General features: G+C 39.8%; 3 protein-coding genes and 1 pseudogene across 3 annotated transcripts; all 4 read right to left on the bottom strand.

Annotated features, from left to right (window-relative positions):
• Positions 1 to 6,938: 6,938 nt before the first annotated feature.
• On the bottom strand, positions 6,939 to 7,907 carry LOC102273353 (olfactory receptor 7A17). Its single transcript, XM_005904163.2, has one exon. The coding sequence runs from the start codon at positions 7,905 to 7,907 to the stop codon at positions 6,939 to 6,941; it is 969 nt and encodes a 322-aa protein (XP_005904225.1).
• An 11,675-nt stretch (positions 7,908 to 19,582) lies between these two features.
• On the bottom strand, positions 19,583 to 53,840 carry LOC102273650 (olfactory receptor 7A17-like; annotated as a pseudogene).
• Positions 53,841 to 54,769: 929 nt separating this feature from the next.
• On the bottom strand, positions 54,770 to 55,738 carry LOC102273942 (olfactory receptor 7A17). Its single transcript, XM_005904164.1, has one exon. It carries the CDS (start codon positions 55,736 to 55,738, stop codon positions 54,770 to 54,772), a length of 969 nt encoding a protein of 322 aa, XP_005904226.1.
• Positions 55,739 to 66,454: 10,716 nt separating this feature from the next.
• Positions 66,455 to 67,408, bottom strand: LOC102274228 (olfactory receptor-like protein OLF4). Its single transcript, XM_005904165.1, has one exon. It carries the CDS (start codon positions 67,406 to 67,408, stop codon positions 66,455 to 66,457), a length of 954 nt encoding a protein of 317 aa, XP_005904227.1.
• Between the last annotated feature and the right edge of the window lie 4,681 nt (positions 67,409 to 72,089).

The following is a 72,089-nucleotide window of genomic DNA, read 5'->3' as shown; positions in this document are numbered from 1 at the left end:
CAGTGCTCAGTCGTGTCCCACACTTTGTGACCCCATGGACTACTGGGCTTCTCTGTCCATGGGATTTTCTGGGCAAGAATACCGGGGTGGGTTGCCATTTCCTACTCCATGTAGGAAATGTTTACTCCAAATATAAACAAGTTGGGGATCTTGCCAACTTAGAGATCGAATATGCATCTCCTCATTGGCAAGAAGACTCTTTACCCCTGTGGCACCTGGAAAGCCACAAGCCATTAGTATAGTAATTTGTTAAAGCAGCATAGGAATGTAATGCCCACATTTTATCCAATAAAATATGGTTCACAGGAACTGATTTTAACTTTCTCAATATAGTCATTTAGTTTCCCATGGATTCAGTTCAGTTCAGTCACTCAGTTGTGTCTGACTCTTTTGCAACCCCATGGACCGAAGCACGCCAGGCCTCCCTGTCCATCACCAACTCCTGGAGTTTACTCAGACTCATGTCCATTGAGTCGGTGATGCCATCCAAACATCTCATCCTCTGTCATCCCCTTCTCTTCCTGCCTTCAATCTTTCCCAGCATCAGGGTCTTTTCAAATGAGTCAGCTCTTCACATCAGGTGGCCAAAGTATTGGAGTTTCAGCTTCAACATCAGTCCTTCCAATGAATATTCAGGACTGATCTCCTTTATGATGGACTGGTTGGATCTCCTTGCAGTCCAAGGGACTCTCAAGAGTCTTCTCCAACACCACAGTTCAAAAGCATCAATTCTTCGGCGCTCAGCTTTCTTTATAGTCCAACTCTCACATCCATACATGACCACTGGAAAAACCATAGCCTTGACTAGATGGACCTTTGTTGGCAAAGTAACATCTCTGTTTTTTAATATGCTATCTAGGTTGGTCATAACTTTTCTTACAAGAAGTAAGCGTCTTTAAATTTCATGGCTGCAATCACCATATGAAGTGATTTTGAAGACCCAAAAAATAAAGTCTGCCACTATTTCCACTGTTTCTCTATCCATTTACCATGAAATGATGGGACCATATGCCATGATCTTAGTTTTCTGAATGTTGAGCTTTAAGCCAACTTTTCCACTCTACTCTTTTACTTTCATCAAGAGGCACTTTAGTTCTTCTTCACTTTCTGCTGTAAGAGTGGTGTCATCTGCATATCTGAGGTTATTGATATTTCTCCCGGCAATCTTGATTCCAGCTTGTGCTTCTTCCAGCCCAGCATTTCTCATGATGTACTCTGCATACAAGTTAAATAAGCAGGGTGACAATATACAGCCTTGACATACTCCTTTTCCTATTTGGAACCAGTCTGTTGTTCCATGTCCAGTTCTAACTGTTGCTTCCTGACCTGCATATAGGTTTCTCAAGAGGCAGGTCAGGTGATCCAGTATTCCCATCTCTTTAAGAATTTTCCACAGTTTGTGGTGATCCATGCAGTCAAAGGCTTTGGCATAGTCAATAAAGCACAAGTAGATATTTTTCTGGAACTCTCTTGCTTTTTCGACGATCCAGCAGATTTGGGCAATTTTATCTCTGGTTACTTTGCCTTTTCTAAATTCAGCTTGAACATCTGGAAGTTCACAGTTCACGTATTGTTGAAGCCAGGCTTGGAGAATTTTGAGCATTACCCTACTAGTGTGTGAGATGAGTGCAACTGTGCAGTAGTTTGAGCATTCTTTGGCATTGCCTCTCTTTGGGACTAAAATGAAAACTGACATTTTCCAGTCCCGTGGCCACTGCTGAGTTTTCCAATTTTTCTGGCATATTGAGTGCAGCACTTTCACAGCATCATCTTTTAGGATTTGAAATAGCTCTACTGGAATTCTATCACCTCCACTAGCTTTGTTTATTGTTGAAACCTCACAATAGTAGAAGAAGAAAATTAGTCAATTTGGAGATGTTTTCCCCATTATCTAATGCAATGAATTCCCCATTCCATAAATATAGAATATAGGTGTGGTTCTGACTTTGAGGCATTAAGATAGAAATATTAATTTCTATTCAAAGTAACATGACACATTCATGATTTTTATGTCTTTTTGTATTAAGTTCTACAATCCATGAATTTCATTGCAATTCAAATATTCAATATTTTCATTTACTTACCTTCCAAATTTCTGTCGAGGTTTCTTTAACATAATAGGTAGAATTATAAATGAAACTGTTTGTATTTACATATATGTGTATGAGTGTGTTTATTTGAGAGAAAAATGTAAACAAGTAATGCACAGACATACATATTCCTTGCCCTTGACTGTGTTCTTTGGAGTGCACAAGTACTTTTACAGATTTCATTTTTTCTCTCAACATCTCTCAGAAGTTATGTTTGTTATTCCATATTATCTCCATAATTAAGGAGAAAAAGGCCGGGGGGATTAAATTTTTAGTAAGTACATAACACAGCAGTGAAAACTTAATTATATAAAACTTATTATATACCTTCTTCAACTGTGTATATAGAAGCAGGTAGTATATAGTCTTAATTAGCAAATGACATTTAAATTTCTTCAATTTGTACACATTAAATGAGTACAGAATATGGCATGTAGTTATACTTTAATAAATTTATCATGATTAAAGATTTCTAGTGTGCATTCCAGGGTCAGGTCTGGAGCATAGTCACATTTGACAGAGACAAGAGACATTTTTTCTAACGGGAAAAAAGAAACTTTCATGTGTGGATATCAAAGTAGTGAATTAAGTTAAGACAATTCACATTTTATCCCCTGGATTTAAAAACTTTGTTTATATTTATTTAAAAAATTTTTATAGGAGTATAGCTGCTTTATAATGTTATGTTAGTGTCTACTGTACAGCAAACATATATCCCCTCTTTTTTGGATTTCCTTCCCATTTAGGTCACCACAAAGCACTGAGTAGAGTTCTCTGTGCTATACAGTAGGCCCTTATTAATTACCTATTTTATGGATAGTATGTATGTCAATCCCAATCTCCCAGTTTATCCCTTCTGTCCATTTCCCCCTTGGTAATCATAGGTTTGTTCTGTGACTCTATTTGTATTTTGCAAATAGATTCATTTGTACCTTTTTTTTTTTTAGCATTCCACATACACATGATATGACAATCTCTAGTGCATCCATGTCACTGCAAATGGCATTTTACAGCTGAGTAATATTCCATTATATACATGTACCACATCTTTATCCATTCTTCCTTTGATGGACATTTAGGTTGCTGCCATGTCCTGGTTATTGTAAATAGTGCTGCAATGAGCACTGGGATGCATGTATGTTTTCAAATGATATATATATATATATATATATATATATATATAAATAAACAGATACAAATTTCAATACAGCAAGTTAACATAATACACAAGATCAACCTGGTTACATAACATTTCATAATCTATAAATGTTTCAGGAGGTGTTTTTATTTTTTATTAATTATTTATTTACTTATCCATTTTCAAGTTATCTAGGTATAAACTTTATTGTTATTATTATTATTTTTAATTAGATATGCTTGCTTCCCAATGTTGTGCTAGTTTCTGCTGTACGACAAAGTAAATCAGCTGTATGTACACATATATTCCCTCCCTCTTGGACCTCCCTCCCATTCCACCCCCTAGGTCATCATGGAGCACCAAGCTGAGCCCCATGTTATACAGCAGCTTCCTGTTAGCTCTCTATGTCACACATGGTAGTGTGTATAGGCAATCTCAATTCACCCCACGCTCCCTCCCCTGCCCTGCATTCACATGTCTGTTCTCTATATCTGCATCTCTATTCCTGCCCAGCAAAGGGGTCATCTGTACCATTTCCCTAGATTTCACAAACATGCATTAATGTAATACTTGTTTTTCTCTTTCTGACTTAGTTCACTCTGTATTAAGCATTTTTAAAGACAGTGTGAGGAGAAACTCACAGGATATGTGATCAGCTTGTGCAAAGTTATCATGATTGTTTGTTGGTGAGGTAACAGGGTGATCTTTTTGGGAATCTCAGTCATCAGTCTTTTGGTTCCAACAGATCTGAGGTCTATGTGCTTGTGGTCAGCATGTAGTTAATATTCTCCCACTGAGTGGGAATTTTAGTATCTGCAAAACAATGCAAGGATATCATTTAGTATATGAGCTATAGCCCTTGAGGAGGAACTAAACGTCCTTGACTTTGTCTTATGGTTAAATTATCATTTTTTTCCGTTTGACTGTTCTCTGTTTCTAAATGTTCTCACTTCTTTGATTAAATTTGCTGCTTGGAACTTGGGGAAGATCTAAGAAACTAAAGTTTTTCTATGAACAAGAGGTATTGGACACAGGGTGTGTGTGTCTGCCCCTGGGAAACCCCACAAGGTCCCATTCGGTTTCACAATAACTGAAACAATAATTGCTTGGGAAATCCTATAGATGGGCTTCTCTGATGGCGCAGTGGTAAAGACTCTGTTTGCCAATGTGGGAGACCTGGGTTTGATTCCTGGGTCGGGAAAATCCCCTGGAGAAGGAAATGGCTATCCACCCCAGTATTCTGGCCTGAGAAATCCCATGTACAGAGGAGCCTGGCAGGCTACAGTCCATGAGGTCACAAAGAGTCAGACATGACTTAGTGCCTGAGATGAGCATACATGAAACAATAATCAAATCAGACAGAACTGAGGGCGTTTGTAGTAACCTGATTCTCTTTCTTCCAGACATTATTTTTCCTGGAATTTGAAGATAACATTCATGATTCTCTGTTATTCAAGTTTACTTCATACAAGTTTACAAAAAAGTGACTCCACTGGTGTCCCTTTGAGGTCACATAGAGGAGTTGGAAGGACATGGATGTTTGCACAACATCTTTGCTCATGAATCACATACCTGAACAGGAATTCAAGCTTTCTAGTGAGTCATCCTTTGATTATGAAGATGATACACAGTGAATGATGTTGATATTGATCATTCGTGATCCTTTTAACAGTTGTGACAATTTTAAAGAGTGGGCAACATTTCATTTAGAGAAATAGAAGGAATCATATTTTGTGGAAGCAATTTCAATTTTTAAACAGAAACAATAAAATGATTTAATAGAAAACCAAAATATGATTCCAGTCCTTCAGCTCAATGAGTAGGCCTTACAAATGATACTGATAGTGCATATTTCAATTAATGAACTCTCTGAAAAAATATTTGCATAGTAATAAATGTAATAAACGGACCATAAGGAAGGGCTGAGCACTAAAGAACTGATGCTTTTGAACTGTGATGCTGGGGAAGACTCTTTACAGTCCCTTGGACTGCAAGGAGATCAAACCAGTCAATCTTAAAGGAGATCACTCCTGAATATTCATTGGAGGGACTGATGCTGAGGTTGAAGCTCCAATACTTTGGCCACCTGATGCAAAGAACTGACTCATTGGAAAAGACCTGATGCTGGGAAAGATTGAAGGCAGGAGGAGAAGGATGACAAGATAAGATGGTGGGATGACATCATCAACTCAATGGACATGAGTTTGGGCAAGCTACAGGAGATGGTGAAGAACAGGGAAACCTGGTGTGCTGCAGTCCATGGGGTTGCAAGGATTTGGACACGACTGAGCGCCTGAACAACAACAACAAGATGAATGACTTAGTATTTTGCTTCATTATATTTAAAGTCAAATCTATTCTAAGGCCATATTATATCAATCTATTTTTCATACTTGTCTTTCTGTATAGATTCTACTTTGAGGCACGTATTTTATTATCACTTTTATCATGATAGATGCAGTGTGATCCTACTCAGCCTGTGATGGCTTGAAGTGGGTCTTGGAATCCTAGGCAGGGATCAAGCCCAGGTTACAGTGGTGAGAGCAATGAATCCTAGACACTAGACCAGTAGTCAGAGACAAGGGCCCTGGCCCTTCAGTTTTGCAGAAAAAAATTTTCAAAAGAAAAGTAAGTGGAAAAAACACTTTTTAAAGAGGAAAAGTATTTTTTAAGAATATTTTTATTTATTAAGAGAAAAAAAAGAGTGCAGTACCTGTGGATAGACACATGGGTAGACTCAGAGGGTCTCTGAGTTGCACCCTTGTGGCAATTTGAATTTCTTTTATGGAACATTTCTTCCTGGTATTCTTTGGCCAATCATTTTGATTTACCTGGTTCACAGTCCATATATGGTATATCCCAGAATCCTCCCATGTGTGCACATCCATTTCTTAGCCAAGATGGATTCTACCAAAGAGGCCTGTGGGTAGAGCATCCCTTGACATCACTCCCCTTTCCGAGGAGCCTTTCTACACCTGTGTGTGACTGGGGACATCTCCTCACTTCAGGAATCAGAAATATGTGGTCTGAGCAAGGTCCAGCCTCCTCTCTTGTTTCCTGTTGTTCTCATCTTAGAGTTTCGGTGTACAGGGGATTAATCTCCAATTGCTTTACCCTGGGTGGGGGATGGATATCTACCTCCTGCCTCAAGCGGATACAAGCTATGTAGTAGAATAAGATCCTAATGAATAGAAAAGTAACCTTGATCAGTGATAACAATCAATGTGTTAAGGTTTGGATAATCAAGAAGACCAATTAAGGCAGTGATGTGCAAAGAATGATGTTAACAAAAGTGAAAAAGAGTGGCCTCAGGTTTTCCTCTGTTATAAACTTATAAATAGCTGTTTATAGAGAAGTTTTCTGGTTCATAGGATTTTTACAGCTCATATTTACTCTTTTAGACAAACCACAAGCAAAAATACTCAGTATGATATATTTCATTTGAGAAGAAATTATTCTTAAGAAATTCCTTGCAATAAATGGGAATTTTCAAATATTTCACCTCCAAGGTTGGGAATACAATTGAGTACAAAAATTAAAAAAGGGAAAAACTCTTGAATATCAGAAATACCATAAATATTAAAAATGAGTTAAATAAATTGTATAGAGAAGTTGAAATATAAACTCCAAGAAAAGCAGAAGAGGCATGTTCTACTTTCATAATCTGATCAAAGACTGGCAATATTTGGCTCAGGTTTTGAGCTCTGCTATCACAGGAACTTCTCAAGCCCTAGGACAATAGACACTTTTATATTTTCCTTTCCAAAGAGCATTTTCAGGCCCCTCTTTAAATCTTTATTTCTCAGACTGTAGATGAAGGGGTTCAGCATAGGCGTGACCACAGTGTACATCACTGAGGCTGTTACGCTTGAATGTGAGCTGTGGGTAGCAGCAGAGCTGAGGTACACTCCTAAACCTGTACAATAAAATAAGGAGACAACTGAGAGGTGAGATGCACAGGTGGAAAGTGCTTTATACTTCCCCTGAGAGGATGAGATTTCACGTATGCAGAACACTATCTTAGAATATGAATAAATGATACCAAAGAGGGAACCACCAGCCAGGAACACAGCTACAAAATACATTATCATGTTACTGAGAAAAGTGTCAGAATTGGCAAGTTGGATCATTTGATGGAGTTCACAGAAAAAGTGAGGGATTTCTAAGACTGTACAGAAAGACAACTGCAGCACCATTAAACTTTCTAACAAGGAATGCAGGAGACTGATGATCCAGGACATCAGCACCAGCAGTGCACAGAGCCAGGGGTTCATGATGACTGTGTAGAGCAGGGAGTGACAGATGGCCACGAAGCGGTCATAGGCCATCACGGTCAGGAGGAAGATGTCCAGTCCTATAAAGAGTGTGAAAAAATGCATCTGGAAGATGCAGGCTTCATAGGTTATAACTTGGCTCTGGGTGTGGATGTTCCATAGCATCTTTGGGATGGTGGTGGAGGTGAAACCGATATCTACGAAGGATAAGTTGGAGATGAAGAAGTACATGGGGGTGTGGAGATGGGAGTCAGAGATGGTGGCCAGGATGATGAGCAGGTTTCCAAAGACTGTGATCAGGTACATAGAGAGGAAAAGCCCAAATATGAGGGGCTGCAGTTCTGGATCCTCTGAAAATCCCAGGAGAAGAAATTTTGAAACTGTTGTTTGATTCCCTTGTGCCATGTGGTGGAGGTGACTAACAGAAAAGGGGAAAATAGCACGACTAATTTTCACACACACGCACATTAGTCACAGTGCAAGTGCTTCCATTTGAAGTTTCCCATTAGGAAATTAATTTCAATATTTGTTTATGGATTTGGTTCACTTTAGAGAAACTCCTGTGTCATCTCTAAGAAGCAAACTTGTGCTTTTCTCATTTTTTTCAGAGATGTCACACATTTGCAGTTTTAATGAGAAATTCTTTCATGCATTTAAAAATATAAATTGATTTAGGACAATGTTCCAGGTAATGTCTATGAAAGGAGTGTAGGGTGTCAAAAAACAGAAGCTCTCAAAAGCTGGTTATGGAGACCATATGTAAGCAAATGAAAATCATATAGCTTGCCAGATGGTGAGAAGTGTTACAAAGAAAACAAAAGCATGTATAAGGGAGAGAGTGAAAAGGGAGTGCTACTTTTTAATGCATATTTAAGCAAGACCTGAAAAAAAGACGATATTTGAACAGAGACATCAGGGAAGAAAGAGACAGTGGATGAGCATACCTGGCAAGTGTGTGCCTGGCAAGGGGAAATCAAAGTGAAGCCCTGAGGAGGGTGCTTGTTTAAAATGTCCCAGTCTAAAAAAGAAGCCAGGGGATGAGAGAAATGAGCAGGAGGAAGAGTGAGGACAAATGGTGTCAGAAAATATTGAGGAACAAGGTGGTCTCCCTGCTGCTGCTGCTGAAACTTCAAGTCTCAAGGGGTCCTTTGTTGCTGTTATGTATCTTCAGCACTTTATGAAATTAAATATTAAAAACACCTATACAAAAGACAGTTGAAGGAAAAATCAAAACTAAAATTCTAAGAGAAAATATAATACAGTACTTATAACTTAATAATGACTTCAATTTTGGATTGCAAAGATATGGTAATAAAATAATTTAACAGTTTTTAAAATATGAGATGGGAGCACTATCTGTGTATAATTTCCTTTTAGATAGAAATATATGTATTCAATTCTGCATATGGAAGAAAATTGACAAAGGTAAAGAGGAACCCCAACATGATGCAACTTTTAGAGATAGTTCTAAATTTAAAAGATCAAAATAAGAATAAGGAATAAAGTATAAGGAATAAAGATGAGGAAAGTAGTTGAAAGCATGCATAAAGTGTGGCTTATTAACATTGAGTATGAAGAGGAACATTCATTTTCATTTTTGATTAAGGTAAGGATTCACAAGTGAAGAATATTTAGGTGAACACTTAATTGCTTCAGTTAAAAAAAAAACCCAATAATGGGCAGAACATAAAATTGACACAGATTTTACCACAGAACTGTACAAACTTTCAGACCTTCTGCACAAATAATTGTATGTGCACATAAAGTATCTAAATGGGCTTCCCAGGTGGTGCTAGTGGTTAAGTCCCTGCCAGCAGATGCAGGAGACCTAAGAGACTTGGGTTTGACCCGGGAGTGGGGAAGCTCCCCTGGAGAAGGGCATGGCAATCCAGTCCAGTATCCTTTCCTGGAGAATCCCATGGACAGAGGAGCCTGGCATGTCAGTCCATGGAGTTGCACAGAGTCAGACACTACTGAAGCAACTTAGCAGGCAGGCACATAAAATATCTAAATGGGAAACAGCAAACTGATGATAAAATTTCAATTCTTAGTTTGAAAGAATACAGTAAAAAAAAAAAAAAAAAAACAGGAATAAAAATCATGCTGGGTCACACGGCAGTTCTGTTTAGTTTTTTTTTTTTTTTAAAGAAAACTCCATATTGTTTTCCATGGTGGCTGCATCAATTTACATTCCCATCAACAATGCAAGAGGGTTCCCATTCCTCCCCACCCTCTCCAGCATTTATGGTTTGTAGATTTTCAATGAAGGCCAATTCCTCATTGTAGTTTTGATTTGCATTTCTCTAGTAATTAGTGATGGAGAAGGCAATGGCAACCCACTCCAGTACTCTTGCTTGGAAAATCCCATGGACAGAGGAGCCTGGTAGGCTGCAGTCCATGGGGTCGCTAAGAGTCGGACACTACTGAGAGACTTCCCTTTCATTTTTCACTTTTATGCATGGGAGAAGGAAATGGCAACCTACTCCAGTATTCTTGCCCGGAGAATCCCAGGGACAGAGGAGCCTAATGGGCTGCTGTCTATGGGGTCGCACAGAGTCGGACACGACTGAAGCGACTTAGCAGCAGTAGCAGCAGCAGTAATTAGTGATGGTAAGCATCATTTCATGGTGACCTAAATGGGAAGGAAATCCAAAAAAGAAGGGATATATGTATGCATATAACTGATTTACTTTGCTGTACAGCAGAAACTAACAACATTGTGAAACAACTATACTTCAACGAAAGTTAAAAACAAAACAGAAAAACCTTCCCAAACATGCTGAAATTCACTATACAGAACAAAGCACCTGAACAGGCAATTTTCCTTTACTTTTCATGTGATCACATTTATATGAAATGTCCAGAATAAGCTAATCTATAGAGAAGGTAGATTAGTGGTTGCTAGGGGCCAGAAAAAAAGAGACAGAGGGTGTGAATCTAATGATGTGGGGTTCCTTTGGGAAGTGATAAAAATGTTCTAGAGTTAGACAACAGTGATCAATACAAAACTTTGTAAATGTTAAAAGCCCCTTAAACATACACTTTAAAATAGTGAGTTATGTAATATCATATCCGACTCTTTGAGACCTCATGGACTATAGACCACCAGATTCCTCTCTCCTTGGAATTCTCCAGGCAAGACTACTGGACTGGGTAGCCATTCTCTTCTCCAGGGGATCTCCAGGGGATCCCTGAGTCAGGGATCGAACTCGGGTCTCCTGCATTGCAGGCAGATTCTTTACTATCTGAGCAACCAGGGTAGCCCCCATATGTAAACTATGTTCCAGCAAAGCTGTTATTGAAAAAAAAAAAAGAAGACAAAGTTTTAAAAATAATTTTTATCTGAAATTTACCCCCAATATTAACATCTTTGGTGGAGCAGATGAAGTAAAGTCATGTTAAACTTATTACATATTCATATTTCCCTTATGATTTTGACATTTGGAAGAATAAAGCGAGCTTTGGTAAACCATAAAGACAATAAGAAGATTGAAGTAAAAAGAAAAAAAAAGACAACAAGACAGTATAGAAAACTTCTTCCAAAAGCAGAACAAAAATTAAATTAAAAAAAGGGCAAAACAAATATGCCAGGGATCTCAGTATATTAAAATCAGTTCAATTTCCCCACTAAAGACAAAAATTCTCAAGTTGGGCCAGTCAAAGCCCAACTAACTATTGTTCATCATTATAGAGGACTAATATTCAAATAGAAATGAAGTGAATTTAATGAAGAGCAGGGCATTTTATTTGCTTATTTTTTTAGTTACCAACATTTTATTTTTTCACTCAAGAATTCAGTTCAGTTTCACTGGGGACACATTTTATACCTTAACAACACCTTGGTGCTCAGTCGTGTCTGACTCTTTGCAACCCCATGGATGGTAGCCCACCAGGCTCCTCTGTCCATGAGATTTCCCAGGGAACAGTACTGGAGTGGATTGCCATTTCCTTCTCCAGGGGATCTTCCCCACCCAGGGATTAAACCCACATCTCATTGCAGGTGGGTTCCTTACCACTAGTGCCACTTGGGAAACCCCTAACAACATCTCAACATCTTGAAAGTGAAAGTTAGTCGCTCTGTCCTGTCCAGCTCTTTGCAACCCCATGGACTGTAGCCTGCCAGGCTCCTCTGTCAGTGGAATTCTCCAGGCAACTATACTGAGTGGGTTGCGTTTCCTTCCCCAGGGGATCTTCCTGATCTATGGATTGAACCTGGGTCTTATGCATTGCAGGCAAATTCTTTACCATGTGAGCCACCAGGGAAACCCTAACAACATCTTAACCACATATAACCTAATGTCTTTAGAGCCTTTTATCTTGCCCTGAATAAAGCTCTGTATTGAAAAAGAACACTGGTGCTCTGGGACAACCCAGAGGGATAGAGTGGGGCAGGAGGTGGGTGGGCGCTCAGGATGGGGTACACATAAACACCTGTGGCTGATTCATGTTGATGTATGGAAAAACCCATCACAATATTGTAAAGCAGTTATCCACAAATTAAATTAATTTAAAAAAGTAAAAAAACCCACAGAAACACCTGTTTTTGGATGTGGACCCTTTTGAAAGTCATTTATTGAATTTGTTACAGTATTGCTTCTGTTTTATGTTTTGTTTTTTGTCCACAAGGCATGTGGGATCCTAGTTCCCTGACCAGAGATCAAAGTCATACCTGGGCATTGGAAGGCAAAGTCTTAACCAGAGGACTGTCAGAAGTCTCAAAAAAGCACTTTTAAATAGGGTTATATGTTCAGGTGAAAAATGCTCCCTTCTCATCTCCACCTCCCTGCCAAAGATGTCTACTTCCTAATCCATGGATTGAACAGGTTATTTTATTTTATTTTTTAAAATCCTTTTTATTTTGTATTGGAGTATAGCTGATTAACAAATTTGTGATAGTTTCAGGTGGACAGTGAAGGGACTCAGCCATATGTATATACCTGTGTCCATTCTCCCCCAAACTTCCTTACCATCCAGGCTGCCGTATAACATTGAACAGATTTCCCTGAACAGGCAATTTTAAATACAGAAAGTAACAGGCTAACTGATCTGCAAATATATTCAGCCTTACAATGAGTGAATTCATTGCAAATTAAGATCTAGCTTACCTATTTATGGGCTTCTCTAGGGGTTCAGATGGTAAAGAATCTGCCTGAAATGTAGGAGACCAAGGTTTGATCCCTGAGTTGGGTAGATCCCCTGAAGAAGAGAATGGCAACCCACTCCAGTATTCTTGCCTGGGGAATCCCATAGACAGAGTAGCCTGGCAGACCTTGGTCCATGGGGTCACAGAGTTGGACATGACTGATCGACTAACATTTTCACTTTTGCAGTACCCAATTATGAACTTCCCAGGTGGTGCTAGTGGTAAAGACTCTGCCTACCAATGTAGGAGATGCAAGAGACAGGTTTGATCCCTGAGTCGGGAAGATCCCCTTTAGGAGGGAAGGGCAATCTACTCCAGTATTCTTGCTGGGTCACAGAGTGCTGCATGTGACTAAGCACTACCCATTTACATGTAATAAATTAAAAAAATTGAATATTAAGAGGGAGGAGATACTATGAAATATGTGTCTCATGAACTGCTGTTGCAGGGAAATGTTTGCCAGCATTCCTTGGTCTGGATTACTCATCATAGTCAAATATGCCCCTTCTTAAAAAATACCCTACCCTACATCACTTTACATTCCTCCACAGCTAATATCCTATATCTTTACTCCAGTTAATCACAAAGTTGCTTGGATTTTGGTTCTATTTCTACTGGAAGCACCTTATACCTCTTATTCCTTCTCCAAATTGAGTCATTTAATGATCAACATTGACCCTTGTGTTAATGAGTTCAATATTCACTACTATTTTGGGCATCACAAATAAAAATGTTAATCAATCAGGCAAACAAACAACTTAAGTGGTCTTGGCTCTGGGCTAGTCTGGGCTGGCTCTCAGGTGAACTCCGGTAAATGTTCTTGGCTGCCATTATGTTTGATCTCCTGCAGGGTTTACTGGACTCTTGGACTCACCTGGGTGGGGGTCTCTGAGAGGAGGGTTGCATATAGACATCCAAGTTCTTCTTGGATGGTTCATGGTGAAGAAAGATGCTCTGCTTCCAGACAAGACAGTGGGATGGAGTCAAACATTGGTTCCCTGGGCAGAGTTATGAGTCCACAAGTTACAATTATGTCTTCTCCATCTGAAGGACGTGCAGGCTGAGGGATGCAATAGAGGAGATATTTACAGCTCCCTATGTTTCCTCATTAGCACATTTCCCTCCTGTTACACCAGCCTCTAATAATTAATTTTCCTATGGGACACAGATCTGGTTTGGACAGATCTGGTGGGATGCTGATCTGGTCTGGACAGAAGAGAATTTTCCCACTCATTCTCTGTGTGGAGACAATGTTACAAGCCAGTTGAATTCAGTGATTATTTCTCCTTTTCCATGATCTTTCCTGTCTTTTTTAGGGGAATAAACCTTAAATAGCAGCACCTTATCCCAACTCTCAGTTCAAGTTTTCTCCAGAGTCTCAGAGAGGATACTGTCTTGATTAGGTTCCTAATCAAAGCATTGGTAGGTCAGAGCTCCTCATATGTCTCAAAAAATTACTCTTCCCAACTTCAGTAAGTTGGATAACTTTGTCATTTTAATATAAAACCTTGGGCAGAACTTCCCTGATGGTCCCGTGGTTAAGAATCTGCATAACTACTGAGCCCATGTGCCACAACTGCGGAAGCCCGCTCACTCTACAGCCCATGCTCTGCAACAAGAGAAGACATTGCAATGAGAAGGCTTCTCACTGCAACTAGAGGAAAAAAAAAAAAAAAAAACAAACTTGGGCAGCATGCTGCTTGGATTCACTACAGTTTTGCCAAAATAATTAGGAGCTTCATATATACAGCATAAGTTAGGGGCTGTCACAATTAGTCTCTCATTAGAAAAATGTTTGTTAAGCATGAAACATATAGATCTTAGCACTTTATAGGAATGATATGCTTTCGTTTTTAGAAACAAACATTCTGGAAGATAGTACTTTACAAACTCCGTTTTCCATCGCAGAAATAGGTTTCCTGTGGATGAGTGATTTGCCAGTTATTACCCAGGTTAAGGTACGTGGCCTTTATTGGAATTCTGCCAGCTCATTTCTACCTTGCAAACTCTGGGCCAGTGGTTCTCAACCAGAGATACCTTTGCCCGGCATGGTATTTGATCATGTTGAAGGGATATTGCTAAACATCTATGATGCCCAGACATGTGCATGTGTGCTGAGTCATTTCAGTCCTGTCCAACTCTTTGCAACCCTATGGACCATAGCCCACAAGGCTCCTCTGTCCATGAGATTCATCAGGCAAGAATACTGGAGTGGGTTGCCATGCCCTTCTCCAGCCCAGGGCAGTACCCAGCTCAAATAATGATTCTGTGACCAAAAGTCAACAGTGAGAAAGTGAATGGTCCTGTTCTAGACCAGCACTTTCTCCACTTCATTGTGCATACCAGTCACCCAGATGCTGGTTCAAATGCAGTTTCTGATTCAGCTCGTTCTGCCTGGTGAATCAAGAGACTTTGCATTTCTAACAAGATCCTGGGTGATGTTGATGAAGCTGGTACTGGACTGTGGCCACTCCATGTGTAAGTCAGGCTGTTTTAGAGTCTTGTACATAGTTTTCTCTACCTCATATTACCTTTGCATGACATTTTGAAGAAAAGTGTATGCATTCATTCCAGAGGCTGTGAAAAATTTTGTATACAATTCTTCTAAACTTTTTATTTTGTACTGGTATATGGCCAGTTAACAAACAATGTTGTGATAGTTTCAGGTGAACAATGAAGGGACTCAGCCATATATACACATGTATCCATTCTCCCCCAAACCCCCCTCCCGTCCAGGCTGCCACATAACACTGAGCAGAGTTCCCTGAGCTACACAGTAGGTCCTTGTTACTTATTCATTTTAAATATGACAATGTGTACAAGTCCATCCCAAACTCCCTAACTTTGCCTTCCCCCCAACATCCCTCCCCCAAATAAAGACATATATTTTATTATCTATTTCTGTCAGTGACTGTGGTAGGTATTGTGGGCATAGATATGAAGGAAAGAATAGGATTATAATGAGGAAAATAACATTCAATGCCATATTATAAAACACTATATGTTGAATTCCAGAACACCAGGAAGAGCAGTTAAGGTAGTGATATAAAAGGAATGAAGTTCACACAAGTGAAATCTGTGGTCAGAGATTTTCCTTCTCTTAAACATATGAGTAGCTGTTGCTGCTAAGTTGCTTCAGTCATGTCTGACTCTGTGCGACCCCATAGATGGCAGCCCACCAGGCTCCCCCATCCCTGGGATTCTCCAGGCAAGAGCACTGGAGTGGGTTGCCATTTCCTTCCCCAATGCATGAAAGTGAAAAGTGAAAGTGAAGTTGCTCAGTCTTGTCTGACCCTCAGCGACCCCATGGACTACAGCCTGCCAGGCTCCTCCGTCCATGGGATTTTCCAGGCAAGAGCACTGGAGTGGGGTGCCATTGCCTTCTCCATATGAGTAGCTGTGCGTGCCTAAAGTAGTAGCTATGGGTGCCTAAAGTAGTTTTTTTCCCACAGCACCAGTAAAACTTATGACTATTCTTTTAGTAAAAGGAAAGGGAAAAGTACTTGGTACTATATATTTTATTTGGGGCTTCCTTTGTGGCTCAGCTGGTAAAGAACCTGCCTGGAATGCAGGAGACCCGGGTTTGATCTCTGGGTTGGGAAGATCCCCTGGAGAAGGGAAAGGCTAACCATTTCAGTATTCTGGCCTGGAGAATTCTATGAACTATCTATGGGGTCGCAAAGGGTTGGACACGACTGAGAGACTTTCACTATGTATTTTATTTGAGACTAAATTGTTCTTAAGGAATCCATCTAGTCATATGAAAAAATGGTAATTCCCTAATTGTTTGGAATCAAGTTTGAGAAAACATTTGAGGGAGTGGGAAGACCATAAAATGGGAAAACTCTTGAATAGAAGGTAGATCACAAGACTTAATCAAGTGAGTTACATAAACTGTACAGAGGAGTTGAAGTCAAAGAAATCAAAATGCAAGAAAATAAATAGAAGGAGCAAGCTGTACTTCCTCAATCTGATTAATCTGAAAAAAAGATTCACAATTTCTGACTCTGGGTCTTGGAATCCTTCAATCTTGTGTTCTTCCTCAGCTGAAGGGGGCTTCACAGGTTGTCCTGGTGGTAAAGAATCCATTTGCCAATGCATGCAAAAGACATGGGTTCGATCTCTGGGTCAGGAAGATTCCCTGGAGAAGGAAATGGCAACCCCCTCCAGTATTCTTGCCTGAGAAATCCCCTGGAGAGAGGAGCCTGGTGGGCTACAGTCCAGGGGTTTGCGAAGAGTCAGACATGACTGAGCAACTAAGCACAGCACAGCACATGGGTATTAAATCATAACACTGAATACATCTAGCCCACTTTCTATACCAAATAATTTTATCCCACCTTACTTGCCAAATAATTTTAGTAAGCTACAAAAATGTGCTACTTATAAAATACTTTATAAATAAAATACTTATAAAATATAAGTCTAAAGAAAATGTAAGGAGTATGTGTATTAAGTGTGTGTACATTTGTACATCTTCAAATAAACACTCTCACACCCTCATTTGGGCTTCCTTGGTGGTGCAAGTGGTAAAGAATCTGCTTGCCAATGCAGGAGACAAAAGAGACTCAGGTTCAATCCCTGGCTTGGGAAGATACCCTGGAGAAGGAAATGACAACCCACTCCAGTATTTCTTGCCTAAAAAATTCCATGAACAGAGAGGCCTGGCAGGCTAAGTCCATGGAGTAGCAAAGAGTTGGGCATGGCCGAGCACAAACATGCATGCACTCATACATATGTACAATCACATGTTCATTTGTAGTCCCCTTTATAATATTGAAAAGAAGCTTGAGAGAAAGCTGGAAAGAATAGAAACAAAAAAGTGAATGTCTGAATTTTCATGGGACTGAAAGAGTGTATACATTTGAAAATATTTATTTTTTTTTAAAATTTTATTTTATTTTTAAACTTTACATAATTGTATTAGTTTTGCCAAATATCAAAATGAATCTATCACAGGTATACATGTGCTCCCCATCCTGAACCCTCCTCCCTCCTCCCTCCCCAAAATTATAATGGATGATCCTAATTTTAATAGACTTACTTTCCCACATTAATTCCTTAATGACCTCAAAATAAAACACACATTCCCAATTTTTCAGTGAGAAATTTGTTGTCCCAGTCAACAGGACAGGATATCTCCAGTTTGACTCTCATTTTCTTCTTCTACTTAATGTAGGGTTTCAACACAAAATGCCATTGCCCAAGGGAAGCTAAATGAGTGAATTGAGAGTCTTAAACTTAGTTCTCTCAAACTAAGTGGTATATGTGTGTTTGATTCCATTGCTGCTGTAACAAACTACTATTTGAGTGGCTTCTAAAAAAGAAACAAATTTATATCTTAAATTATGGAGGGTGGAATCCTGAAAAGGGTCTCACTGGATGAAAATCAAGGTATCTGTAAACCTATGATCCTATATGATGCTTCATTGGAGAATGCATTTCCTTTTCTATTACAGATTTTAAAGGACACATACTTTCTTTTGCTTAGAACATGTCCTCCATCTCCAAACCAGCTGCAAAGCATTTTCAAATGTCGCTCTTACTCCAACTTTCTTCCAATCTTGTCCACATAAGCAATTATAGTTAATTGAAACAATCATCAAATTGGAGAAAGGTGATGATAATTGTAGTAATCTGATTCTACTTTTTCTAATCATTTGTTCTGATATTTGAAGATAATATTCATGATTACTATGTTGTTCAAGTTTATAACATATAATTGTATGAACAAGTGACACTACTTCTGTCCCTTAGGGGTCACATGGAGAAGCTGGGAGATTGTGGATGTTTGCACAACACCTGTGACTGCAAGAGACATGAGACACACCCACTCTAGTATTCTTGCCTGGAGAATCTCATGGACAGAGGAGCCCAATGAGCTACAGTCCATAGGGTTGCAAAGAACTGGACATGACTAAAGTGGCTGAGCATGCACACACATGGACTGTAGCCTGCCAGGCTCCTCTGTCCAAGGCACAAATACTGGAGTTGGTTGCCATGCCCTGCTCCAGGAGACTCTTGTTTTGGGTACAAGTTAATCACTAAAGGGATAGTGCCTATGGCTTGAACTATACATAATGGCCCATCTCCTGGAACCCTGCCTCCCATGTCTGTGTGTGCACGCATAGTCACTTCAGTTGTGTCTGACTCTTTGTAACTCTATGGACTGTAGCCCACCAGGCTCCTCTGTCCATGGGATTCTGCAGTCAAGAAGTGGGTTGCCATGCTTTCCTCCAGGAGATCTTCCTGGCCCAGGGATAGAACCCCCATGTCTAAATCTAAACTAAATTATCTTTGTTTACTTCACAAAAAACATCCTGATAATGTCCACCTGTAAATGGCTTCAGGAAAGAAGAAATGACATCCCCTCCAGAGCCTGGCTGGAACTAGGAGACAGTTGCAACACCTTATTCCCTTTTACTATACCTACCCTTTACCACTCTGCTCTATAAAGAAACATTCAAACACAGTAAGATGGTTCTTTGGGGCACTTGCTCACAATTTTCTTGGTCTGCAGGCTTTCCATAGGGTCTCCATTGCTTGCCCCAACAACAAGTAAGGGCTTGGAATCAGCAACAACAAAAACAATGACAGCAAGCACTCCATATGAACTATTTTATTTGAGAAGAAATTATCCTTGAAGGGATCCATGTGGTCCCTTGGGATAAGTGGGAATTTCCAAATGTTTCACAAACAAGTTTGGGAATACAAAGATGAGAGTTGAAAAATGAAAAAGGGAAAAATCCTGTTTATGAGAGATATTACAAAACATAAAATAGAGTTACATAAATTTTGTAGAGAATTTGAAATCAAAATAGAAATCCACCCCCAAAAAAAAAATGGAAGAGGCATGTTCTGTGTTCACAGTCTCATCAAAAAGTGGCAACATTTGGCTCTTGTGTTAAGCTATGCTACCCAGGGTGCTTCATAAGTCCTAGGATAAATAGGCCCCTTTAGAGTCACCTTTCCAGAGTATTTTCAGACCTCTCTTCAAGTCTTTATTTCTCAGACTGTAGATGAAGGGGTTCAGCATGGGTGTGACCACAGTGTACATCACTGAGGTTGTTACGCTTGAATGTGAGCTGTGGGTAGCAGCAGAGCTAAGGTACACTCCTGCTGCTGCTGCTGCTAAGTCGCTTCAGTAGTGTCCGATTCTGTGCGACCCCATAGACAGAAGCCCACTAGGCTCCCCTGTCCATGGGATTTGCCAGGCAAGAACACTGGAGTGGGTTACCATTTCCTTCTCCAGGTACACTCCTAAATCTGTGCAATAAAATAAGGAGACAACTGAGAGGTGAGATGCACAGGTGGAAAATGCTTTATACTTCCCCTGAGATGATGAGATTTCATGTATGCAGAACACTGTCTTAGAATATAAATAAATGACACCAAAGAAGGAACCACCAGCCAGGAACACAGCTACAAAATACATCACCATGTTATGGAAAAAAGTGTCAGAATTGGCAAATTGGATCCTTTGATTGAGTTCACAGAAAAAATGAGAAATTTCTAAGATTGTACAGACAGACAGTCGCCACATCATTAAGCTTTCTAACAAGGAATGCAGGACACTGATCATCCAGCACACCAGCACCAATAGCCAACAGAGCCAGGGGTTCATGATGATTGTGTAGAGCAGGGGGTGACAGATGGCCGCATACTGATCATAGGCCATCACTGTCAGGAGGAAATTGTCCAACCCTGCAAACAGAATGAAAAAGTACACCTGGGTGATGCAGCCTTCAAATGTTATGACTTTGCTCTGGGTCTGGATGTTCCACAGCATCTTTGGTGAAGAGGAAAAGTTAAAATTTTACATAACCTCCTGCTCCTTCTGCCTCTGTAACTCAGCTTGCTCCTTGCAAAGTCTGGATCACGTAGGTCACAGAGTCTCACAATGTGGGGACTCACAATATTAGGAACTAGAGCTTGTCTCACTCACCCTTGCCCTGCTCTTTGAAACTGCCAAGCCCCTGCAAATCTGCTTAATCATGCCTGTCCATGTACAAAATCTCTGTAACCCCTTTGTTCGGGGCTCAGGGTTTGGAGTGTTAACTCCTCTGGGCCCACCGGCATAATAAAGCTGAGTTCTCCAACTCTCTAAGAGTGGTGCTTGGCTTCTGGAGTACTGGTTTCTGCAACATTTCTGGAGGCCCCACCGAAATTCCAACCATGCTGGCCCCTTAAGCTGCCACACTGGTGGATCATCCGGGTTGAAGCAAAGGAACCCCGAGACCAACGAGGAGGTGCGCCACCTGATGGTATTTTGGGTTCTCTTTCAGACCAGTGTTCTGACTCTCCGGATGGCCAAGCCCCAACTGGACTCATTGGAGGGACAGACCAACTCACCAGGAATGGCCACAGGATCAGTTAAGGCCCTGGGCCAGTCCCCAGTCAGATCCTACTCCAACGGGTAGAAGAGGAGACTGATCACCTCCTTGGAGCTCCTAGGAAGGGAGCAACAGTTAAGGAAACCTGGGGACTCAGGAGAAGGGAGGCATTTTGATAGCTTCTGACTGATTGTAAGTGTGAGGTTGCTGATGGAACGGAGTGAGAGAAATTTTTCTTTTTGGAAACTGCAAAACCAATTCTTTTTGCATATACAATTAAAAACAACCAGCTTATTAAAGGCCTACCTAGGAGAGAGCTTGAAGTTAACCCTGTGCTGTCTTTAAAATACATAGCCAACTTTGCCTGAGACCTCAGCCTTGGGCAAATTAGAACTTCAATCAAAAAAAAAAAAAAAGGGTAAAAGAGATATTTTAACTCAAACAGAAAACTATAAGATCTCTGTCAATCTGTCTGTCTGGATTTATGTATGTCTCAGTGTATGTCTTTTGTTTTTTTCTGATAATACTGTTGAAGTTGTAATGAGTTCTAATTTAATTGGCCTAAAGAAAAGTAAGCGCTTACAAATCAAACAATTCTAAATACAAGAAAAATTAATCTAAATAAATTTCAGATTCACTTAAACTGGGAAATAGTCAATATTAAATATTAAACAAGTATTAATGCTTGTTTGCTAATCTAATAAGGAAGTAGAAGGTATGCTTTTAATAAAAAAGGTATAAAAAATAAAATTACATTTTATGAAGGGAATAAAAGTAGGTCTGACTTACAGGTGGCTGTTACAAAAAGTGATTAGAAGGTTTGTGGAAAGTGATTCTGAAAAAAAATTTTTTTGCTTGGTTAGGAATGACAAGTTTAAAACAAATTTAATTAAGTTTATCTAAATGAGTTTAAAGTAAACTGGTGCAAAACTTGAATTCAGCCTTTCTCTCTGTTAAGAGGACATACATTCTTCAGATGTTGAACTGCTTTTATTTTTTTAAATTTTTTAAAATATAAATTTATTTATTTTTCTTTTTAATATAAATTTATTTATTTTAATTGGAGGTTAATTACTTTACAATATTGTATTGGTTTTGCCATACATCAACATGAATCCACCACGGGTACACACGTGTTCCCCATTCTGAAACCCCCTCCCACCTTCCTCCCCGTACCATCCCTCTGGGTCGTCTCAGTGCACCAGCTCCAAGCATCCAGTATCGTGCATCGAAATACTCAGCCAGTAATGAGAAATACATTACTCAGCCATTAAAAAGAATACATTTGAATCAGCTCTAATGAGGTGGATGAACTGCTTTTAATAATAGGTTTAAGTTTCTTTCCCTCTTAATTGATCTGTTCTATATTTACCTTTGAAATCTTTTGTTAACTTTGGCTAAGTAAATAACTATTATTTCACAGTAACTTATATGATCCTACCTGACTGTTATAAATCCTTTTGATATTTATCGATAAAACTTTCTAAATAACTTGACTTCTAGCTAACTTTGGAATGCTTCAGAGGGCCCCTGAGACAGGTAACTTAATAGCTACCTGGGTTCACTGGATATGTTAAATTACATGGGAAGTACTGTTAAAGGGGTGATAAATCTTTTCAGGTTATACTGTATGGTTGATGTTACTAAATAGATATCTTAAAATTGTGTGAAATTCATATAGATCTAATATGCCCTGATAAAATATGGTTAATTACAATTATAGTTATCATATTAAAGTGTTCAATGACCAGGTTTCTTTGTCAATTGCAATAGAATCAGATTTTAAACATGCCTTCTATGGTTTTACTCTCATGCCTTTAGAAGAATACTGCTAGTTCTTCAAGGTTTATGGAAAAGACTTTCTAAGGTTAAAGAGATAAACAACTTTTGTTATTAACAGTAAGATGGTACTAGACTAGAATTTGGTCTTCTCTCTGTTTAGAAAGCAAAGTTTTCTTAGAATGCAGCTTTCCATAACAGATTATAAATTTCTTTGTCTTTAAGTGATTTACAGTTGTTTTTAAAATCTTTTGTTACTTTGGTAAAGTAAATAAACATTATTTAAGATTATGGTACATGTAGACAAAGGTCATTCTGCTTCGACAAAAAATAACCCCTCACGGTTAGACTTTTGCTATCCTGATGTTCTTAAAACATGGTAATAGTCTGCTTTTAAATCAAGAAATTAAAAATAAACAACAGCTGAAAATCAAAGAGCCAGGGCTATGGGAAATGCAAGATGGCCACTTGGCTTTTCCCAGCTCCCTGATGGACCTCATTTTATGGACCTTAATACATATAATATTAAGTTCTAGTTTTGTTAATTAAGGTCTGTGCTTGCAGATGACACCACCCTTATGGCAGAAAGTGAAGAGGAACTCAAAAGCCTCTTGATGAAAGTGAAAGTGGAGAGTGAAAAAGTTGGTTTAAAGCTCAACATTCAGAAAATGAAGATCATGGCATCCAGTCCCACCACTTCATGGGAAATAGATGGGGAAACAGTGGAAACGGTGTCAGACTTTATTTTTTTGGGCTCCAAAACCACTACAGATGGTGACTGCAGCCATGAAATTAAAAGACACTTACTCCTTGGAAGGAAAGTTATGACCAACCTAGATAGCATATTCAAAAGCAGAGACGTTACTTTGCCAACAAAGGTTCATCTAGTCAAGACTATGGTTTTTCCAGTGGTCATGTATGGATGTGAGAGTTGGACTGTGAAGAAGGCTGAGCGCCAAAGAATTGATGCTTTTGAACTGTGATGTTGGAGAAGACTCTTGAGAGTCCCTTGGACTGCAAGGAGATCCAACCAGTCCATTCTGAAGGAGATCAGCCCTGGGATTTCTTTGGAAGGAATGATGCTAAAGCTGAAACTCCAGTACTTTGGCCACCTCATGCGAAGAGTTGACTCATTGGAAAAGACTCTGATACTGGGAGGGATTGGGGGCAGGAGGAGAAGGGGACGACAGAGGATGAGATGGCTGGATGGCATCACTGATTCGATGGACATGAGTCTGAGTGAACTCAGGGAGTTGGTAATGGACAGGGAGGCCTTGTGTGCTGCGATTCATGGGGTCGCAAAGAGTCGGACACGACTGAGTGACTGATCTGATCTGATCTGATCTTACTAAGACTCACTTCTGAGACAGTTCATTGATATGTTATATTGCTAAAAAGTTTAATTAAGTTATTAAAAAGGACACTCTAAGATTGTTTCTAAAGCTTATCTCAGTAACCAATCTCTGGATAAAGATCAGATGCTCCATGATGTACAACCCGGAGGTTAACACTTGGCCATAATCACTTAACTGAGTCAGATGACCTGGGGGTATACCAGGCTATACCCAATGAAAGTTCTTGACTTAAATTCTTATTTGTGACCTTACTAATAACTGCTAGCTATATTATTTTCTATGTAGCATGCTTCAGAAGATTATTTATGTTACCAAATGTGTGACAGAGCCTGTGATAAACTGCTGATATGCAGTTCCATATGAGATCAATAATGGTAATAATGTAATTCTGCTGCTGCTGCTGCTGCATCACTTCAGTTGTGTCCGACTCTGTGCGACCCCACAGACGGCAGCCTACCAGGCTCCTCCGTCCAATGTAACTCTAGATATGGGAAGAAGCAACAAGAGAAAATATCTTTCTGGACCAAGAGGTTAGTAAGGCAGGTATGGTCCAGAGACTTTTGCTACTTACAAGACCTGGTCTAGTGACAACACATTGAGTGGCCTGTCAATGGAATCTTTGTTAGACCTGGGAATGAGCCTTCCCAGCACTGCTGGATACAGTGACCATGAAATGCCCCCAAAACATGGTCAAATATGTGGCAATAAAGGGGCCCTGCTGACTGAAAGTTGACCCTTGCCAGCTGCCTCTACAAAGATTAAATCGTGACCACTCGATGGACATGGGTTTGGGTGAACTCTGGGAGTTGGTGATGGACAGGGAGGTCTTGCGTGCTGTGGTTCATGGGGTCGCAAAGAGTTGGACACGACTGAGCGACTGAACTGAACTGAAATGAACAAGATGCTGACCTTCAACACCCCCTTGAAAGGAGTTCAGGGTGGAGACAAAAAATAAGGCATTCTGTGCTCTGGGAAAAACCCAGAAAAACAGCCCTTCAGCTAGTCAAATGTTTTCAGGTAAAGATTTTTATGAGTCCAAATTCTTGCATCTTCTCATACCTGGATAAACACTAATGTCATGAACTAATGTCTGGACCTGGTTCTCCTGGCTAGCCCCACAGCAGCTTTCCTACTTCTATTAATCTTTGGGCCATATATCCTTAACTTTCTTGTTAAGTTTGTTTCTCCAAGTAGTAGTATGACAAGAATATCCCCTGGTCAATACCCAAACAATGCTGGAGCAAGCTGTCTTATTCTGTGGACTCTCATCTCCCTACGTAAATGCACCCCAAAGTCCTCAGGCTATTCTCCCTTTGAGATCTTATACAGGAGACCACCCCCAGTGATAGAAAAACTCAAGGGAGACCACCAACAACTAGCTGACCTGGAGATGTCCCCAAACCTCCAGGCCCTGGGAAAAGTCTTCTGCTATATCGCTTGATAAACCTTAGAAAGGACACCCATTCCTTTGGGCAATTGGGTTCATCCCTATCAGCCAGGAGATGAAGTATGTGTTAAAGATTAGAAAACAAAACCAAATAAACCACTTTAGCAGTTTGGACAGGCCCTCACACAGTCGTCCTGGCAACCCCTACTGCTGTTAAAGTTACAGGTGTCATCCCTTAGATCCACCGCACCAGAATCAAGAAGGCAGCAACTACCTGTGATGAGGACACCTGGAAAGCAGTTCAGGATCCCCCAAACCTCCTCAAGGTCCGGTTTCAAAGACAACAGCCCTCACACATGAGGGACGCTGAGCCCTGCCCTAGTCACTGCAGAAGCTGACTAGTCAACACAAGGCAGAAGCTTGAGGATTCTTCAGCCTTGCTCCAGCCACACTCTGGCAGCTGGCTGGTCAATGCATGGTGGGAGCTTGAGGAGCCAGCTATCAAAATATCGATGGATTTTCATTGTCAATTGTGGCCTCTATCCCTAATAGGTATTACTGCTGTGCTCTTCATTACAGGACCAACTAGACTCTCTGGTTGAGGTGGTTTACATAATAGGAGAGGGCTTGACCTACTGACAGCTGAAAAGAGAAGACTCTATCTCTTCTTGAATGAAGAATGCTGCTTTTATGTAAACCAATCAGAAATAGTCAGGGACATGGCCCAACAGCTAAGGGAACAAATCACAGAAAGGAGAGAAAAACTAGCTAATTCCTGGGGTAATTAGAATAATATCTGGAGCTGAACATCGTGGCTTCTCCCTTGAACTGGTCCTCTCTTCATATTCTTTGTGGTGCTCTTGTTTGGCCCTTGTATTCTCAACCCTATTACCCAGTTCATAACCTCTCAAATTGAATCCAAAAAGGTGCAAATGGTAATAGCTCACTATAGCCCCTTAAACGAGGGGGAGCTCTGAATGACCTACCAAAACATGAGATGATGCTTTCTACAACGAGTGATAGAAGCATCAAGAAGGGGGAATGAAGAGGAAGAGTTAAAATTTTACATAACCTCCTGCTCCTTCTGTCTCTGTAACTCAGCTTACTCCTTGCAAAGTCTGGATCACATAGGTCACTTAGTCTTAGAAAGTGGGGACTTACAATACTAGGAACTGGAGCTTATCTCACTCATTCTTGTCCTGCTCTTTGCAATCACCAAGCCCCTGCAAACCTGCTTAATCATGCCTCTCAGTGTATAAAAACTCTGTAACCCCTTTGTTCAGGGCTCAGAGCTTGGAGTGTTAACTCCTCTGGGTCTGCTGGCTTAATAAACCTGAGTTCTCTGACTCTCTGAGTGTGGTGGTTGGTTTCTCGAGTACTTGTTTCTGCAACATTGGGATGGTGGTGGAGGTGAAGCAGATGTCTACAAAGGACAGGTTGGAGAGGAAGAAGTACATGGGGGTGTGGAGGTGGGAGTCTGAGTTGACAGCCAGAATGATGAGCAGAATTCCACACAGTGATCAGGTACATGGAGAGGAAAAGCCCAAATATGAGGGGCTGCCATTCTGGTTCCTCTGAAAATCCCAGGAGAAGAAATTCTGAAACTCCTGTGATATTCCTTGTTGCCTACAAGGATAGGGGAAAAATAACATGAAAAATTTGACACAAATAGACATTTCTCACATTGTTGAAGTGTTACTTTTAAATTTTGCTGTCAAATATTAATTTTAATATTTGCCCATGGATTTTGCAGTGTGTATAGGGTTCTGAGAAACAAAGTCTTCTAAAATCTCATCATGGATAAAGAATATCAGAAATAAAGCATCATATATAGCATGTTCGATGGTGGCAGACACTATGAAGAAAATGAAAGCAAGTACGAGGAAAGGAGTTAGTGTGGCTGCTGTTTTACATGGGTGTTCAGGCAACACATTCAAATAGGGCCCTGAAGAATGTGCTTGTTTTAGATGTTAAAGTTTTTTTAAAAATGAAGTCAATCTCTGGAGGAACCTGAGCAGGAGGGAGAGTGATGAGGGGCGGTGTCAGAGGATGTTGAGAAACCAGGTGGCCTCCCTGCTGCTGCTGAGACTTCAGATCAGAAGGTGTCCCCATACACAGTACACACTATGCCTCTCTTTGTTGTTTAGTCACTAAGTCATGTCTGATTCCTTTGCAACTTCATGGACTGTAGCCCACCAGGCTCCTCTGTCCATGGAATTTTCCAGGCAAGAATACTGGAGTGGGTTGCCATTCCCTTCTCCAGGGGATCTTCCCAACCCAGGGACCAAACCCGTGTCTCTTGCGTCTCATACATTGATAGGCAGATTTTTCACCCTGGAATCACTTGGGAAGCCACTATATACCTCTAGCAGTTTATGAAACTGTTGAAGAGGTGGCCTGTGTGTTTATTTATTTATTTTTTAAAATTTTATTTTTAAACTTTACATAATTGTATTAGTTTTTCCAAATATCAAAATGAATCCGCCACAGGTATACATGTGTTCCCCATCCTGAACCCTCCTCCCTCCTCCCTCCCCATATCATCCCTCTGGGTTGTCCCAGTGCACTAGCCCCAAGCATCCAGTATCGTGCATCAAACCTGGACTGGCAGCTCGTTTCTTACATGATATTTTACATGTTTCAATGTCATTCTCCCAAATCTTCCCACCCTCTCCCTCTCCCACAGAGTCCATAAGACTGTTCTATACATCAGTGTCTCTTTTGCTGTCTCATACACAGGGTTATTGTTACCATCTTTCTAAATTCCATATATATGCATTAGTATACTGTATTGGTGTTTTTCCTTCTGGCTTACTTCACTCTGTATAATAGGCTCCAGTTTCATCCACCTCATTAGAACTGATTCAAATGTATTCTTTTTTTTTAATGGCTGAGTAATACTCCATTGTGTATATGTACCACAGCTTTCTTATCCATTCATCTGCTGATGGACATCTAGGTTGCTTCCATGTCCTGGCTATTATAAACAGTGCTGCGATGAACATTGGGGTACATGTGTCTCTTTCCCTTCTGGTTTCCTCAGTGTGTATGCCCAGCAGTGGGATTGCTGGATCATAAGGCAGTTCTATTTCCAGTTTTTAAAGGAATCTCCACACTGTTCTCCATAGTGGCTGTACTAGTTTGCATTCCCACCAACAGTGTAAGAGGGTTCCCTTTTCTCCACACCCTCTCCAGCATTTATTATTTGTAGACTTTTGGATTGCAGCCATTCTGACTGGTGTGAAATGGTACCTCATAGTGGTTTTGATTTGCATTTCTCTGATAATGAGTGATGTTGAGCATCTTTTCATGTGTTTGTTAGCTATCTGGATGTCTTCTTTGGAGAAATGTCTATTTAGTTCTTTGGCCCATTTTTTGATTGGGTCGTTTATTTTTCTGGAGTTGAGCTGTAGGAGTTGCTTGTATATTTTGAGATTAGTTGTTTGTCAGTTGCTTCATTTGCTATTATTTTCTCCCATTCTGAAGGCTGTCTTTTCACCTTGCTAATAGTTTCCTTTGATGTGCAGAAGCTTTTAAGGTTAATTAGGTCCCATTTGTTTATTTTTGCTTTTATTTCCAGTATTCTGGGAGGTGGGTCATAGAGGATCCTGCTGTGATGTATGTCAGAGAGTGTTTTGCCTATGTTCTCCTCTAGGAGTTTTATAGTTTCTGGTCTTACATTTAGATCTTTAATCCATTTTGAGTTTATTTTTGTATATGGTGTTAGAAAGTGTTCTAGTTTCATTCTTTTACAAGTGGTTGACCAGATTTCCCAGCACCACTTGTGAAAGAGATTGTCTTTAATCCATTGTATATTCTTGCCTCCTTTGTCAAAGATAAGGTGTCCATATGTGCGTGGATTTATCTCTGGGCTTTCTATTTTGTTCCATTGATCTATATTTCTGTCTTTGTGCCAGTACCATACTGTCTTGATAACTGTGGCTTTGTAGTAGAGCCTGAAGTCAGGTAGGTTGATTCCTCCAGTTCCATTCTTCTTTCTCAAGATCGCTTTGGCTATTCGGAGGTTTTTGTATTTCCATACAAATTGTGAAATTATTTGTTCCAGCTCTGTGAAGAATACCTCGGTAGCTTGATAGGGATTGCATTGAATCTATAGATTGCTTTGGGTAGTATACTCATTTTCACTATACTGATTCTTCCAATCCAAGAACATGGTATATTTCTCCATCTATTAGTGTCCTCTTTGATTTCTTTCACCAGTGTTTTATAGTTTTCTATATATAGGTCTTTAGTTTCTTTAGGTAGATATATTCCTAAGTATTTTATTGTTTCCGTTGCAATGGTGAATGGAATTGTTTCCTTAATTTCTCTTTCTGTTTTCTCATTATTAGTGTATAGGAATGCAAGGGATTTCTGTGTGTTGATTTTATATCCTGCAACTTTACTATAGTCATTGATTAGTTCTAGTAATTTTCTGGTGGAGTCTTTAGGGTTTTCTATGTAGAGGATCATGTCATCTGCAAACAGTGAGAGTTTTACTTCTTCTTTTCCAATTTGGATTCCTTTTATTTCTTTTTCTGCTCTGATTGCTGTGGCCAAAATTTCCAAAACTATGTTGAATAGTAATGGTGAAAGTGGGCACCCTTGTCTTGTTCCTGACTTTAGAGGAAATGCTTTCAATTTTTCACCATTGAGGATAATGTTTGCTGTGGGTTTGTCATATATAGCTTTTATTATGTTGAGGTATGTTCCTTCTATTCCTGCTTTCTGGAGAGTTTTTATCATAAATGGCTGTTGGATTTTGTCAAAGGCTTTCTCTGCATCTATTGAGATAATCATATGGTTTTTATTTTTCAATTTGTTAATGTGGTGTATTACATTGATTGATTTGTGGATATTGAAGAATCCTTGCATCCCTGGGATAAAGCCCACTTAGTCATGGTGTATGATCTTATTAATGTGTTGTTGGATTCTGATTGCTAGAATTTTGTTAAGGATTTTTGCATCTATGTTCATCAGTGATATTGGCCTGTAGTTTTCTTTTTTTGTGGGATCTTTGTCAGGTTTTGGTATTAGGGTGATGGTGGCCTCATAGAATGAGTTTGGAAGTTTACCTTCCTCTGCAATTTTCTGGAAGAGTTTGAGCAGGATAGGTGTTAGCTCTTCTCTAAATTTTTGGTAGAATTCAGCTGTGAAGCCGTCTGGACTTGGGCTTTTGTTTGCTGGAAGACTTTTGATTACAGTTTCAATTTCCGTGCTTGTGATGGGTCTGTTAAGATTTTCTATTTCTTCCTGGTCGAGTTTTGGAAAGTTGTACTTTTCTAAGAATTTGTCCATTTCTTCCACGTTGTCCATTTTATTGGCATATAATTGTTGATAGTAGTCTCTTATTATCTGTGTTATGATCTGTATTTCTGTGTTGTCTGTTGTGATCTCTCCATTTTCGTTTCTAATTTTATTGATTTGATTTTTCTCCCTTTGTTTCTTGATGAGTCTGGCTAATGGTTTGTCAATTTTATTTATCCTTTCAAAGAACCAGCTTTTGATTTTGTTGATTTTTGCTATGGTCTCTTTTGTTTCTTTTGCATTTATTTCTGCTCCAATTTTTAAGATTTCTTTCCTTCTACTAACCCTGGGGTTCTTCATTTCTTCCTTTTCTAGTTGCTTTAGGTGTAGAGTTAGGTTATTTATTTGACTTTTTTCTTGTTTCTTGAGGTGTGCCTGTATTGCTATGAACTTTCCCCTTAGGACTGCTTTTACCGTGTCCCACAGGTTTTGAGTTGTTGTGTTTTCATTTTCATCCGTTTCTAAGCAAATTTTGATTTCTTTTTTGATTTCTTCTGTGATTTGTTGGTTATTCAGCAGCGTGTTGTTCAGCCTCCATATGTTGGAATTTTTAATAGTTTTTCTCCTGTAATTGAGATCTAATCTTACTGCATTGTGGTCAGAAAAGATGCTTGGGATGATTTCTATTTTTTTAAATTTACCAAGGCTAGATTTATGGCCCAGGATGTGATCTATCCTGGAGAAGGTTCCATGTGTGCTTGAGAAAAAGGTGAAATTCATTGTTTTGGGATGAAATGTCCTATAGATATCAATTAGGTCTAACTGGTCTATTGTATCATTTAAAGTTTGTGTTTCCTTGTTAATATTCTGTTTAGTTGATCTATCCATAGGTGTGAGTGGGGTACTAAAGTCTCCCACTATTATTGTGTTATTGTTAATTTCTCCTTTCATACTTGTTAGCATTTGTCTTACATACTGAGGTGCTCCCGTGTTGGGTGCATATATATTTATAATTGTTATATCTTCTTCTTGGATTGATCCTTTGATCATTATGTAGTGACTATCTTTGTCTCTTTTCACAGCCTTTGTTTTAAAGTCTATTTTATCTGATATGAGTATTGCTACTCCTGCTTTCTTTTGGTCCCTATTAGCATGGAAAATCTTTTTCCAGCCCTTCACTTTCAGTCTGTATGTGTCCCCTGTTTTGAGGTGGGTCTCTTGTAGACAACATATGTAGGGGTCTTGTTTTTGTATGCATTCAGCCAGTCTTTGTCTTTTGGTTGGGGCATTCAACCCATTTACGTTTAAGGTAATTACTGATAAGTATGATCCCGTTGCCATTTACTTTATTGTTTTGGGTTCGAATTTATACACCGTTTTTGTGTTTCCTGTCTAGAGAATATCCTTTAGTATTTGTTGGAGAGCTGGTTTGGTGGTGCAGAATTATCTCAGCTTTTGCTTGTCTGAAAAACTTTTGATTTCTCCTTCATACTTGAATGAGATCCTTGCTGGGTACAATAATCTGGGCTGTAGGTTATTTTCTTTCATCACTTTAAGTATGTCTTGCCATTCCCTCCTGGCTTGAAGAGTTTCTATTGAAAGATCAGCTGTTATCCTTATGGGAATTCCCTTGTGTGTTATTTGTTGTTTTTCCCTTGCTGCTTTTAATATTTGTTCTTTGTGTTTGATCTTTGTTAATTTGATTAATATGTGTCTTGGGGTGTTTCACCTTGGGTTTATCCTGTTTGGGACTCTCTGGGTTTCTTGGACTTGGGTGATTATTTCCTTCCCCATTTTAGGGAAGTTTTCAACTATTATCTTCTCAAGTATTTTCTCATGGTCTTTCTTTTTGTCTTCTTCTTCTGGAACCCCTATGATTCGAATGTTGTAGCATTTAATATTGTCCTGGAGGTCTCTGAGATTGTCCTCATTTCTTTTAATTCGTTTTTCTTTTATCCTCTCTGATTCATTTATTTCGACCATTCTATCTTCTAATTCACTAATCCTATCTTCTGCCTCAGTTATTCTACTATTTGTTGCCTCCAGAGTGTTTTTAATTTCATTTATTGCATTATTCATTATATATTGACTCTTTTATTTCTTCTAGGTCCTTGTTAAACCTTTCTTGCATCTTCTCAATCCTTGTCTCCAGGCTATTTATCTGTGATTCCATTTTAATTTCAAGATTTTGGATCAATTTCAGTATCATATTTGGAATTCTTTATCAGGTAGATTCCCTATCTCTTCCTCTTTTGTTTGGTTTGGTGGGCATTTATCCTGTTCCTTTGTCTGCTGGGTATTCCTCTGTCTCTTCATCTTGTTTAAATTGCTGAGTTTGGGGTGTCCTTTCTGTATTCTGGCAGCTTGTGGAGTTCTCTTTATTGTGGCGTTTCCTCGCTGTGTGTGGGTTTGTACAGGTGGCTTGTCAAGGTTTCCTGGTTAGGGAAGCTTGTGTTCGTGTTCTGGTGGGTGGAGCTGTATTTCTTCTCTCTGGAGTGCAATAAAATGTACAGTAATGAGTTATGAGATGTCTATGGTTTTGGGGTGACTCTGGGCAGCCTGCATCTTGGAGCTCAGGGCTGTGTTCCTTTGTTGTTGGAGAATTTGCTTGGTATGTCTTGCCCTGGAACTTGTTGGCCCTTGTGTGGTGCTTGGTTTCAGTGTCGGTATGGAGGCATTTGATGAGCTCCTGTCAATTAATGTTCCTTGGAGTCAGGAGTTCCCTGGAGTCAGGGTTTGGACTTAAGCCTCCTGCTTCCAGTTATCGGTCTTATTTTTACAGTAGTTTCAAAACTTCTCCTTCTATACAGCACCATTAATAAAACATCTACGTTGAAGATGAAAAGTTTCTCTACTGTGAGGGTCACTCAGAGAGGTTCACAGCATTACATGGAGAAGAGAAGTGGGAGGAGGGAGTTAGCGGTGACCCAAATGAGATGAGGTGGGATTAATAGTGGAGAGAGTGGGCTAGCCAGTAGTCACTTCCTTATGTGCACTCCACAACTGGACCACTCAGAGATGTTCACGGAGTTATACAGAGAAGAGAAGAAGGAGGAAGGTGACAGAGGTGGCCAGAAGGATAAGAGGGGGGAATGAAAAGCAGGGAGACAGATCCAGCCCGTAATCAGTTCCCTATGTGTTCTCCACCGTCTGGAACACACAGAAATTCACAGAGTTGGGTAGAGTAGAGAGGGGTTAGGGAGGAGACACAGGCGATCTGGTGGACAAAAAGGAGAGTCCAAAGGGAGAGAGAGCAGTCAAGCCAGTAATCTCACTCCCTAGTGAAAAATGGGTCCTGAAGATTGGGTTCTTAAAGGTACAAAATTGTTAACAAATACATAAAAGCAAAAATTAAAAATCTAGAGTAGAGTTTGGAATTTTAAAAATACGATGTTAAAGAAAAGAAGAAGGAAAAGAGAGAAAAAACGAACAAACAAAAACAAACAAGGTCGTGAAAATTATAAAGAAAATACAGGTACAAAATTGATATCAAATTCCAAAAAGCATAAATTAAAAATCTAGAGTAGAGTTTTGAATTTCAGATATACAATTTTATATAAAAGAAGAAGAGAATGAAACAGAGAAAAAAAAAGTCACAGAAATTATAAAAAAAACAAAACTATAGGTACAAAATTGATAACATATACCAAAAAGCTAAAATTAAAAATCTAGAGTAGAGTTTGGAATTTCAAAATACAATGTTAAAGAAAAGAAGAAAAAAAGAAAAACAGGGTCAAAAAATTATAAAATATATATATATGAAGTTTGCTGAAGAAGAAAAAAAATAGGGTTTTTTTTTTTTTTTTTTTGCAAAGTAATAGGTTATAAAAGTGAAAATTAAAGGAACAATAGAGGACTTAAAATTTAAAAAAAGAAAGAAAGAATGATCGTAAAAATAGTAAAAATATATCTAGGACTTTCTTTGGTTTTGTTGTGAGTATTGTGGGTTCAGTTCATTTCTGGCTAGTTGCTTGGTCTGACTTATATTTCTCAAGATCTATAGGCCCCTTCCTATGTAGTCCGTAGTAACCACGGGGTTTTAATCTATTGCCTGTAGCTTCCAAGACGTTTCCCTCTGTTATAACTTCTTCTGTTTGCTGGTCTCTTCAGTGTCTGGCTTCCGCCCTGACACAAAGGGGACGGTGGGGGAACCTTTTTTTTTTTTTTTTAGACTCACTTGTTCAGTCGCGCTGTGGGGAGGGAGGGAGGGATGCTGCAAACAAATAACACTGGCGTGTGCTCGCAGTGCCTCAGCCACACTGGGTCTGCCCCCACTCACGGTGCGTGTAGCCTCCTTGCCCACACCACTCAGGCTCTAGGTTGTTCCGCCGGGAACCATCCGAGGCCGGCCCTGGGTTGCATGCACCTCCCAGGTCCAAGCCGCTCAGGTTCAGGCACTCAGGTAGTCCTCAGAGGCACAGACTCTGTTGGGCCTGCGTTTTGTGCTCTTCCCAGGTCTGAGCAACTCAGGTGATGAAGTGTTCGGCGAGCGCCAATGCTGCGACTTATCACCTCCCCGCCACTCGGTTATCTGGGTGTAAAACCGGCGCACCTTCTCAGGCATATGTTGACCGTCCAGACCCCCAATAAGTTTTAGTTAGCAAAGAAGCCTGCTTACAGTTTTATAGATAATTCTCTGGGGCTGCGATTGCCCCCTTCCGGCTCTGGCTGCCTGTCACTGGAGGGGGAAGTTCTGCAGCCAGCTATCTCTGTTCAGTCCTTTGTTCCGTGTGCGGGCCTGGCGGTGTCTTAGTTTAGGGCTGGCTTTTCACGTGGTAGATATCCCACAGTCTGATTTGCTAGCCCAAATTATTTCACTCAGATATCGCTCAAGGTATTCAGGCCAGATTCTTACTCTCAGCGATGCAGCCCGCACCGCGCCTCCCTGCCCAGCCCCCTCTTGCTAATGGCAGATGCAGGCATCTGCGCTGCTTCTCCGCTGGGGGAGTTACCATAGGGCTCGCAATCTGCGGGTTTTAATTGTTTATTTATTTTTTCTCCCTGTTATGTTGCCCTCTGTGCTTCCAAAGCTCGGCACAGATTCGGCAGTGAGAAGGTTTCCTGGTGTTTGGAAAGTTCTCTCTTTTTAAGACTCCCTTCCTGGGACGGAACTCCGTCCCTCCCTCTTTTGTCTCTTTTTTTTTTTTTTGTCTTTTATATTTTTTCCTACCTCCTTTCGAAGAGTTGGGTTGCTTTTCTGGGTGCCTGATGTTCTCTGCTGGCATTCAGAAGTTGTTTTGTGGAATTTACTTGACGTTTAAATGCTCTTTTGATGAATTTGTGGGGGAGAAAGTGTTCTCCCCATCCTGCTCCTCCGCCATCTTGGCTCCTCCCTCCGGCCTGTGTGTTTAAATGACTCTTCTCTAGTACCTTCTGTTGATTGTGTTCTGGCCTCTATGAATGATAGTCACATTGGAATATGAGCTCAGTATCCCTGTTCTAATGACTTCTCACACTCCATAGGGCATCATACACACACACACATACACACACACACACACATGCATGCAGTAGACCCTGGTTTCTGAGGTTGTGTTATTACCACATATTTTTCATCCATAATTATGCTCATTGTGTTAGAGGTTGATAGAGCTTAGGCTGATCAGATCAGATTATATACAAATGGCATCTAGAAAATCTGGTTTTTAATCTCAGGTACCAATAAACTTGGAGTATGATTTTTTATGTCCATTTTATGCCTTGTATTAAAGATACAGAAATAATTTTTCCACTGAACAAGTATGGCTGTATGTGAATAGATATACATATAGCTATATATTCTTTCTCTAAAGCTTGATTTCAAGATATGCATATATATTAGGAGAAAGAGAGAAAGAGAGAGAGAGAGAGAAAGAGTGAGAGATAGTGGACACAAAAGGTAATAAAGATCTAATTTCAATGGCTACTCACTCCAGGATTCTTGCCTGGAGACTTCCATGGACAGAGGAGTCTGGTGGGCTACAGTCCATAGGGTTGCAAAGCGTCAGACACAACTGAGCAACTAACATTAACACAATCTCCAGTGGTTCTTAAGAGAATGTGGCAAAGAAAAGTTTCTTTGGTTCTGGTGATATTTTATCTGCTGTTATATTTCTTTGATTTCCAGGAAAAATAATGCATAACAGAAACAAATTTATCCAAAGATAAGGCTATGGTTTTTCCAGTGGTCATGTATGGATGTGAAAGTTGGACTGTGAAGAAAGCTGAGCGCTGAAGAATTGATGCTTTTGAACTGTGGTGTTGGAGAAGACTCTTGAGAGTCCCTTGGACTGCAAGGAGATCCAGCCAGTCCATCCTAAAGGAGATCAGTCCTGGATGTTCATTGGAAGGACTGATGCTAAAGCTGAAACTCCAATACTTTGGCCACCTCATGGGAAGAGTTGACTCATTGGAAAAGACTCTGATGCTGGGAGAGATTGGAGGCAGGAGGAGAAGGGGACGACAGAGGATGAGATGGCTGGATGGCATCGCCGACTTGATCGACATGAGTTTGGGTGAACTTTGGGAGTTGGTGATGGACAGGGAGGCCTGGCGTGCTGCGGTTCATGGGGTCGCGAAGAGTCGGACATGACTGAGCGACTGAGCTGAACTGAACTGAAAGTGCTGATATCTTTATGGTCTGAAACACTTATGGATTGTACAGCCCCAAGAGAAAAGTGAGCAAAAGGAATAACCCAAGTTTAACAAAAGAATGTATACAAAGCACAATGACAATGAATTGAATGTTGGCTATTTTTAATATCAGGCAACAAAAGTTGGTTTTCCTGTGCTTCCTTTATATTTATCTGACTGTTTTAACATGGACTGATAGCAGAGAAGGCAAACTTCTTTCTCCTATTTCTCATGTGAATTCTTTTATTTGTTGTTCTGAGACTTTGATATTTATATAAAGACATGAAATAAAAGAATTTAACAACACGAATGAGGGTCATAATATAAAATTACATTGTCAATGACTTGGAAACAAAAGAATATAACAGAAGTATTTTTTAAATGTAAGGAAACTGTAGGGTTTAATTTATCATTTCATCTTCTATGAAGATTTGTTGATTTAAATGTGCTTAAATTGAAGAAGTTACTCTGCATGTAAGTTATATAAGCAGGGTGACAATATACAGCCTTGACATACTCCTTTTCCTATTTGGAACCAGTCTGTTGTTCCATGTCCAGATCTAACTGTTGCTTCCTGACCTGCATATAGGTTTCTCAAGAGGCTGGTCAGGTGGTCTGGTATTCCCATCTCTTTCAGAATTTTCCACAGTTTATTGTGGTCCACACAGTCAAAGGCTTTGGCATAGTCAATAAAGCAGAAATAGATGTTTTTCTGGAGCTTTCTTGCTTTTTATATGATCCAGCAGATGTTGGCAATTTGGTCTCTGGTTCATTTGCCTTTTCTAAAACCAGCTTGAACATCTGGAAGTTCACAGTTCACATATTGCTGAAGCCTGGCTTGGAGAATTTTGAGCATTACTTTACTAGCATGTGAGATGAGTGCTATTGTGCTGTAGTTTGAACATTCTTTGGGATTGGAATGAAAACTGACTTTTTCCAGTCCTGTGGCTACTGCTGAGTTTTCCAAATTTGCTGGCATATTGAGTGCAGCACTTTCACAGCATCATCTTTCAGGATTTGAAATAGCTCAACAGGAATGCCATCACCTCCACTAGCTTTGTTCCTAGTGATGCTTTCTAAGGCCCACTTGACTTCACATTCCAGGATGTCTGGCTCTAGGTCAGTGATCGCATCATCATAATTATCTGGGTCATGAAGATCTTTTTTATACAGTTCTTCTGTGTATTCTTGCCACCTCTTCTTAATATCTTCTGCTTCTGTTAGGTCCATACCATTTCTGTCCTTTATCCAGCCCATCTTTGCATGAAATGTTCCCTTGGTATCTCTAATTTTCTTGAAGAGATCTCTAGTCTTTCCCATTCTGTTGTTTTCCTCTATTTCTTTGCATTGATCGCTGAGGAAGGCTTTCTTATCTCTTCTTGCTATTCTTTGGAACTCTGCATTCAGATGCTTATATCTTTCCTTTTCTCCTTTGCTTTTCACTTCTCTTCTTTTAATAGCTATTTGTAAGGCCTCCCCAGACAGCCATTTTGCTTTTTTGCATTTCTTTTCCACGGGATGGTGTTGATTACTGTCTCCTGTATAATGTCATGAACCTCATTCCATAGTTCATCAGGCATTCTATCTATCAGATCTAGGCCCTTAAATCTATTTCTCACTTCCACTGTATAATCATAAGGGATTTAATTTTATTTAACTTATATGCAGAGTACATCCTGCGAAACGCTGGACTGGAAGAAGCACAAGCTGGAATCAAGATTCCTGGGAAAAATATCAATAACCTCAGATATGCAGATGACACCACCCTTATGGTAGAAAGTGAAGAGGAACTCAAAAGCCTCTTGATGAAAGTGAAAGTGGAGAGTGAAAAGTTGACTTAAAGCTCAACATTCAGAAAGCTAAGATCATGGCATCTGGTCCCATCACTTCATGGGAAATAGATGGGGAAACAGTGGAAACTGTGTCAGACTTTATTTATTTATTTATTTTGGCTCCAAAATCACTGGAGATGGTGACTGCAGCCATGAAATTAAAAGACACTTACTCCTTGGAAGGAAAGTTATGACCAACCCAGATAGCATATTGAAAAGCAGAGACACTACTTTGCCAACAAAGGTCCGTCTAGTCAAGGCTATGGTTTTTCCAGTGGTCATGTATGGATGTGACAGTTGGACTGTGAAGAAGGCTGAGCGCTGAAGAACTGATGCTTTTGAACTGTGGTGTTGGAGAAGACTCTTGAGAGTCCCTTGGACTGCAAGGAGATCCAACCAGTCCATTCTGAAGGAGATCAGCCCTGGGATTTCTTTGGAAGGAATGATGCTAAAGCTGAAACTCCAGTACTTTGGCCACCTCATGCGAAGAGTTGACTCATTGGAAAAGACCCTGATGCTGGGAGGGATTGGGGGCAGGAGGAGAAGGGGACGACAGAGGATGAGATGGCTGGATGGCATCACTGACTCGATGGACATGAGTCTGAGTGAACTCCGGGAGTTGGCGATGGACAGGGAGGCCTGGCGTGCTGTGATTCATGGGGTCTCAAAGAGTCGGACACGACTGAGCGACTGAACTGAACTGAACTGAAGGAAGTTAAGGGTGATCTGTGGTCAAATGGTAGTGAAAAATGCCTTTCAAATAATAGATAAGTGTGATTCAACATTTGGAAATAGATTTAGATTCAAAAGTTCAAAGTAATAATAGAAATCGCAGATGCAAAAATTTTGGAAAAATCTATAAAGGCAGTTTATTAGGACTAGGCATGCAGAACTTTCTCTATCATTTTGTTTAGAACAATAATCCGCAAGTGAAGAATATTAAAATGACAGTTTTTTTTTTGTTTCATAAATGAATCAATGGAAAGAACACATGACTCCTTTGTCCATGAGATTTCCCAGGCAAGTATACTGGAATGGGTTTCCATTTCCTTCTCCAGGGGATCTTTCTGATCCAGGGATTGAACCTGTGTCTCCTGCACTGACAGGAGGATTCTTTACCACTGAGCCCCCAAGGAGGCTAAATATATATGTACATGCATAAAGTAACTAAAAGGCAAACATCCAGCTTGTGGGAAAACTCTAATTCTTTATTTGAAAGAGTGCAATGAAAAACAAGCAAAATTCTTTCATCCTACCATACAAAAGTAAAGGGCTCACTGCTTAAAATTTCCTAGGTAGAAAGATCTTAAATCTTCTGAACACACACACACAAACACACAAAACAGTTACTTGTGTTACTTAGCTTGACTTGATGATCTTTCCATAATTTGTACACATATCAATGCATTAAGTTTTATACCTCTAGTATATATAATATTTATACATGAAGTGTCTCAATAAAGATATTTTGCTAAAGAACTGTTACATCATGATATAAAAAGAGAATTAACCCAATTTTAAAAAGCAAAGGACTCAGATAATTGGTGGTAGAGAAAGTAAATGGCTAACAAAATCACATACATAGTTAACCTCATGAGAAATGAAATAATTCCAAAGTAAGATCATTACCATATGCCCTTTAACATCTTAAAAATTTTGTTATTTACTTCACAGAAGACATTGTGAATGGAGAAGACAATGGCACCCCACTCCAGTACTCTTGCCTGGAAAATCCCATGGACAGAGGAGCCTGGTAGGCTGCAGTCCATGGGGTCGCTAAGGGTGGGACATGACTGAGCAACTTCACTTTCACTTTTCACTTTCATGCATTGGAGAAGGAAATGGCAACCCACTCCAGTGTTCTTGCCTGGAGATTCCCAGGGACGGGGGAGCCTGGTGGGCTGCCTTCTATGGGGTCGCACAGAGTCGGACACGACTGAAGTGACTTAGCAGCAGCAGCAGCAGCAGCAGCAGGCACTGTGAAATAGATGTCTCAGATACTGTGAAATACGTGTGCTATTGTTGCAAACATGTATTACCGGGCATTCCTTGACACGGATCTTACTCAATATAAAAACATGGTTAATTATGGCCTATCATAAAAATTAGTAAGAAATTTCTTCATTGTATATTCCTCCATAATTAATACCCTAGGGCTTCCCTGATGGATCAGTGGTAAAGAATCCGCCTGCCAGTGCAGAAGATGCCGGTTCAAACCCTGGGTTGGAAGATACCCTGGAGAAGGAAATGGCCACCCACTCTAGTACTCCAGCCTGGGAAGTCCCATGGACAGAGGAGTCTGGCGGGGTGCAGTCCATGGGGTTGCAAAAGAGTCAGACATGACTTAGTGACTAAACAACAACAACAACAACATAGTTGATACCCATATCAGTGCTCCAGTTAATTGATAAAATATTTGGATACATGTTCTACTTTTACTGGAAGCACTTTATGCCTCTCATCCCTCTTCGAATTGGGCTTCCATTCCTATCATTTAGTTGTCATCCCTGAATGTTGCCTTACTGAATCCAATGTTCACTTCTCTTTTTTTTTTTGTATCATAAAGCTATACTAGTATTTAATAAAGCAAACAAACAGCCACAGTGGTCTCTGTGATCTGGGTGGGGCTGATGCTTGAGCACCATCAGGTAAACATTCTTGGATTTCATTTTCTCAGGTTTTTTTCATCAGTTGTCTTTTGGGTTCTTGGACTCACCTGCATGGGAACTCTGAGAAGTTCTTTGGGTGGAAATCTGAATCCCTTCCTGGACACTCAAGGAGGAAGACTGGAGCTCTGCCCCAGACAAGACAGCAGGAAGGGGTCAAGCTTTGGTCTTGTATAGCCTCAGGACTCCAAGAGCAAAAACTGTCTCAATCATGCCCAGGTTGTACAAGCTCAGGGATGCAGCAGAGGAGGTATTTACAGCTCTCTATGTCTGCTCATTAGATACATTTCCCTCATGGTGCTACAACCTGTAAGCACCTGAATTCCCTGTGGGACTTCATCTGGACAGAAAGGCTTTCCCCCCACTGTTTCTTTGCTCACAGGATACCACTTATAAGCCAGGCAAATTCAGTTTTTATTGATTCTTTTCTATTAACTTTCTTGCTTTCCAGAGGTCTAAACTCCAAGCATGTTATCTCAACCCCGAAATTAAATTTTCTCCAGTATGTCAGACTGAAGCAACTTTCTTGAACAAGTTTGATGAGTCATTAAATCATTGACTTGCGATGTTTTTCAAGGAGGCTACATACCCTGCAAAACCCTTAGAAAATTATTCTTTTCTTTTTTTTGACTAACTTTATGTATTTTAATCACAGCATAATCACGTTTCAATACTGTGATGGTTTTTGCCATATTTCTGCATGAATCGGCCACAGGTATACATGTGTCCCCTCCCTGCTGAACCTCCCTCCCACCTTCCTCCCAACTCCATCCCTACAGCTTGTCACAGAGCACTGGCTTTGGGTGCCCTGTGACATATATCAAACTCCCACTGGCTATCTATTTTACATATGGTAATGTAAATGTTCCAATGCTATTTTCTCAAGTTATCCCACTCTCTCCTTCTCCCACTGAGTCCAAAAGTCTGTTCTTTATGTCTGTGTCTCCTTTGCTGCCCTGCACATAGGATCGTCGATGCCATCTTTGTAGATTACCTATATATATGAGTTAATATACTATATTTGTCTTTCTTTTTCTGACTTACTTCACTGTGTATAATAGACTCTAGGTTCACCCATCTCATTCACTGAGTCAGTTCAGTGGCTCAATCGTGTCTGACCTTTTGCTACCCCATGGACTGCAGCACTCTAGACCTCCCTGTCCATCACCAACTCCCGGAGTTTACTCAAACTCATGTCCATTGAGTTGGTGATGCCATCCTACCATCTCATCCTCTGACGTCCCTTTTCCTCCTGCTCTCAATCTTTCCCAGCATCAGGGTCTTTTCAAATGAGTCAGTTCTTCGCATCAGGTGGCCAAAGCATTGCAGTTTCAGCTTCAACATCAGTCCTTCCAATGAACATCTAGGACTAATCTCCTTTAGGATGAACTGGTTGGATTTCCTTGTAGTCCAAGGGACTCTCAAGAGTCTTCGCCAACACTACAGTTCAAAACCATCATTTTTTTGGCACTCAGCTTTCTTTATAGTCCAACTCTCACATCCATACATGACCATTGGAAAAACCATAGCCTTGACTACAGGGACATTTGTTGGCAAAGTAATGTCTCTACCTTTTATTTATTTTTTATGGATTTTGAGAATTATACAGATAATTTTATTTATTTATTTTTATTATTATTATTTTTTTACTTTACAATATTGTATTGGTTTTTGCCATACATCAACATGAATCCACCATGGGTGTACACGTGTTCCCCATCCTGAACCCCCCTCCCTCCTCCCTCCCTGTACTATCCCTCTGGGTCATCCCAATGCACCAGCCCCAAGCATCCTGTATCCTGCATCAAACCTGGACTGGTGATTCGTTTCTTATATGATATTATACATGTTTCAATGCCATTCTCCCAAATCATCCCACCCTCTCCCTCTCCCACAGAGTCCAAAAGACTGTTCTGTACATTTGAGTGTCTTGCTCTCTTGCATGCAGGGTTATTGTTACCATCTTTCTAAATTCCATATATATGCATTAGTATACTGTATTGGTGTTTTTCTTTCTGACTTACTTCACTCTGTGTAATAGGTTCCAGTTTCATCCCCCTCATTAGAACTGATTCAAATGTATTCTTTTTAATGGATGAGTAATACTCCATTGTGTATATGTACCACTGCTTTCTTATCCATTCATCTGCTGATGGACATCTAGGTTGCTTCCATGTCCTGGCTATTACAAACAGTGCTGCGATGAATATTGGGGTACACGTGTCTCTTTCCCTTCTGGTTTCCTCAGTATGTATGCCCAGCAGTGGGATTTCTGGGTCGTATCGCAGTTCTATTTCCAGTTTTTAAAGGAATCTCCACACTGTTCTCCATAGTGGCTGTATTAGTTTGCATTCCCACCAATAGTGTAAGAGGGTTCCCTTTTCTCCACACCCTCTCTAGCATTTATTGTTTGTAGATTTTGGATCACAGCCATTCTGACTGGTGTGAAATGGTACCTCATTGTGGTTTTGATTTGCATTTCTCTGATAATGAGTGATGTTGAGCATCTTTTCATGTGTTTGTTAGCCATCTGTATGTCTTCTTTGGAGAAATGTCTGTTTAGTTCTTTGGCCCAGTTTTGAATTGGGTGGTTTATTTTTCTGGAATTGAGTTGCTTGTGTATTTTTGAGATTAATTCTTTTCAGTTGCTTCATTTACTATTATTTTCTCCCATTCTGAAGGCTGTCTTTTCACCTTGCTTATAGCTTCCTTTGTTGTGCAGAAGCTTTTAATTTTATTTATTTATTTTTTTTTCTTATTTATTAGGACTTTATTCACAGTAGTTATTATTCTACTTTTTATTATCAGTCTGGAGAAAACCAAGTAAATACATTCAATCTTGATTAGTGGCAAACCAATTACTACCAACTTTGGGACACTTTGTGTTATGAATTATCATGATATACCATAAAATTCGGAGAAGGCAATGGCTCCCCAGTCCATTACTCTTGCCTGGAAAATCCCAATGGATGGAGGAGCCTGGTAGGCTGTAGTCCATGGGGTCGCTAAGAGTCAGACACGACGGAGCGACTTCCCTTTCACTTTTCACTTTTTTTTTTTTTTTAATTTAATTTTATTTTTAAACTTTACAATATTGTATTAGTTTTGCCAAATATCGAAATGAATCCGCCACAGGTATACCTGTGTTCCCCATCCTGAACCCTCCTCCCTCCTCCCTCCCCATACCCTCCCTCTGGGTCATCCCAGTGCACCAGCCCCAAGCATCCAGTATCGTGCATCGGACCTGGACTGGCTACTCATTTCATACATGATATTATACATGTTTCAATGCCATTCTCCCAAATCTCCCCACCCTCTCCCTCTCCCACAGAGTCCATAAGACTGATCTATACATCAGTGTCTCTTTTGCTGTCTCGTACACAGGGTTATTGTTACCATTTTTCTAAATTCCATATATATGCATTAGTATACTGTATTGGTGTTTTTCTTTCTGACTTACTTCACTCTGTATAATAGGTTCCAGTTTCATCCACCTCATTAGAACCTATTTAAATGTATTATTTTTAATGGCTGAGTAATACTCCATTGTGTATATGTACCACTGCTTTCTTATCCATTCATCTGCTGATGGGCATCTAGGTTGCTTCCATGTCCTGGCTATTATAAACAGTGCTGCGATGAACATTGGGGTACACGTGTCTCTTTCAATTCTGGTTTCCTCAGTGTGTATGCCCAGCAGTGGGATTGCTGGATCATAAGGCAGTTCTATTTCCAGTTTTTTAAGGAATCTCCATACTGTTCTCCATAGTGGCTGTACTAGTTTGCATTCCCACCAATAGTGTAAGAGGGTTCCCTTTTCTCCACACCCTCTCCAGCATTTATTGCTTGTAGACTTTTGGATCACAGTCATTCTGACTGGTGTGAAATGGTACCTCATAGTGGTTTTGATTTGCATTTCTCTGATAATGAGTGATGTTGAGCATCTTTTCATGTGTTTGTTAGCCATCTGTATGTCTTCTTTGGAGAAATGTCTATTTAGTTCTTTGGCCCATTTTTTGATTGGGTCATTTATTTTTCTGGAGTTGAGCTGTAGGGGTTGCTTGTATATTTTTGAGATTAGTTGTTTGTCAGTTGCTTCATTTGCTCTTATTTTCTCCCATTCTGAAGGCCGCCTTTTCACCTTGCTAATAGTTTCCTTTATTTCCAATATTCTGGGAGGTGGGTCATAGAGAATCCTGCTGTGATTTATGTCGGAGAGTGTTTTGCCTATGTTCTCCTCTAGGAGTTTTATAGCTTTTTAATATGCTGTCTAGCTTGGTCATAACTTTTCTTCCAATGAGTAAGCGTCTTTTAATTTTATGGCTGTAGTCACCACACGCAGTGATTTTGCATCCCCCGCAAAATGAAGTCTACCACTGTTTCCACTGTTTCTCCATCTATTTGTTATTAAGTGATGGGACCAGATGCCATATCTTTGTTTTCTGAATGTTGAGCTTTAAGCCAACTTTTTCACTCTCCTCTTTCACTTTCATCAAGAGGATCTTTAGTTGGTCTTCGATTTCTTCCATAACGGTGGTGTCATCTGCATATCTGAGGTTATTGATATTTCTCCCAGCAATCTTGACTCCAGCTTATGCTTCATCCAGTCCAGTATTTCTCATGATGTATATAAGTTAAATAAGCAGGGTGACAATATACAGCCTTGACGTACTCTTTTGCCTATTTGGAACCAGTCTATTGTTCCATGTCCAGTTCTAACTGTTGCTTCCTGACCTGAATATAAGTTTCTCAAGAGGCAGATCAGGTGGTCTGGTATTCCCTTCTCTTTCAGAATTTTCCACAGTTTATTGTGATCCACACAGTCAAAGGCTTTGGCATATCAATAAAGCAGAAATAGATGTTTTTCTGGAACTCTCTTGCATTTTCAATGACCCAACAGATGTTGGCAATTTGATCTCTGGTTCCTCTGCCTTTTCTAAAACCGGCTTGGACATCAGGAAGTTCATGGTTCATGTATTGTTGCAGCCTGGCTTGGAGAATTCTGAGCATTTCTTTGCTAGCATGTGAGATGAGTGCAGTTGTGCAGTAGTTTGAGCATTCTTTGGCATTGCCTTTCTTAGGGATTGGAATGAAAACTGACCTTTTCCAGTCCTGTGGCCACTGCTGAGTTCTCCAAATTTGCTGGCATATTGATTGCAGCACTTTCACAGCAACATCTTTTAGGATTTGAAATAGCTCAGCTGGAATTCCATCACCTCCACTAGCTTTGTTCATAGTGATGCTTCCTAAGGCCCACTTGACTTCACATTCCAGGATGTCTGGCTCTAGGTGAGTGATCACACCAACATGGTTATCTGGGTCATTAAGATCTTTTTTGTATAGTTCTACTGTGTATTCTTGCCACCTCTTCTTAATATCTTCTGTTTCTATTAGGTCCATACCATTTCTGTGCTTTACTGTGCCCATCTTTGCATGAAATACTCCCTTGGTATCTCTAATTTTCTTGAAGAGACCTCTCATCTTTCCCATTCTACTGTTTTCCTGTATTTCTTTGCAATGATCACTGAGGAAGGCTTTCTTATTTCCTTGCTATTCTTTGGAACTCTGCATTCAAATGCGTACATATATCTTTCCTTTTTCTCCTTTGCTTTTTGCTTCTCTTCTTTTCACAGCTATTTGCAAGGCCTCCTCAGACAGCCATTTTGCTTTTTTGCATTTCTTTTTCTTGGGGATGGTCTTGCTCCCTGTCTCCTGTACAATGTCACGAACCTCCATCCACAGTTCATCAGGCATTCTGTCTATCAGATCTAGTCTCTTAAATCTATTTCTCACTTCTGCTGTATAATCGTTAGGAATTTGGTTTAGGTCATATCTGAATGGTCTAGAGGTTTTCCCTTTTCATTTAACTGGCTCAAATGCATTCCTTTTTATAGCTGAGTAATTTATTATTCAGTTCATCATAGGAGGGACAACTTTGTTCTTTTAATGTGAAACATTGGACAGTGCACTCCTTGGCTCCCTGACACCTTTGCTAAAACCAATTGGCATTTTACACTTATATATAAAGAAAGAGCTGTCATTTTGCTCCTTATTATAAAATGTTTGTAAATTATGAGATATGTTTAGATTTTTAAGTTACCATTATCTATCTTAGTTCCCTTCTCGCTTCTTTTGTGGCTCAGCTGGTAAAGAGTCCACTTGCAATGTGGGAGACCTCGGTTCCATCCCTGGGTTGGGAAGATCCCCTGGAGAAGGGAAAGGCTACCCACTCCAGTATTCTGGCCTTCTGGCCTGGAGAATTCCATGGACTGTATAGTCTATGGGGTCGCAAAGATCAGACACGTGTGAGCAACTTTCACTTCACTTCATTATCTTAGTACATTATAGGGATGATCTGATTTAATTTTTAGAGAAGTTCCTTCTGTGAAGTAATACTATTATAACTCCATTTACCATTTCAGAAATGATTCTGAGAGGCATTTAATGTTCTGCTGAACATTACAAACCAGTTTAGGGATGGAATCTTAAATGCAATTTTATCAGCATGGTTCCAGTTCTCAGACTTTGGGTAGTTTTTCTCAAGCCGAGATGGTTTTGCTCCTGGTCTTATTTGTCATTGTAAGATGGGATGCTGCTAAACACTCACAACACATGGATTACACTCAACACAAGTGTTTATCCTTCCCCAAATGTTAACAGTTAGGCGGTGAGAAAACTCATTTACACCAGCATCTCTCCAATTCCATTGTGCATACAAATCACCAGGAATTCCAATTCAAGGAAAATTCCAATTGAATGTCTCTTGGGCTCTAAGACTCTGCATTGCTAACAAGATCCTGAGCACTGAAGCTGCAGGTTCTAGTCTGTAGGTCATACTTTGAGTAACAAAGCTCTGGTCCTGTGTTACATTCAGTTACAGGAGTGTTTCGGTGTTCTCTCCCCAAAATCATTTTTTTTTTCTTGGCTCTACCACAGGGTACATGTGGGATCTTAGTTTCCTGACCAGAGATCAAACCTTCACCCCCCTCATTGGAAGATCAGAATTTTAACTGCTGGGCCATCAGGGAAGTCCCCCCAAATTATCTTTGTATGTAGCTTTGAAAGAAAAGTTTTCACTCACTGCAGAGGCTGTGATAAATTCTGTTTAATTTTTATGTAAGGGCTTTTGAATGACAGCAAATAACATATAGCAGAAAAAGCCTTTGTAGTGGGCAGAATATGGGCCTTAAAATGCTGTCCACATACTAATACCATGAGCTTTTGAATATGCTAGCTTACAGCATAATGCTGGTAGATTAAAAAAATTGTTAATCATTGACCTTAAAATGAGAAGATTAGCTTGGATTATCCAGGTTGGTATAAAGTAATCCTAACAGTCCTCTAAATGTGTTGACTAGAGGAAGAGCTGGGATCAGAGAGAGAGTTGAAGATGCTATGCTACACATTTTGAAGATGACAAAATACTACCTGATGTGAAGAACTGACTCATTGGAAAAGACCCTGATGCTGGAAAAGATTGAGGGAAGGAGGAGAAGGGGATGACAGAGGAGATGATTGGATGGCATCATAGACTCAATGGAAATGAGTTTGAGCAAGCTCTGGGAGATAACGAAATACAGGGAAGCCTTGAGTGCTTCAGTCCATGGGGTCTCAAAGAGTTGGACATGACTTAGTGACTGAACAACAATGAACAAAAACAACAAAAGAACCACTTGATCAGGAAAACACAAACCTACTAGAAAGTGATGTAGGGAAGTTTTCTTCCCTGGAGCTTCCAGATGGATCCCAGTTCTCACAGACACCTTGTATTCAGCCCATTGAGATGAAACTAGACTTTTGATTCTTAGAACTTTAATTTTTAAGGCACTAGTGCAATAATTTGTTATGCAACAGTAAGAATGAAATGTGTCACTGAGCCAATAAAATATGGCTCACAGGAACTGGGTTTAAGCTTCTCAATTCAGTCATTTAGTTTCCTCTGGATTACGGTATTTTGTGTGAGTGACCCACTTTAATAGGAGACAAAAATGAGAATCAGTTTGGATATGTTTGCCCTATTAGGTGGTGCATTGAGTTCCCACTCCATAAATATAAGCATGGGTCTGATTGTGAGGACTTAATTAAGATGTCATTTTTATCACAAGTAAGATCACACTGTTTTTGTTCAGTTGCTGTCGTGTTCAACTCTTTGCGATCCAATAGACTGTAGCCTGTCAGGCTCCTCTGTCCGTGGGATTTCCCAGGCAAGAATATTGGAGTGGGTTGCCATTTTTTTCTCCAGGGGGTCTTCCCGACCCAGGGACTGAACCCGTGTTTCCTGCATTGGCAGGCGGATTCTTTGCCACTGAGCCACAAGGGAGGCCCATTTTAACTTAAATTATTTTGCCTAAACTTCTATATTCCTTGAATTTCATGTTAATTCAGACATTCATTATTTTTATTTCTTTATATTCCAACTTTCTTTAAAAGTTTATTTTTTAGTATAAATTTATTTATTTTAGTTGGAGGCTAATTACTTTACAATATTGTATTGGTTTTGCCATACATTGACATGAATTTGCCATGGGTGTACATGTATTCCCCATCCTGAACCCACATCCCACCTCCCTCCCCATACCATCCCTCTGGATCATCCCAGTGCACCAAGTTTCTTTCAACATAACAAATTGGATTATAAATGTTTCTGTGTGCATGTGCTTATATGTATATTAATGTGTTTATCTGAGAGAAGATTATATACAATTAATGCACACACACATGCCTCTTACATATGAATTTTTTAGCTATACAGCTATTTTTACAGATTTCCTATTTTCTCACAGCATTCCTCAGAAGTTATGTTTATTATTCCACATTATCTTCAGAAGTAAGGAAACAGAGGCCAGGGGAATTCCATTTATTAAGAGGGATGGTACGGGGAGGGAGGAGGGAGGAGGGTTCAGGATGGGAACACGTGTATACCTGTGGCAGATTCATGTTGATATATGGCAAAATCAATAAAATGTTGTAAAGTTAAAAATAAAATAAAATTAAATAAAAAAATAAAATAAAAAAAAAGTACATATCAAAGCAGTAAAACTTATTGCATACCTTCTCAAGATATATAGAAATGGAACTAGGTTGTATATACTCTTAATTTTAATGACTTTTAACTGGGTTCACTTTATTCTATGTAACTATGCTTTAATCAATTTGTCAGAATTTAAAAATTCCAGTATGCATATCATGGAAGTATCTGGAGCAAAGGTAACTGAATCACATCTAACAGGAGTGGGAAGTTTTGCTTCTAAATGAGATAAAGCAAAGCTTCTTATGTGGATATTAAAGTAGTTAATGACTTCCTAGATGGCTCAGTAGTAAAGAATCTACCTGCCGATGCAGGAAATGCAGGAGACACGGTTCCATCCCTGGGTCAGGAAGATCCCCTGGAGAAGGAAATGGCAATTCACTTCAGTATTCTTTGCCTGGGAAATTCCACAGACAGAGGAGCCTGGTAGGCTTCAGTCCATGGGGTCGCAAAAGAGTCGGCCATGACTGAGCTACGGGGCACACACACATGTAAGGTAGTTAAATTATATTAAGACAACTCACATTAATAAACTCATTTCCCCCCTAAAAACTGGGACATTAGCCTACATACATCAAAGGAGTTTTAGACAGAAGAGGAGTACAGCCTCACACGACATCATGGATGAGTCTTAGAATCACAACATAGAGTTTCATGTCTGACTACAGACTCATGGAGAGGAAGGGGGTGACAGAGAACGAGATGGTTGGATGGAATCATTGACTCAATGGGCATGAGTTTGAACAAACTCCAGGAGATAGTGAAGGACAGGTAAGCCTGGCATGGTGCAGTTCATGGGGTCACAGGGAGTCAGATATGACTTAGGGACTGAAGAGCAAGAGACTCATGAAAAGCCCTGCAGAGATCAGGACAAGTCCCCATCCTATAATGCCATTAGATAATAGAGATGTTCTATTAATCAGTTCTATTTAGGCAAGTTTGTATGTAACAGTTGTTACTGAACCAAACTTGAGTATCTCCCCTGAGTGCAGTAAAGCCAATCTACTGACACCAGGTTGTGCTGCAGCAAAGCACAGGGATTATTGCAGGGTCCCAAACAAGGAGAATGAGCAACTCATGCTCAAAAGACCCCAAATCTCTGATACATTTCTGGAAAGAGGTTTTAAAGACAATGTGAGAGACTGGGTCAAAGTTGTGAGATCAGATTGTGTGCAATTATTCTGATTGATTGGTGGTAAGTTAACAGAATAATGTTTTTGGAATCATAGTCATCAATCTTGTTCCAACTGGTCAGGGGTCTAGGTGCTTGTGGTTGGCATGCAGTTAAGACTTTCCACCTGATTGGAGTTTTTGACTCTTCAAGATGACTCAAGCATATGGTGCAAGAATTATCTATAGGCAGGGGTGGGATGATTTGAAAGAATAGCATGAAACATGTACCTTGCCATATGTAAAATAGATGACCAGTGCAAGTTCGATGAATGAAGCAGGACACTCAAAGCCAGTGTTCTGTGACAACCTAGAGGGATAGGATGGGGAGGGAGGTGGGTTCAGGTTGGAGCGGACACATGTATATCTGTGGCTAATTCACATTGATGTTTAGCAAAAACCTTCAAAATCTTGCAAAGTAACTATCCCCCAATTAAATAAATTAATTAAAGAAAAAGAATAACCAGAAAAATACTTTAATGTTAAGAAAAGGGAATTATCTATAGCCCTTGAAGAGGAGCGAAGGTCCTTAATTTTATTTTGTGAGTGCTAAGTCATTTTGGTCATGTCTGACTCTGCGATCCTACAGACCATAGCCTGCCAAGCTCCTCTGTTCAGGGGATTCTCCAGACAAAAATACTGGAGTGGGTTGTCATGCCCTCCTCCAAGGGATCTTCCTGACCCAAGGTCTGAACCTCCATCTCCTGAATTGGCAGGCAAGTTCTTTACTACTAGTGCCACCTGGAAAGCCCTGACTTTGTCTTATGGCTAGGCTATTGCTATTTTGTGTTTTGTTTTGTTTAGTCTCTAAGCTGTGTCTGATTCTTTGCGACTCCATGGATAGTAACCTGCCAGGCTCCTATGTCCATGGGATTTCCCAGGCAAAAATACTGGAGTGGGTTGCCATTTTCTTCTCCAGGGGATCATCCCAATCCAGGGATCGAACCTGTATCTCTTGCATTGGTAGGCAGATATTTACTGTTGAGCCACCAGGGAAGCTCAAAGGTCCTTGACTTTGTTTTGTTTTACTTGACACTTTTCCTTTGTTCTGCATTTTCACACTTTTCTGATTAAATCTGCTCTTTGGATCTCAGGGAAAGCCTAAGAGGCTTAAATTCTCAGCACACACGATGAAGGAGACTCAAGAGTGTCTGTCTCTGGGAAGACCCCACAAGATCTTGCTCAGTTTCACAGCTAACTGATATGATAATAAAACCGAATGGAATTGGAGGTGATTGTGATAGTCTCATTCTGCTTGTTGAAAACAGTTGTTTGAAATTTGAAGATAACTGTCATGACTACTCTGCTGCTCAACTTTATTTTATATAAAATATGAAACAAAAAATATGTCAAAAATAAATTAAAAAAATGGAAAACTGACTCCCTTTGAGGTCATGTGGAGAGGCTGGAAAGATATGCATATTTGCACAACAGGAACCCAAGCTTTCCAGTGAGTCATCCTTATAAGGGTGATATATAATGGATGATATTAATACTGTTCATTCTCTGCCCTTTTAGCAGTTGTGAGAAAATTTTAAAGAGTGGAAGTTATTTCATTCTGAGGAATGGAAGGAATTATATGTTGTGGAGGCAGTGGAAATTTCAAACAGACACAAGAAAATGATTTAATAAAAAACCAAAACGTGCCTCCAGTCCTTCAGCTCAATGAATATTCCTTATAAATGAACACTGATGGTCCATATATTGATGAGTATGTGAACTGTCTGAAAAATACATCTTTTTCATAGGCAGTATTTTGTTTCATCGTACTTAGGTTTAAGGCCATGCATGCTTAGTCACTGCAGTTGTGTTTTACTCTTTGTGACCCAATGGACCATAACTACCAGGCTTCTCTGTTCATGGGATTCTCCAGGCAAGAATACTGGCATGTGTGCCATTTACTTCCCCAGGGAACCTTCCCGGCCCAGAAATTGAACCCATATCTCCTGTGTCTCTTGCATTGGTAAGTGGGTTCTTTATAACTAAGCATCACCTGGGACGACCAGCCTAAGGCCATAATTAGCCATATTATATCTATCTATTTACTCATAGGTGACTTCAGAGTAGATTCCACTTAGAGATGTATTTTATTGTCAGATATTTCTAGTGACAGAGTAGACTCAAGGCTATAGTAGACAGAGTAGACTCAAGGCTGTACAGAAAATAAGAGCTTAATGAGTAGAAAATACTCTTGCTCAGTGATAACAACTAGTCTGTTAAATTTGGATTATCAAAAAGAGCAATTAATGTAGTGATATGTAAAGAATGATTTTTGCAAAAGTTAGAAATGATGGTCTCAGATTTTCATCTGTCGTAGACTTATAAATAGTTCTGATTGCCAAGAAGTTTTCTTCCCACTTATGGGAATGATGCAGCTCATGATTATTTCTTTTAGTCAAACAAAATAAAAAATACTCAATATGACATATTTTATTTTAGAGGAAATAATTAAGAGATCCATGTAGATTCTTGAGATAAATGGGTATTTTCATATATTTCACATCCAAGATTGGAAATGCAATTGTGAGAGTATGAAAATGAAAAAGGGAAAAATCATGCATATCACAGATATGACAAAACACACGAGTGTGTGGTACACATTGTGTGAAGTCAAAATCAAAATAGAAATTCCAAGGAAAATAAAAATGGCAATGTTCTACTTCCACAATATGATCAAAGACTGGCAATGTTTGGCACAGGTTTTGAGCTCTGCTATCATGGGCACTTCTTAAGCCCCAAAACAAAATGACATTTTAGAGCTACCTCTTCAAAGAGTATTTTCAGACCCATCTTTAAGTCTTTATTTCTCAGACTGTAGATGAAGGGGTTCAGCATGGGTGTGACCACGGTGTACATCACCGAGGCTGTTGCACTTGAGTGTAAGCTGTGGGTACCAGCAGAGCTAAGGTACACTCCTAAACCTGTACAATAAAATAAGGAGACAACGGAGAGGTGAGATGCACAGCTGGAAAATGCTTTATACTTGCCCTGAGCTGATGAGATTCCATGTATGGAGGAAAGTACCTTATAATATGAGTAAAGGATACCAGAGAGGGGACCACCAGCCAGTAGGACAGCTGCAAAATATATCAGTATGTTGTTGAGAAAGGGGTCAGAACTAGCAAGTTGTATTATCTGATTGAGTTCACAGAAAAAGTGGGGGATTTCTAAGACTGTACAGAAGGACAGTCTCAACACCATTAAGCTTTCTAACAAGAAATGCAGGATACTGATGATCCATGACACCAGCACCAACAATCCATAGAGCTGGGGGTTCATGATGACTGAGTAGTGCAGGGGATGGCAGATGGCCACAAAGCGGTCATAGGCCATCACAGTCAGCAGTAAAATGTCCAGTACTATAAAGAGTGTGAAAAAATACACCTGGGTGATGCAGCCTTCAAATGTTATGACTTTGCTCTGGGTCTGGATGTTCCACAGCATCTTTGGGATGGTGGTGGAGGTGAAGCAGATGTCTACAAAGGACAGGTTGGAGAGGAAGAAGTACATGGGGGTGTGGAGGTGGGAGTCTGAGCTGACGGCCAGGATGATGAGCAGGTTTCCAAACACAGTGATCAGGTACATGGAGAGAAAAAGTCCAAATATGAGAGATTGAAGTTCTGGTTCCTCTGAAAATCCCAGAAGGTGAAATTCTGAAACCCCCGTTAGGTTCTTTGGTTCCATTTGGTGGTTTGACTACCAGGAAAGGGGAAAATTACGTGACTATTTTCACACAAATGGGCATTCCTCACATGATTGAATTGCTATCTTTTATATTTTCCCATAAAGATATTAATGTCAATATTTTGTTCACAGATTTTGTGTACTTTAGGTAAACTACCCACTTCAGTATTCTTGGACTTCCCTTGTGGCTCAGCTTGTAAAGAATCTGCCCGCAACGCTTGAGACCTGGGTTCAATCCCTGGGTTTGGAAGAACCCCTGGAGAAGGGAAAGGCTACCCACTGCAGTATTCTGGCCTGGAGAATTCCATGGACTGTCTAGTCCATGGTGTCTCAAAGAGTCGGACACGACTGAGCGACTTTCACACTTCACGAGGTAAACTCCTGTGTCATCTCTAATTAGCAGACTTGTCTAAGAGTCAGTGTTTTCCCCAAGATGTCACATATTCAGAGTTTTAGTGAGAAATTCTTTCATGCATCTGAAAAATATAAGTTGAATAGTAACAATGTCCAAAGTACTGTCTATGCAGGGAATGTAGTTTGCTAAAAACAAAAGCTCCTAAGATCCCATTTTGGAGACAGAATATAAGCCAACAAAAATTATATAGCATATCAGATGGTGACAGGTGTTATGTAGAAAAAGGAAGGAGGTATGACGTAGAGAGTCAAAAGGGAGTGTGATTTTTCATGTCTGTTTAGGCAAGACCTGTGAACAAGGTGCTATTAGATCAGAGACCTCAAGGATGACAGAATTAGGGCCATGAGCATACCTGGGGCAGTGCATCTTGGCAAGGGAGCAGCTAATTTGAAGGTCCTGAAGAAGGTGCTTGTTTAAGATGTCCCAGTCCAAAAAAGAAAGCCAGTCTGGTGAGGGACATGAGCAGGAGGGAGGGGAGAGATGGTGTCAGATGTTGAGGAACAAGGTGTTCTCCCTCCTGCGGCTGAAACATCAAGTCACAAAGGAGTTCTTCATCCATGTTATGTTTCTTCTATATTTTAAGGAATTCACTGTTAGAAAAAGCCATATGAGAGACAATTGAAGGAAAATGCAAAACCAAATACCAAATGAAAAGTTTAGAATCATTGTTGTTCAGTCGCAACTGAGAGGGTAACAAGGCAGGAAGGCTAGGGGTCTCCAAATGGAAGAAATAGGCTGCAAGTGCCAGCCATTTTTTAATCTCTCTTAACCGGCAGGAGGAAACAAACTACAAGTGTGAGACCTTTTCCCCCTTCTCTATACAAAATTAAAAGGCAGTTTCTTTTAAAATTCTGTGTTGCCATGAAAACACCTGATTCCACCTGAACTTAACTTTTTTCAAACCTTGAGCTAACTATGTGCACTGGGACGACCCAGAGGGATGGTATGGGGAGGGAGGAGGGAGGAGGGTTCAGGATGGGGAGCACATGTATACCTGTGATGGATTCATTTTGATATTTGGCAAAACTAATACAATTATGTAAAGTTTAAAAATAAAATAAAATTAAAAAAAATATTCCTTGTTCTGGATCTACTCATTATAGTGAAATGCACTTCTTTGAAAAATATCCTACTTCACTGTACATCCCTCCATAGCTGGTAACCTATATCTGTTAATTACAAAGTAACCTTGTACTTATGCCCCATTTTTACTGAACGCACTTTGTACCTCTCATTCCCTGTTCTTATTGGGCTTCCATGTCCATCATTTAATGGTCACTGTTGACTCCTGGATTGTTGAGTTCAGTATTCACTTCTATGCATAGTGAAATAATCCATTAATTTATCAGTCAAAACAACAAGCAACTGCAGTGATCATGACTCTTGTTTAGTCTACATTGGTGCTTAGGTGAATTCAGGTCAATATTTGTGGCTGTCATTCCATTTGACTGTCTCTTGTAGTATTTACTGATCTCTTGAACTCACCTGGGTGGAGTTTCTGATAGCAAGATCTCAACATACATGGCCCGACTCATCTTAATAGAGACAGAGACTTTGTCTACAGACTAGATTGTGGAGTCAGGTATTGGTCCCCCAACTAGAGTTCTGACTCTGCAAGCACCAACCAATCTAGTCCAAGGTTGCACAGGCGGAGGGACTGCAGCACAGGAAATATTTATGGCTCCTTATGTCTGCTAGTTAGCATGTTTCCCTTTTGTAACTACTATCTCTAATAATTGATTTCCCTGTGGGAAAGTGGTCTGGACAGAATGGAAACGTTTCCAGTTCATACTCTGTGTCTGGGACACAATGTTGCAAGCCAGATGAATTCAGTATTCAGTGTTTATTACTTCTTTAATAAATTCACCAGTCTTCCAGAGGAATAAGCCTTAAGGTCTCAACACCTCACCCCGTCTCTGAGTTCAAATTTTCTCCAGAGTCTAAGCTTGAGGACTGTCTTGGTTAGATCCCTAATCAAGGCACTGACTTCACTCCTGGTGAGCCACAGCCCTTCACGTCTAGAGAAAATTAGCATTCCCATCTTCAAAATTGGGATAACTTTATTCCTTAATATAAAACTTTGGACTGTGTTGTGCTTGGATTTATGACAGTTTTGGCAAAACAGGAACTTCATACTTACAGCACCAGCTAAGAGCTGCCAGGAAGTCCCTCATTAGAAAATGTTTGTTATAAGAGTTGTATGGATTTTAGTACTATATAGGGACTGCATAACTTAATATTTAAAAAACTCCATTCTATGTAATTAGTTAGTTCGGTCACTCAGTCATGTCTGACTCCTTGTGATCCCATGGACTGCAGCACTCCAGTCTTCCCTGTCCATCACCAGCTCCTAGAGCTTGCTCAAACTCATGTCCATCGAGTCGGTGATGCCATCTAACCATCTCATCCTCTCTTGTCCCCTTCTCCTGCCTTCAGTCTTTCCCAGCATCAGGGTCTTTCCCAATGAATCAGTTCTTTGAATCAGGTGGCCAAAGTATTGGAGTTTCAGCTTCAGCATCAGTCCTTCCAATGAATATAGGACTGATTTCCTTTAGGATGGACTGGTTGGATCTCCTTGCAGTCCAAGGGGCTCTTAAGAGTCTTCTTCAACACCACAGTTCGAAAGCATCAATTCTTTGGTGGTCAGATTTCTTAATAGTCCAAGAATATAAGCCAGCAAAAATTATGTAGCATGACAGCTGGTGGTGGGTGGTATGAAGAAAAAGAAAGGAGGTATGATGTACAGAGTCAAAAGGGAGTGTGATTTTTCATGTATGTTTAGGTAAGACCTATGAACAAGGTGTTATTAGAACAGAGACTTCAAGGATGACATAACTAGGGCCATGAGCATACCTGGGGCAGTGCATCTTGGCAAGTGAGCAGCTAATTTGAAGGTCCTGAAGAAGGTGCTTGTTTAAGATGTCCCAGTCCAGAAAAGGAAGCCAGTCTGGTGAGGGACATGAGTAGGAGGGAGAGTGAGGAGAGATGGTGTCAGAGAATGTTGAGGAACCAGGTGGGCTCCCTCCTGCTGCTGAAACTTCAAGTCACAAAAAAACTTCATATATGTTTTTTACCTTCTGAATTTTGTGAAATTCAATATTAATAAAGCCATATGAGAGACAATTAATGGAAAATCCAAAACCAAATTCTAAAGAAAAGGTTATGATAATTATAACAATATCACTAATTCAATTTTTTATAACAAGACATTGAAAGAGATAATACGACAGCAAGTTGTTATGAGATGGAAGCACTAAGTTAGAATTTCCTCTTAGAAACATATGGAATCCAATATGCATATGGAAAATAAGGGTGATATTTATTCAAATGTAAAGAAGAGAAGTTTTCAAATGGGGCTGAACATGATGCAACTTTTAGAGTAGGTCTAGAACAAAAGGGCCATAAGGAGTAAGAGATGTGGAAAGTAGTTCAAAATATGCAAAAGTGTGATTTATCTGTACCACGTAGGAAGAAGAACATCCCTTTTCTTTTTTGTTTAAGGCAAGGATTTGCAAGTGAAGAATATTTAAGTGATGGCTCAATTCCATCAGTTAAAAAAAATTGGAGAGAGCATAAGATGACTGATGCAGGTTTTACCACACAAAATTAAATTCTCAGACATTCTACACAAATAATTGTATACATACATGACATATCTAAGGGCGAACAGCAATCTTGATCATAAAAATCCAATTTCTAGTTTGAAAGCATATATTAAAAAAAAAAACAAGAACAAAAACTTGCTGAATTTGCTATATGAAAGCAAATAAGTTGAACAGTCAGGTTTAAAAGGAGGAAGTAATGGGCTGATGATTCTACCGGATCATATCAGTCAATCCTAAAGGAAATCAGTCCTTAATATTCATTGGAAGGACTGATGCTGAAGCTGAAGCTCCAATACTTTGGCCACTTGATGCAAAGAACTGACTCATTGGAAAAGACCCTGATGCTAGGAAAGATTGAAGGCAGGAGGAAAAGGGGATGATAGAGGATAAGATGGTTGGACGGCATCATCGACCAGATGGACGTGAGTATGAGCAAGCTCTGGGAGTTGGTGAAAGACAAGGAAGCCTGGCATGCTGCAGTCCATGGGGTAACAGAATCAGACATGACTGAGTGACTGAATTGAACAGAACAGAACTGAAACAAACGATTCTATGCATATATTTAATCTTATATGTAATGAAATAATTGTAGGTTAAGCTCTTTGGCATACAATTTTGATGTAATAAAATTTTTTATTTGAATATTAAGAAGGAGGAGACACTGAAATGTATGCCTCATCAAGGGCTGTTGCAGGGAAATGTTTGCCAGCATTCTAGGTCTGGATCTCATTCATCATAGTCAAATATGCTTCTCCTTAGAAAAGCATCCTACATCACTGTACATCCCTCCACCAGCTAATTCCCGATATGTCTACTTTTCCTGCCCATACTCTGTGTCTAGGATACAGAGGATATAGTTTTACATTTTATGCACACCGAATTGTCTTAACCTGAACTTTTGAATGAGAAGTGAATGAATTCATTTCATATGCATAATCAATTCTATCTTTTTAATACAAGGACCCATGAATCACATCAAACAATATACTTCTGAAAAAGTTTGAATTGATATATTCAAAGAAGATATATATATATATATGTATATAATCAAGACAAATTGAAAGGTATTCAACAAATTAAAAGGTATTATTGTTGTTTAGTTGCTAAGTCATTTCTGACACTTTGCAACCCCATGGACTGTAGCCTGTCAGGCTCCTCTGTTCATGGGCTTTCCAAGGCAAGAATACTGGAGTGGGTTACTTCTTTCTTGTAAATTTATTCTCCATTTATATCCATGCTCTTAATGGGACTGTAAATTGGTGCAGCTACTATGGAAAAGAGTAGGGAGACTGCTCAAAAAATTAAGCATAAAATTACCTTATGATCCAGCTATTCCAATTTGATTATTTATCCTAAAAATATGAAATCACAAATTGGAAAAGATATATGTGCCCCTAAGTCCATCACAACATTATTTTTGATAGCCATATATAGAAACAACTTAAGTGCCCATTATTGGATGAATGGATAAAGAAGAAGGCACATATGTATGTAAAATGTAATCCTACTCAGCTATATAATGATGAAATCTTGGAGGAGGAGATTATGATGGCAGAGTAAGAGGATGTGGACCCCACCTTGCCCACAAACACATAAAAAATAATCTGCATGTGGCATAAATACACAACTATATTTAAAACTGGAGAAGGAAATAGCAACCCATTCCAGTATTCTTGCCTGGAGAATCCCATGGACAGAGGAGCCTGGCAGGCTACAATCTATAGGGTCACAAAGAGTTGGACACTACTGAGTGACTAACACACACATATTTAAAATAGATAACTAATAAGGACCTACTGTATAGCACAAGGAACTCTATTCATACTCTGTAATCGCTTACATGAGAAAAAAGCTAGAAAGAGTGTATACGCATACATGTATAACAGATTCACTTCTCTGTACCCCTGAAATTAGCACAGTGTTGTAAATCAATTAAGTAAAGTCGCTCAGTCGTGTCCGACTACTTGCGACCCCATGGACTGTAGCTTACCAGGTTCCTCTGTCCATGGGATTTACCAGGCAATAGTACTGGAGTGGATTGCCATTTCCTTCTCCAGGGGATCTTCCCAGGATCCCTTCTCCAGTGATCGAACCCGGGTCTCCCGCATTGTACACAGACGCTTTACCATCTGAGCCACTAGGGAAGTCTGTAAATCAATTATATCACAGTAAAAAGTTTTTAAAAGTAGATGCATTAAAAAAAATCTGTGATAAAATTCAACATCCATTCATGATAACAATCCTCATCAAAGTGGGTATCAGTTCAGTTCAGTCGCTCAGTCATGTCAGACTCTTTGCGACCCCATGAACCGCAGCATGCCAGGCCTCCCTGTCCAATACCAGCTCCTGGAGCTCACTCAAACCCATGTCCATTGAGTCAGTGATGACATCCAGCCATCTCATCCTCTGTCGTCCCCTTCTCCTCCTGCCTTCAATCTTTCCCAGCATCAGGGTCTTTTCAAATGAGTCAGCTCTTCACATCAGGTGGCCAAAGTATTGGAGTTTCAGCTTTAGCATCAGTCCTACCAATGAACACCCAGGACTGATCTCCTTTAGGATGGACTGGTTGGATCTCCTTGCAGTCCAAAGGACTCACAAGAGTCTTCTCCAACACCAGTTGGAGAAGTTCAACACAGTTCAAAAGCATCAATTCTTCGGTGCTCAGTCTTCTTCACAGACCAACTCTCACATCCATACATGACCACAGGAAAAACCATAGCCTTGACTAGACGAACATTTGTTGGCAAAGTAATGTCTCTGCTTTTGAATTTGCTATCTAGGTTGGTCATAACTTCCCTTCCAAGGAGTAAGCGAATTTTAATTTCATGGCTTCAGTCACCATCTGCAGTGATTTTGGAGCCCGGAAAAGTAAAGTCAGCCACTGTTTCCCCATCTATTTGCCATGAAGTAATGGGACCAGATGCCATAATCTTCGTTTTCTGAATGTTGAGCTTTAAGCCAACTTTTTCACTGTCCTCTTTCACTTTTATCAAGAGGCTCTTTAGTTCTTCTTCAATTTCTGCCATAAGGGTGGCATCATCTGCATATCTGAAGTGGGTATAGAGGGAACATGTCTCAGAAAAATGGCATTTATGACCTAAACACAGCCAAGCTCATATTCTACAGTGAAAAGCTAAGAGTCTTTCCTCTAAATTCAGGAACATGACAAGGATGCCCACTCTCTCTACTTCTAGTATCCACTCCTAATACTTCAAAATACTTACGACATTTCCCACAGAAATGCAATAAATATTCCTAAAATTCAAGGCTTCCCTGGTGACTCAGATGGTGTAGAATTGGCCTGCAATGCAGGAGACCCAGGTTTGATCCCTTGGTCAGGAAGATCCTCTGGAGAAGGAAATGGCAACCCACTTCAGTATTCTTGCCTGGAGAACCCCATGGACAGAGGGGCCTTGGTGGGTTACAGTCCATTGGGTCACAAAGAGTTGGACACAATTGAGGGGCTAAAACACATACATGGCTAAAATTCATACGGAACCACAAAAGAATCTGAATAGTCAAAGCAATTGCAAAACAAAGCCAATCAACCAACCAACCAAAAAAAAAAAAAAAAAAAATCCCCATGACAACGAAATTGGGTTTATCATTCTCCTAAACTTCAGGCTGTACTGCAAAGCTACAGTCATCAAAATGGCATGGTACAGTCACATACAATCAACAGAACAGAGAGCTGAGAAATAAACCACACACTTATGGTCAACTAACCTATGACAAAGTAGGTAAGGATATAAAAAAAAAAAAAAAGAGTCTTTCAACAAGTGGTCCTGGGAAAATTGGACAGCTACATGTAAAGAATTACATTAAAATGTTTCTCACACCATATACAAAAATAAACACAAATGGATTAAAGACTTAAAGGTAAGACTGGAAACCATAAAAATCATAGAAGAAAGCATAGGTAGAACAGTCTTTGACCTAAATCATAGCAATATTTTTTTGGATCTGTCTTCTCAAGCAAAGGAAATAAAAGAAAAAAATAAACAAATGTGACCTAATTAGACTTGAAAGCTTTTGCAAAGCACAGAAAGCTATTCACCATGAGGAGACAACTTACTGGAGAGCTTACTGATACAACAATCAAAGTAAACAAATGTGAATTGTAAACATCTGCTATTTCTTATTTCTGGCATTTGCATCAATATTTAAGACATCATTCACGATCATTCTGTTTTTCAGGTTTAATTCAAAAAACTGTATTAAAATGTGATTCCATTGAGGTTACTTTCCAGGAAACCAGGAGAGATTGGAATAAAATAAATTCTTGGGGAGAAAAATTGGTGAGTCTGAATTACAGGCTAGGAAGGAATTAACCTCTCTTGTCAGTTGCCCTTTGATCATAATAATTGAAGAGATTTCTGATCATAATGAGGACTTCTAATGGATGATATTCAAATGTACATTCGTTGTTTTTTTTCTATTATGGCTAACTTTAGGAAAGAGTGAGGTGTTTAATTTAGAGCTATGGAAAAACTTGTGAGTGGGCAGCACTGGAAATTTTCAAGGGGAAACAGGAATATAATAGAGTAAGTTTCCTAGATATGAATGAATTCCTTTCCAAGAGTGTGTCCATGAGTCCAATTTGTTCAGAAGTCCAACATAATTAGCATACCCAATGAACACAATCAGTTACATAGTACTATACTATAATCAGTTTCCCTGGAGAAATGGCAACCCACTCCAGTATTTTTGTCTGGGAAATCCTATGGACAGAAGAGCCTTGTAGGCTACAGTTGATGGAGTCACAAAGCGTCAAACATAACTGAGTGACTAAACCACCACCATCACTATAATAGGTTCATACAACTTTTCACACAAATAACACATGAAAAACAAGTACAAAACATAAAGAAAACCATCTTAAGCTTACTGTATAGTGCCTTGAGAAGTAGTAGTAGAGCACAGTAGCTGGCATATAGGCTTTGGCTTTGAGTGAACAGACAAGAAGAATTATTAACTGGAGGAGGGAGAGGAGATTGGAGATGGTAGAGCTGAAGGATCATTAGCAGTAGGAGATGGAAGCTGAAATTTCACTCATACCTGATGCTGATGGCACAGGTTCTGATTCCTTGCTGGATTCATTTGATCTACCCTTTTGAAAAAAAGTTCCCTCATAGGTCCCAGGCTACTCTGGTAGCTCAGTTGGTAAAGAATCTGCCTGCAATGCAGGAGACCCTGGTTCAATTCCCAGGTCAGGAAGTTCCCCAGGAGAAGGGATAGGTTACCCACTCCAATATTCTCTGCCTTCTCTGGTGGTTCAGATGGTAAAAAAATATACCTGCAATGCAGGAGACCTGAGTTTGATCCCAGCTTGGGAAGAGCCTCTGGAGAAGGGCATGGCAACCCACTTCAGTATTCTTGCTTGGAGAATTCCATGGACAGAGGAGCCTGGTGACTATAGTCCTTGGGGTTGCAAAGAGTTGGACACGGCTAGCACTTGAAAAAACAATCTGCTGATGTCTTGGTGTAGCGTTTTCTCCCATCAGAGATGACATGGCAGTACTGGATTGCATTCTGAATGGCTGCTGCAACCTTCGTGTACCATTCTACATTCAGGTCCTGCACCTCAAAAACTAATTTGTTCTTGTTGTTCAGTCACTTAGTCGTGTCTGACTCTGTGAGACCCCCTGGAGAGTCCATGGAATCCCCCAGGCCAGGATACTGGAGTAGGTAGCCTTTCCTTTCTCCAGGGCATCTTCCCAACTCAGGGACTGAACCCAGGTCTCCCGCATTGCAGGTGGATTCTTTACCATCTGAGCCACAAGAAAAGCTCAGTTTCTGCTGTATGACAAAGTAAATTAGCTACATGTATACATATATTCCCTCCCTCTTGAACAGGCTTTCCTGTTCATCACCATTTCCCAGAGTTTATTCAGACTCACGTCCATTGAGTCGGTGATGCCATCCAACCATCTCATCCTGTCACCCCTTCTCCTCCTGCCCTCTATCTTTCCTAGCACTGGAGTCTTTTCCAATGAGTTGACTCTTTGCATCAAGTGCCCTCTTAAATAAAGAAAATCCCCTAGCTATTTTCTGTGTTGTGATTCCCTCTGGTTCTTCAGTTACATCTTCTTTCTCTTGTCTTAGTCTTTTCTCTGGTCCTCCAATTCCTTCAATTCCTCTCTCCAGTATCTTAGTTATTTTCATTTTCGTTTCCATCATTTTTACTCGGTGCTTCTTAGCAGTACCAACAACATCACCACTGCTTTTATGCTTGCTTCTGGACATCCTCAGATTGAAATAAAGAGAGTTACTTACCCTATAAAGCACTGTACTGTAAAGTACACAAAAGCACAACCACTTGTAGAGGAGGCACACATGTGACAACATATGCAAGACACTTTATATTTTATTTGAGAACAAATTGTTCTTAAGAAACACATCTCTTCATAGGATAATGGGAATTTCCCAATTGTTCAGATCCAAGGTTGAGAATAAATCTGAGAAAGTGGGAAAACCATAAAACAGAAAAACTCTTGTATATGAAAGAGAGTGAGCACACATTTCAATAAAGTGAGTGACATAAACTGTATGGATATGTTGAAATAAAATAAATGAAAATTCCAGGAAATAAATAGAAGGAGCAAGTTCTACTTTCACAGCCAGATCAAAGAATCTGATCAAAGATTTGCAATTTCAAGCACTGGATCTCTGAATCCTTCAATTATGTGCCTTTCTTTATCTCAGGACAAGTGTCCTTTTTATAGCTGCCATTCTGAAGAATGCCTTCAGAGCCCTCTTTATGTCTCTATTCCTTAGACTATAGATGAAAGGATTCAGCATGGGTGTGACCACAGTGTACATCATTGATGCTGTTGCACTTGACTGGGAGCTGTGGGTAGCAGCAGAGCTAACATACACTCCTAGGCTTGTACAGTAAAATAAGAAGACAACTGAGAGGTGAGATACACAGGTGGAAAATGCTTTATACTTCCCCTGAGCAGATGAAATTCTGTGGATGGAAGACGCTATCTTAGTGTAAGAGTAAAAGATTCCAGTGAGGGGACCACCAGCTAGCAGCACAGCTGTGATGTATATCACCAAGTCATTGGGAAAGCTGTCAGAACAGGCAAGTTGGACCATCTGATTGAGTTCACAGAAATAGTGAGGGATTTCCAACTCTTCACAGAAGGACAGTCTCAACACCATTAAGGTCTGTAACAATGAATGCAGGACACTGATGGCCCAGCTAACCAGAACCAAAATTCTACAGACTTTTGGATTCATGATGACCGTATAGTACAGGGGGTGACAGATGGCTGCAAAGCGGTCATAGGCCATTACTGTCAGGAGGAAGTCATCCAACCCTGCAAACAGCATTAAAAAATACACCTGAGTGATGCAGGCTTCATAGGTTATAACTTGGCTTTGGATGTAGATGTTCCATAGCATTTTGGGGATGGTGGTGGAGGTGAAGCAGATGTCTACAAAGGACAAGTTGGTGAGGAAGAAGTACATGGGGGTGTGGAGGTGGGAGTCTGAGCTGATGGCCAAGATGATGAGTATGTTTCCAAACACAGTGATCAGGTACATGGAGAGAAAAAGCCCAAATATGAGGGGTTGTAGTTCTGATTCCTCTGAGAATCCCAGGAGAAGAAATTCTGAAGGTCTTGTTAAATTCCTTTGTCCCATGTTTTGGAGGTGACTACAAAGAAAGGGGAAAATGACATGTTTAACTTGCATCCTCACATTACTGAAATGCTACCACTTATATTTTGTGGTTAAAAATTAATTTCAGTATTTTGTTCTTGGATTTGGCAGAGTATATAGTCTTGAAAAACCAATTCTCCTAAAATCCAGTCATGGAGAAAGAATATAGGAAATAAAAAAGTACAGCATGTCAGATGGTGACAGAGACTATGAAAAAATGAAAGCAAGTGTAAGGGGAAAGAATAAAGAGGGGGTGCTACTTTTTATAGGTGTTCAGGCAAGGCATGCAGATAGGGTGACTTTGAGCAGAGACCTCAATGAAGAGAGAGCAGGAGCCTTGAATATATCAAGTGTGTGCTTGGCAGGGAGAACAGCCAGTGCAAAGGCCCTGGCTGGTGCTTGTTTAAGATGTTCTAGTTTAAAGGAAGGAAGCCAGTGTGTGGAGGGTAATGGACAAGAGGTAGAGTGAGGACTGGTGGTGTCAGAGGATGTTGAGGACCAAGGTGGCCTCCTGATGCTGCTGAAATTGTAGGTCACGGGAGTCTTTCATCTGTACTATGTTCCTCTAGCACTTTCTGAAATTGTTGCAAGACTGTCCTGTATGTTTAAATAAATCCTTCTGTTGACTGAGTTATGGCCTCTGTATGAGTCATCTTGGAATATATCAGTTCAGCACCCCTGGTCTCAGGACTTCTCACACTACACAAGGCACCAAGTCTCTCTCACATACACACAGTAGACCCTGGCTTCCTAAACTATATTACTTCCATGTGATTTTCACCCTTAACTATCTTGATTGACTTAGTTGATACAACTCAAGTCAATCAGATCAAATTATCTAAAACTACCATCTAGCAATAATCTCAGATACCAATAAACTTGAGTTTTATTTTGATATGGTCATTTTCCTCCTTGTATTAAGCATACATTATTTGCTCTTTTCAGTGAGCAAAGATGCCTGTATATATATCTATAATCCTCCTCTAATCTGAAACACAAATTGTACAGTAAAAGAGAAAAATGAGCAAAGGGAAAAAACCAACATTTTACAAAACAATGTATATAAGGTACGATGAATATGAATTGAATGTTGGCCATTTTTAGTCTCATGCAACAAATCTTGTTTTTCCTGAGGCTATTTAATATTTATTTGAGCTACTGGTTTTATATGATACTCTCCTATAGGCAAACCTCTATCTCCATTTTCACATGTGGCATCTTCTCTTTGTTCTTCTTGGGTTTTGATTGCCTTTCTGATAAATTCAATGGCATACTCTAGTCCTAGTTCTGATCTTTGCCCAACCATCAATGACCTCTGCAGTCCACACACACACAAAACCTTCAGACATAGAAACAATTCCAGCCTTTTTTTCTTTATCCATTTCTCTGTTGTTGGACATTTAGGTTTCTTCCATATCCTGGCTATTGTAAATAGTGCTGCAATGAACCTTGGGGGTGCATGTATATTTTTGAATTATGATTTTCTCTGTGTATATGCCCAGGAGTGAGATTGCTGGATCATATGAAAAACAGAAATAGAGATGCAGGCATAGAGAACAAATGTTTGGATACCAAGGGGGTAAGAGGAGGTGGGAGGAATTGGGAGGTTGAGATTGATACATGTACACTATTTATACTATGTATAAAATAGATAACTAATGAAAACCTATTGTATAGCATAGGGAACTCTACTTCATGCCCGGTGGGGACTTGAGTGGAAAGAGTTACAAAAGGGAGGACGCATATGTATATGTATATGTGTATGTATATGTATATGTATGGCTGATTCATTTTGCTGTACAGTAGAAACTAACACAACCTTGTAAAGCAACTATACTCCAATAAACATTAATTAAAAAATAGAATGTAAGGAGAAAGCAGTATCCCAGATTCAATTTCATGTTTATGGAGATTTGTGGCTTTCAATATGCTTAAAGGAAGGTATAAGTGATCTTTAGTCAAATGGTAAAAAATGATGTTTTCCTCATGATGGCTGAATGTGAGGCAACATTTAGAAATAGGTCTAATCACAAATGCAGGAGACCCAGGTTTGATCCCTGGGTCGGGAAGATCCCCTGGAGAAGGGAATGGCAACCACTCCAGTATCCTTGCCCAGAGAATCCCATGGACAGAGGAGCCATGAGGTCATAAACAGTTGGACATGACTGAGCAACTAACACACACAACACACACTAATCACAAAATGTCAGGAAGAACATTAAGGGATAAATAGATGTAAAACTTGCTGGGAACTTATAAAGGCTGAAGTATTAGCACTAAACTGGTAGAATTTTCACTACTCATTTTGTTTAAAACAATGATTTTCAGGTGAAGAGTAGTAATATGCTGGCCCAATTCTTTCAGGAAAAAATTAAAATTGAAGAGCAAAGGAGAGAAAACAATATAACTGATGGTAGATGTGACTACACAAAATTTACATACATTCACAGTCCCTCTCAAATACAATTATACTTACTTAAAGCAACTGAAATAGCCAATTTGTGAAAAACTCCAATTCTTTGTTTGAGAGACTGCACTAAAAAACAGGAATAAAAGCTCACAGATCGTATTACACAAAATCAGAAGACTCATGCCAATAAGAGAGAAAGTAAAGGGTTAACAAATCCACATATATATTCATCCTCAGAGGTAATGAAATAATTGGAAACTGAGTTCATTAGCACACCCTTTTAACATCATAATTTTTTTTTCATTTCTTTCACAGAAGAAAACTGTGAAATTTATGTCTTTAGCAACTGCTGTTTCAAGGATGTATTTGCAGTCATTCCTTAGTATGGACCTTTCTAATCAACACTGAAACATGATCAAATATCCTGTCATAAAATTAGAAAGAAATGCCACATGTAAAATAAGATAAAAAAAGATAGCCAGTGGGAATTTGCTGTATGATGCAGGAAGCTCAAACCAGTACTCTGTGACAACCTAGAGGTGTGGGATGGGGGAGGTGGGAGGGAGGCTCAAGAGGGAGGAGACATATGTATACCTCTGACCGATTCATTTTGATGTATGGCAGAAACCAATACAATATTGTAAAGCAATTATCCTCCAATTAAAAACAGATTAAAAAGAAATGCCCTCACTATGTCTTATATCCATCCATTGCTAATATCCAATTTCTCTACTCCAGTAAATGAACAAGATATTGGACATTTGTTTTACTTCTACTGGAAGCACTTTATGCTTCTCACCGCTGTTCTATTTGGGCTTACATTGATATCATTTGATTGGCATTGTTGAATATTATCATACTGAATTGAATGCTCACTTCTCTTTCTAGCATCATAAAAATGAATTGATATTTAATCAAGCAAGCAACCAACCATAGTGATCTCTGGGCTCTGGGTTAGGCTGAAATGGTTCTCAGGTGACTGCTAGTGAACATTCTCTCTGACCTTTTCTTGCAGTGTCTTTTGGGTTTTTGAAATCTCTTGCATGGGAACTCTGAAAGGAAGGTCTCCCTGTGGAAGTATGAATCCCTTCCTGGATGGTTGATGATGGAGACTGGAGCTCTGTCCCCAGATGAGAGAGCATGTAGGGTTCAAGTATTTGTCCTTTAGTCAGACTTAGGACTCCAAAAGGAACAACCAGGTCTAGTCCGTGCCAAGGTTGTACAAGCTCAGGGATGCAGCAGAGGAGGTATTTACTGCTCCCTCTGTCTGCTAAGTAGGTTCATTTCCCTCTTGTTACTAAGCCTTGTCGTAGTAACCCGCCCTTGTTACTATGTGATTTCCCTGTGGATGCTGGTCTGGACAAAAAGGATTTTTGTCTTCTGATTCTCTGTTCCCAGGATACTAGCTATAAGTCAAGAGATTTCAATGTTTATTAATCATTCTCCATTAACTCTCTTCTTTTCCAGAGGTCTAAACTCCCAGTACTCTATCTCAATCCTGAATTTAAGTTTTCTCCAACATCTGAGTCTAAGGCAACTGTCTTGACTTGTTCCCTTGAATCATTAAAGCATTGTCTTGTGATGGCTAACAGCCCATGAAACCCTTAGAAAATAATTATTCCCTTCATTATAAGAGGGACAGTTTTGTTTCTCAAATGGAAAACATTCAGCAGTGCACATTTTGTCTTCCTGACTTTCTTTTTTTTTTTTTTTCATGAATTCTCAGTCTGTCCCACTCTTTGCAACCCTACAGACAGCAATCTTCCAGGCTCCTCTGTCTATGAGATTTTGCTGGCAATAATACTGGAGTGGGTTGTCATTTCCTCCTCCAGGGTGTGTTCCCAACCCAGGGATTGAACCCACATCTGTATTGCAGGAGGATTCTTTACCACTGTACCACCTGGGAAATCTTTGGCTTCCTGACACTTGCTAAAACCATTAGGAACTTCATATTATACCTGAAGTTGAGAGCTGTCATTTTTCCCTTCATTATAAAGTATATGTAAGTTATGACATATATTTAGATATTTTCAAGCACCATGACCAACCTTAGCACATTATAGGGATGATCTGATTTAATTTGTAGAGAAGTTCCTTCTGTGAGGTAGCACTATTATAACTTCATCCTCTGTTTCAGAAATGAGGCTCAGAGGAATTTAATGTTCTGCAGAAAATTACAAATTGATTTTTGGATGGAATCTTGATTGAAATTCTATCAGGATGCTTCCAGTTCTCAGGCTTTCATTTATGGTT

The sequence above is a fragment of the Bos mutus genome, chromosome 7 (assembly GCF_027580195.1).
Source record: "Bos mutus isolate GX-2022 chromosome 7, NWIPB_WYAK_1.1, whole genome shotgun sequence".
NCBI lineage: Eukaryota > Metazoa > Chordata > Mammalia > Artiodactyla > Bovidae > Bos > Bos mutus.
Note: the sequence above shows the minus strand (reverse complement) of the source record. Positions and strands in the feature narration are given on the sequence as shown.

Excerpts from the sequence above, each read along its gene's own strand:
- LOC102273353 (XM_005904163.2), bottom strand. The coding sequence starts at position 7,907 with ATGGCACAAGGGAATCAAACAACAGTTTCAAAATTTCTTCTCCTGGGA.
- LOC102273942 (XM_005904164.1), bottom strand. The coding sequence starts at position 55,738 with ATGGAACCAAAGAACCTAACGGGGGTTTCAGAATTTCACCTTCTGGGA.
- LOC102274228 (XM_005904165.1), bottom strand. The coding sequence starts at position 67,408 with ATGGGACAAAGGAATTTAACAAGACCTTCAGAATTTCTTCTCCTGGGA.